At 36.9% G+C, this 72089-nt stretch overlaps 5 protein-coding genes across 8 annotated transcripts; 4 read left to right on the forward strand and 1 right to left on the reverse strand.

Annotated features, from left to right (window-relative positions):
- Positions 1–10597: 10597 nt before the first annotated feature.
- Positions 10598–26456, forward strand: LOC124530223. The gene is made up of 19 exons (XM_047104271.1): positions 10598–10775; positions 10850–11013; positions 11277–11452; positions 16292–16460; positions 16863–17048; positions 17275–17483; positions 17554–17682; positions 17815–17908; positions 17973–18056; positions 18137–18735; positions 18836–19212; positions 19315–19469; positions 19545–19745; positions 19816–20094; positions 20197–20379; positions 23487–23671; positions 25069–25131; positions 25679–25739; positions 26306–26456. Exons 1-19 carry the CDS (start codon positions 10718–10720, stop codon positions 26405–26407), a joined length of 3474 nt encoding a protein of 1157 aa, XP_046960227.1. The 5' UTR covers positions 10598–10717; the 3' UTR covers positions 26408–26456.
- A 6159-nt stretch (positions 26457–32615) lies between these two features.
- LOC124530290 (piggyBac transposable element-derived protein 4-like) lies at positions 32616–37332 on the forward strand. Of its 4 annotated transcripts, none has more exons than XM_047104391.1 (8): positions 32616–32892; positions 33205–33263; positions 33718–33801; positions 33906–33998; positions 34099–34480; positions 34556–34624; positions 34708–34776; positions 34997–37332. In XM_047104391.1, exon 8 carries the CDS (start codon positions 35448–35450, stop codon positions 37320–37322), a length of 1875 nt encoding a protein of 624 aa, XP_046960347.1. In that variant the 5' UTR covers positions 32616–32892; positions 33205–33263; positions 33718–33801; positions 33906–33998; positions 34099–34480; positions 34556–34624; positions 34708–34776; positions 34997–35447; the 3' UTR covers positions 37323–37332. The 4 variants fall into 4 exon arrangements, with proteins under 4 accessions (XP_046960347.1, XP_046960348.1, XP_046960346.1 ...); XM_047104390.1 differs by lacking the exon at positions 32616–32892 and having other exon boundaries at positions 33105–33801; positions 34997–35032; positions 35270–35341; positions 35419–37332; XM_047104392.1 differs by lacking the exon at positions 33205–33263.
- Positions 37333–42747: 5415 nt separating this feature from the next.
- LOC124530527 lies at positions 42748–44802 on the reverse strand. The gene is made up of 2 exons (XM_047104716.1): positions 44613–44802; positions 42748–44321 (listed from the first exon to the last, which is right to left on the reverse strand). The coding sequence occupies exons 1-2, from the start codon at positions 44743–44745 to the stop codon at positions 43273–43275; spliced, it is 1182 nt and encodes a 393-aa protein (XP_046960672.1). The 5' UTR covers positions 44746–44802; the 3' UTR covers positions 42748–43272.
- Positions 44803–45667: 865 nt separating this feature from the next.
- LOC124530416 lies at positions 45668–46129 on the forward strand. Its single transcript, XM_047104583.1, has one exon. It carries the CDS (start codon positions 45668–45670, stop codon positions 46127–46129), a length of 462 nt encoding a protein of 153 aa, XP_046960539.1.
- A 17773-nt stretch (positions 46130–63902) lies between these two features.
- LOC124530408 lies at positions 63903–64708 on the forward strand. Its single transcript, XM_047104573.1, has one exon. It carries the CDS (start codon positions 63903–63905, stop codon positions 64686–64688), a length of 786 nt encoding a protein of 261 aa, XP_046960529.1. The 3' UTR covers positions 64689–64708.
- Positions 64709–72089: the final 7381 nt, after the last annotated feature.

Below are 72089 nucleotides of genomic sequence, written 5' to 3' on the forward strand. Positions count from 1 at the left end.
GACATATATAATAAAAGGTAATAATCATAAATTAAATATTTACCTAAAACTTGTAATATCACACGTGATAAGTATCTGAAACGAATGTAAATTTAAACATAAGTTCGAATAAAGTACTTAAACGTAACTTTGAATCTAATTAACTTATAAATAACCAGTTTAGATAATAGCGAGTATTTTTATTTAAACATTGAATTTGCTCATTCAAACATTATTTATAAGTGACTTTTTCTTTCGCACAACTTAAATTGATACTTGCAAATAACATGAGATTACAATCTACCTATTTATCTTTGCATAGTGACTTGAAATTACTTAAAATTAAATTGTAAAATTATCTGAAGTTAATATCTATTTTAAGCAGAGATAGAATGATAAAATTCATTTCATCAAAGTTGGTATTATTTTTATATTCTACAATCCATGAATGTCTCTCAGCATTAATTATATTAAATTATTCATCCTTATAAAGTGACCACTTAAAAACACTACAGCAACATATGAAGAAGCGAGGCTGCCCTCTGGGTTTTAATTACTGTATAAAATAAATTACAGAAAACACTATTTACGTAAACAAATTAACGGTATATTTTTATGGTTAAGGCTTTCATTCGCGATAAACGGAAACAGATTTCAAATGCCAAATAGGAAGTCGAATACATGTCAGATTTTATTCGGTGCGTTCGAGATTAGAGCGGCAGTTAAAATTTGAAAACAATTCGAGTTGGAACGATGTTTTTGTCAGCCTTTGATGAGGGCGATGCTAGTACATTGAATGAAAATGAAAAAACAATACAATAACCGACACAGGGTCACTACGCCTTTAAAGCTGTATTATTACATATTTAAAACATAGTCGCTTCCCGCTGTCTGTCTGCCCCTCTGTAAGTTTGTACATACCTATATCTATCTATATGTAAGTAGCTCTTTAAAATTACGCAACGAATTTTGATGCGTTTTTTATTAGATAGAGTGATTCAAGAGGATGGCTTAATAATATAGTAAAGAAACACGGATAATTTTAGAGGTTTCTAATGTTATGTAGTAAATTAGCACATTCTTGCGCTTTCGTTGCAAACACTGATACGGTGACTGAACATCGTAATGTGCAGTTAGCGTATCGATAGATCGAAATAATGTACCATACTATTGTACATCTTAAAAAAGTCTATTAAAATGTCCCCATTGACATAAGTCTATCTCTTAAGTATAATCCACAATAATATTTTTTATCCCCTACTTTTTAAGAGAAATAACCGCTTATATAGGTATACGAATTGATTTTACGAATAGATTCAATGACAAGAGCTGTGAACGTTGTGTAAAGAAATTCTGTAGTATATTTAGTATCAGGGGTGGTTCTCTACTTTTTGCATAAATGAAGCCCAAGTCCTAAGACTACCTTCGGGATCAAGTACCTCCACACTCAAAAAAAAATAATAATTTAACCGTTCACCTCGCTTATGATCCAAGTCTTGGATTTCAATGGCAAGGCGATGTCGGCGGGATTTTCGCATTCTAGATATTTGGTATAATCACGATCCGATAAATCTTCCGTCAGATATTTACATTAATAAAACAGTGTTTGGACTCGAGGAGTTTTTAGATAGTAAAAAATATAATCTTGTAAATCAGAACTCAAGGAATTAGATGCAACATATTATTTATATGGAAGACATAGTGACTGAATATCTACCTATAGATACATTCATTTCCTTTAAAAAAGTGCCATAATTTTCATTTTTTTGTTCGCAGTAAATCTTCAAGCAATCGGAAATATTTAAACGGAACATTTTTACAATCTTAACGAGCTTGTAAAGCAGTGGACTACATACCGCCACCCGATATTCGTAAATACCGCTCTAATCAGGGCGCAACATAAATATGACAGGAGGTCCTCGTGAAACAGATTGTAAATCACTCAATTAGCGCGTTAAATCACGTTATCTGTGATAAGGAAGAGATAGAGCGCCGGCTGTCGCCTTTACGAGCGGTTATGTGATGTTTAATGCGGGCAGGCGACGCCGCTATGATTGATGGCGACTCGGCGCGTTCGCGACGTCAACGCACTCGGACTGGGTTAGGCCTAGTGCGGCTAATATGAGGATAAGGTCGTTTTGTACATTGTGATATTTCGATTTCAAGCTTCATATTTAAGTATAGTCTAAAGGGTACTGTTATCATTTAAAGGCAAAGCTTGTAAAGAAGCTGTATCAAGGTATATACCTAGAATGAATATCCGCTACAATATAAATAATAAACAAAATGTCACGTTTATTTTTAAGTTAAACTGTATTAGATACCTACCTGCACACTTATAGCCATTGTTCGATTAAAAAAGATATTTGTCAATGGTACCCCTAGTAGGGATTCGGTATCAGCCAGGCTGTAAATGTTTCGCTGTTGGGTTAAGAGAGAATAGGGCTTATTCAAATCATATTCTGACGATACACGTGTGGCGGAATATTTTCCACGTTTACTGACGATGGGAGTACACATTATACCTATGTAATTATTTCCTTTGTGACGACTATTTATTTATCTGTATTGAATTTACCCATAATATTTTAACAAATAGAGCTCTTTTATCAAAATTGCCATTAAATGAACAACTCAACTCAACGGGCTCAACGGGAAATAAGGTAAAATTGAATTTAAAACGATTATTATCTCGGCATTGTGTGCGCGCGCTCACTGCGGTGACAACAGCGATGACGAGATGAACTAATAGTCACTCAATGAAATCTATATATAACTTCGGGCGGGACCTAGATTTAGATGTACTACTTCTAAGTGATCATAAAAGTGAGAAGCGCTTTAAAACAATTAGATACTCATATATTGTACGACAAGGCTAGTGGTTAGAACAAAGAAAACTTAACTGAAGACAGCGGGTTACAATGTGGACAACCACTACTGCGTTTCTTCTTCATTCATTCGCTTGACATCGAAGTTATTTGTAGAAATACAACAATTTCTACATATTCGCAAAGGCTAGCTCGGGCCCCTATGTAGCCCCTGCCCGGTAGGTAGATGTTACGATAATTGATTGCCGGGCGTTGAGCGAGAAGTCAGATAGTCGGTATTAGATTTCTTAGAGAAGACTTTTATTATAAATAAGTTAAATTTAATTTGAAAATACAATTACTTTTTAATGTCATGTTAGCTATATCGGTAGTAAGCTCAATCTCAAACTCAAATTCCTTTATTGAATGTAAAAGCAGTACATTTTCTTATTGATGGTCAAATTAAACACTACCACCGGTTCGGAGAAGGAAACACCCTGACCTGAGAAGAACCGGCGAAAGAAACTAAGCGGGGCAAAGTAATTATACAAAATGCGAAATTAACTATGTTTGTCCGTTGAACCGCATCTGACGAAATTTGGCATTAACCTTGAACCACAGGGGAGGATATTCGTTACTTTTTTACGCCTTAACTAAACTAAACTAAACTTCAACCCCTTAGGCTCGCGCGAATCCACGTGCAGCGAGAAGTATTTTATATAAGTATAACACTATGGCAGTAGAGAAAACAACCATTTATCAGTTTCAAGAACACAAAAGCGATCATATTTCTCCTCGTAAAAATATTAATACTTATAGGCAATTTATTTATCTACTAATAAGTTAATAAATTACGGATGGTTTTTGAGCAGATTTTTATAATTATTTATGAGAGTCCTTTTCGAAAAAAATTTAAATGTTTGGCTCCCCAGGTCACTCTTGACTCAAGGGCCTCGTGCGACAGTTGGGTTTCATTTATTTGAGCACTGTACTATCAAAATAAAATGCATATAGGTCACTTTCTGTTTATTTTCTTGTTGTACCTAAACTATTGACACTACCATGCGTAGGTAAGTCTCGCAATCCGGACCGATAGTTTTGTTTTTAAATGTGTGTTTTAAACATTTAACAACCTAAACCAACTATTACCTGAGTGTATATTCAATATTACCTACCTCACTAATGGTGTAAATGCACATTTAAATATTACTACTTTTATTTAGTACGTAACTAGAAAAAAAAACAACTCGTACCCCATTAACGCTGAACGGGACGGTCTGTTCGTGAAATACCTAATAAAGACATAAAAATGTTTATATTACAATAATTTATTTACAGAATGCGGTAGGTGTTCGAATATATCGATCAGTCTCTTAATGTTATCGCAATAATGTCGTAATATATAAATAACATTTTATCTATTCGTACCTATTGCAAGGTCTTTTATTATTTAAAAGGTGGTGTGGCCGCAAAACACAAACATGCAGGCACATAAAACATAACGTACATGTAAATAAATAAAAAAAATGACAAAGGCACGTGTCATCTGCGGTTATTTAATCAAGAAAGAGAAAATGCCTTTAACAGACGGAATCCTGTTTTTTTTACCAAATTCAATTCAAATTATTGGCATGTCTATCGGTGAGTATTTACTTGCCATTAGAATAATAGTTTCATCCAGGTAAATAAGACTTTTACTTGGTGGTAGGACTTTGTGCAAACCCGCCTGGGTAGGTACCACCCACTCATCACATATTCTACCGATAAACAACAGTACGCAGTATTGTTGTGTTCCGGTTTGAAGGGTGAGTGAGCCAGTGTTACTACAGGTACAAGGGACATAGCATCTTAGTTCCCAAGGTTGGTGGCGTATTGACGATGTAAGGAATAGTTAATATTTTTTACAGCATCATTGTCTATGGGTGACGGTGACCACTCTTCCATAAAAAAAGAAACATTTTATCTTTGAGTTATTTTGGTCGTTGAGGAGAAATAAATAACTATTCATTAAAATTATTTACTTTATGAGAATGCTTCGACACGTCCGCTCTACAACGATGAAACCGTTGTATTCCCGAAACATGTCGAGCATTCCTCGATAGAGAACGTTAGTGAAACGGGAATAACTAATGATAATATTATGAATACTTAAGGATCGTTTAGTCGTCTAATTACAAATATTATAAGTAATCAGGAGGCCCTATCTACTCCAGCGGGATACGGCTGTTACTATTTTTATATATTTATAAATAATTTTAATTTGACTTTTGATACATCTAATGCGTGAAATTTTTGATAGTTAAACTTAACGTACGTAACTATAAATTGCTATTAAGTTATATTATGTTCAGTTAATTAAGGAAATAAATTAGTAATATGATAAAATAAGCCGTTTATACTTTCGACTTTTAAGAGTTTGCAGAAGGACTCTTATTGAATATGCCACAAAACCCCCTATCCTCTTTCCTCTCCTACATTAAAAGGAACGTAAATTTTACTAAAATGTTCCTATGAAACAGTTGTCATCAATGTCAATCAAAATTTATGATTGTTATTGACTAAACATTTTAAAATTAAGCAATGAATAATATCACCAAATTTTATAACATATTACATATTTTTTACAGTAGTAGTTATCTAATATAAACTAGGTGCCCTTGCCTCGTCCTCTGACAACAAGTAACAAAACAAAAAATGCAATCAATTTGAAACTCTCAACATTTCAACATGACATCATCGAGACATCGAAGTTTAATTTACAACTCCCCTCTACGTAGATAAATACAAGATAGCATCGCTAATTCAAAGTTTGGGGCCTTTATTGCAGGCGTCAGGTAAAGGCGGACCTTCGTCAAATGCTATGTTCTATAGTTTTTATATCTATCAAACGTTTAATCACATTGATATAAAAATAAATACCAACGTGGGCATAAAACTGAATCGATACACAAAAAACGAACGAAACGACATGTTAAAACAATTTAGATATATTTACTCGAAAAGCTGATCGACTGATGATTGAGATGGCGATTTAAATTATCAAGCGTAAAATCAATCAAAATCAAAATAGATATACATACCTACTTTATTCAAGTAGGCTTTTACAAGGATTTTTGAATAGTCATTATACAAAACTATATTAAGTGAAGCTACCACCAACGAAATGGTTCTACGATACAGTACTCAACGCAGCTGCTGCAGAAGCCCGATACTAATTAGACATATCATCTGCCCGCCGTACGCGTCACCGGCCCACCCACGAGGACGCACTAGATTCCTCGTCGGACGTTTTTTTACGCCCTAATTAAGCTAATTTATCGAGACAATAAGAGAAATTATCGTCGGCGACCGGCGGTTAGTGGCCGCTTTTATGAGAGGTATTAAATCGTCGGGTTTAAGAGCGCTACCGCGCTACACCGGCGAGTTCGACCCGCTCTTTGATGCTCCAATAAATATGAGAGATAACATCTGATAAGGTCCCGGCGGACTCGGGTCGAGAGCGGCGGCAGAGGACGCACACCCTTCTAGAATGTGTTCCGATAACAGAGGTGCCGCTCCCGCGGTAGTGACGATTAAATGTGAGTTTATGGCGCAGGCTGGTCAGTACGCGCTTTCTGAATGGCTGTTCGCGTGGGACGTTACTGTCTGGGCGACATGTAACACGCATTCTTCGACGTTTATCTAAATGTAACTCGACGAATAGATTATCTATTTGTGCGGTATGCGGTTATTTGTCACCATCAAATCTCGTTCGAGATATATTTAACGTAAATAGCTGTAAAGGCGCGATAATTGTCGAGTTGACCGCCTGTCCACCCACATAAATACAAATGTTTGTGATTCCAATAATTAAACGTCTCGAAGATTGAAAGTATTAGTGGCGATGAACTCAAACTTACTTTAGAAAACAGAAATATTGCCTTAAAATAACACCAAAGTTACTACACTTTGGTGGTATTATAACCGTAATTACTTTGATGTTGTAACAGTTGTGAGAATTTTAAAATTTAAAAATAAAATTGATCTTGTTAAGAAAAGTCTAGATACTAGAGTGTAGTTGCAAAAGTAGTTTCAAGTTGGCAAAGAACTCGTTAACTTTAAAGTACCTAAAGAAAAATTAAGAAATTGTGAAAATTGAAAAGTAAGTAGGTACCTACATAAATGTTACTTAATTTGAAAAAGCATCAACTGTAGTTTTTAAAATCACTTCCGAGGAAAATAATCGATTTAAGTAGGTAGATAGATCCTTTAAAAGTCAATGAAAATATTTCAGAAAGAGCTATTTTTACCCAGAGCTTTTCATAAAAAAATATATATTTCATAAATAAATACAATGTATCGATACTATAAACTGTAAATCATACAAGATTTTACATCTCACCATCGGAAATGAGATATTTCAATTATTAATAAATATGAAATATTTTTTTTAAAGAAGTTCCATACTATATAATTGCAAGATATACCTACTTGTCAAATAAGATAAAAATATCCTCAAACACTCTCAAGAGATCAAATTTGTACAAACTGTAAATGCTCTCTTATACTCATGCAAAAGAGACCTAAAACCCGATTACTATATTAATAACATTGGACAGCCTTTGTCTCCAATTTCACCTTAAAGAACCCTTAACATCAATCCCTTAATTTCAATATTTCTACTCTCAAAAACGCAAACTTCGATACTAACGTCACATATTTCACCCTCTTAGTGACATATTTTCAAAAACGGTCAAGGGCCATTTCTTACTGAAAAGGCTAGGCTGTTCATTTATAGGCAAATGAAGCTAATCTTCGGCGACATATATTAAGTCTGTGAGTAAGTAGTTATATACCTAATTTAACGAATATTTTTTTTTATGAGATAGGTGGCAAACGAGCAGGAGGCTCACCTGATGGAAAGTGACTACCACCGCCCATGGACATCTGCAACACCAGGGGGCTTGCAGGTGCGTTGTCGGCCTTTAAGAACGGAGTACGTCCTTTTCTTGAAGGTTCGCATGTAGTATCGGTTCGGAAGAACCGCCGGCGGAAGTTATTCTGTAAAGAATTAACTTATTCTGTAAAGTTATAAATTAGGATTATGAAAGGTATTAAACCTTTCATGTCACATGATTGAAGTCACATTTCCAGTTTAGCTAGAACTTTTAATAATTGAAACACACTGGTTTACACTTTTACAATTTTATTTCTCTCTCTACAATTTCGACGCGTCCGTATCACTTTTCGAGAACCTTCTGCATGCTTCTACCCACATTGTCAGTCATACTGCTTTTTAATTCGTTTATTTGTCTAGTGTTGCTATTTTAAATATATTTATTAGTAATTATTTTGAATTAATAATAAGTGTTATTTTACACAATAAAACTCTATAATTAGATAATTATGACTTATTATTTAGCTTATATTATACACAATTTACCTAATGATCCTTTAAAAATATATATCTATTTTATCTACTTATATAAATAGGTAGGCTTACATGATATATTATATTGGACATTTGTCAATATACTATAGTGTGTCACACAAAGACTTAAAATAAGTTTTTTGAAAACCGTTATCTTAATAGATAAATAATAACTCACCCAATTAGTGTAATTTCAGTACCTAAATAGTTTGGGATGGCCGAATAAAATTACGTTTTACAACAATTTAAAATAATTTTATCTCTCTATCTTTTGTTAAAATGCCACGCAATCGTCCAATTGTTTTCTAATGACAGCTCAATCATTTTTAAAATAACAAATAGTGTTACATGCCAGTATTAAATGCTATGCCATATAAAATAATATTAATTACAGTTTTACAAATTATTGATCAATTAATTACAATAACAAATGACAGCACCGTATCGGAGGCTAGGGTTACTCAATTTTTTTTTCTATAAGTAGTGTTAGAGACTAAACTCTAACACTACTTACCTATAGAAAAAAAAATTCAAAGCTTATAATTATATTATTTACGAAAACTAAATAATTATGATTTTTATCAATTCTGTCTTAATTTTTTTCTTCTTTGTTACAAGTATTAGTTAAGTATTCAATTAAATAGATATATCTATTAAAATTACAGGATATATATAGCCTATCCCAATGGAAGTAGGAAAAAAAATAAGCAATCTAAGATCTACGTATTTCATGGGATTTTCATTTCATTCAATTAAGACTATGTTTGTCCATAATATTTTATTCATAATACAACACTATTACACTACACGGGCAAAGCAACTGCAAGAACCCCGGTGTTGCAGATATCCATTGGCGGTGGTAGTCACTCTCCATCAGATGAGCCTCCTGCTTGTTTGTCACCTATATCTACCATAAAAAAGTTAATGAATTTGATACACTTGGCGAAATCAATTAACGACTTACGACACGTTTGTTTTTTTTTTAATAAGTATTTAGCATTCGTATTTGCGAACAGAAACTGTTGCATAGGTATTCGATTTATATTGTCATAAGAATTAGGTTTCGGTATCAAACAACAAACAAACAACAACAGCCTGTAAATTCCCACTGTTGGGCTAAAGGCCTCCTCTCCCTTTAAGGAGAAGGTTTGGAACATATTCCGCCACGCTGTTCCAATTCGGGTTGGTGGAATACACATGTGGCAGAATTTCTATGAAATTTGTCACATGCAGGTTTCCTCACGATATTTTCCTTCACCGCTGAGCACGAGATGAATTATAAATACAAATTAAGCACATGAATCAGCGATGCTTGCCTGGTTTTGAACCCGCAATCATGGGTTAAGATGCACGCGTTCTAACCACTGGGCCATCTCGACTCTTTCGGTATCTATTCTGTCCATTTGGTTACCTACCTATTTACTTTTTGAAATATTATAACGTGCTCTACCAAAAGTTATTAATATTACCTATATGTTATATTCCGTCATTTTCAAACTTATACATATTCTGTATTACACATGTCATTAATAATATTTATAAGTATACTTGTACACTATATTTACATACAATATGCCTTTATATTTCTTGTATATTTGTATATCCCTATTTGTATGTCGTATAATAAAGGTAGGTAGATACATATTCCTCCTAAATAATTAATGCGACAAACAAGAGGTATGTACTTTACATTTAAATATCTACATTATTATTTGCAATAAAACGTTGCAAAATCGAATTAAACTTAACTAAAATAAGATAACAAAGCGTTAATTGATGTACATACCTACAATACATTTACATTGTTTTGTATAAACAAACAACAAAAATGTATTCAACGTGGTATTGTTTATTGAAGATTCAATGTTAATAATAGATAAATAATTGATACTCATGTACCTATAGGTATAATCGAATTAATTATCAAAATACTACGTTTTAGCATTCTGTAGTTCGAGATTTTTTTTTTTTTTTATAACATGATAAGAAATCAAACAATTTTTTTCAATATTTTGAAAAGTTGTTAATTCATTTCGTTATACATCATTGTAAGAAAAAATAACTTAATGTTCTACGACTACCCCTGTTATAACAACGTTAAAATAATATTACCCTTGTTTATACAACCTTAAATTGAGTATTATGCGTGGCACGTAGCGACATCTAGTTAGAAGTAGAGTAATGTTGTGATATTGTTTGAACTATGCTAACTATATTGTGAGCATTGGACTTCGTAATTGAATTATTATATCAAACCAATATCATTATTAAAAAGAAATGTAAAGAGATAAAATTATAACTTAAAATAGTGAAATACAGAATTAAAACTACAAACAAAAATATTCTTAAGATATTTTGTCTGTATCAAATTAGAGTTTTGACATTCCGATTTGACATTTCGTTTGCAGTAAAGACTTGACAATAAACATTGGTCGGCTGGCTGATAAATATTTTGCAGATTTAATAAATAAAAAAATGTTTATTCAAAGTAACTCTTTATACGCATGTTTGAGATAACGCAATGGGAACTTTAAATATAGCCGAATGGTCTCCGGACCAAGTCGCAGAATGGATGTCAGGTTTGTATTGGGGTGTTGCGACTTGCGAGAGCTATGCTTTAGGAGGGTGAGTCACAGGCAGTGTTTTGTTGCAGGATTGGGGCCCAAAGTGGCGCAGTATGTGCCAGAGCTACATAAGAAAGGATTAAATGGCGAGAAATTGCTGACTCTTCGATGTGATGACTTAGAATATCTGGGTATTCACATAATAGGCCACCAAGAATTGTTATTAGAGGCAGTAGAACATTTACGAAACTTCGTATGTATTGTATAGCATTGTATAATAACATATATAGATATTTGTGGATTCCATAACTCATATTGTTCACAAGAGCCAATTAACACTTATCTGTTTTTCTGTTGTTGTTATGTAAAGTATATTACTTACAGCTCTGATATAACATAATTGTTTTCTTTTCTTCCGATTCATGTTCTTGTATGAAGCAGCAATATAAATTAGTTAAGCTATTTAAAATAAATTTGCAAAATATTTGTTTTCAATAACAGTTAATTTACTTTCAGCACTATGAGATTTCAAGAGAATGTGTGCAGCAGTTAGCTCTGCGAGTGTCATCTGCAGCAGGGTCTCTAGCTCGAGCATTGCGTCATCATGTTGACGCACGCCTAGAGACTCATTCGTTAGCTGATGTTGCAAGGACGGTGCATGCTGTTAAGCCTCTCGTTTGTTGGTTAGATAGGTAAATATAACTTTAAATATCATAATTTTGAAGAAATCATTCAGTGTGAATTATTTCGTATAATATCATCATTTAATATCAATGCCAAGTGCTGTTGCCTATGCTTAGTATGTTATAATTAAACCTAAATAATATTACTCGTAATTATTTGTCATAACAGTAATATAGATTCAGGCTGACTGTATTATGATTAATAAATGCCATTTATAAAATACTAGGATTGATTTAAGTAAGTGTGATAGCAAACACAAGAGGATTAAATTATATTATTCAACTAACTAAAAGTAACAAACGTCATTTCAAGTAAAATAAAACATCATGACTTAAGAATTTGTATTGCAAAGGTTTTTTTTAAAAGGCATATTACAAAAATGGGATGACACATATTTTATTTTATGAATTCATTTATTGCTTTGATTTAATTTTATTTTAATTATGGTTTATGGTGTTTGATGTGTAAAAGATACAACATATTTGAGAATCAAAGCTAAACTATTTATTTTGTCAAATCAGTTCACAACTACCCACAATCATATAATATTAATTAATCATTCATTACAAACATAACATACCTTCCCCTCACACATTTAAGTTATTTGTTACATGTAAAATTTGCCCAATTACAACAATAAAATAATTTGGAAATTAATTAATTATCATTCTGTAGTATTTGGTATGCCAATTATATCCGGCCACAATTCTGGTGGCGGTATTTCAATAGGTTCATCTGTTTGTAGTGAGTCAGAGTTTGATCTAGGTGATAAAGATACAGGAGGCATGGTTCTATCTTGAGGCTCGTTATTTTGTCTAGTCGCCTCAACACTGCGAGCCAGAATTTGATCAACATGCCGACGTTGTAATACTCCGTCTTCTGTCCTCACCAGATACGAGCTGGGACCCTCTACCATCTCTACTACAGCCCTCTTCCATTTCTCACCTGGTCCATACATACGAATCAGTATCGGTTGGTCCACTGTGAAAGCTCTTCTTGGTGAGGTTTGGGCTGCATTATCCAACTGTAACTCAGTACGACTTGGTACAGCATCTGGGTGTAAATTAGACACTGCTGTTCTGTATTTACGCCCATTTAACATCTCAGCTGGACTTTTGTTAGTAGTAGTGCAAGGTACTGTACGCAAATAGTATAAAACTCTAGGGAGTTTTTCACTCCATGGTATCTCCAACTCAGACAATTTCTTCAATTTATTTATGAAACTTTGTATACTCCTTTCAATTTGGCCATTGGTAGCTGGATGATATGGTGGAGAATACAAATGTTGTATCCCATTTTTGCTTAGGAAATTATTAAACTCTTCAGAAACAAAAGTCCTACCATTATCAGAAACTAATACATCAGGAAGTCCCTGAGATGCAAATATTTTCCTGAGAATTGTTGTTACACTGGTACTATTCATAGACGTAACAATCTCTGCTTCCAACCATTTACTGTAGCTGTCAATTAATAATAGAAAAGTTTTACCTTGGAATGGGCCTGCAAAATCTATATGCACTCTTTTCCATGGCTTTTCAGATACAACCCACGTCTGCGGGTCCCTTGGTGGGTTGTTTCTTACCGCTTGACACTGATGACATCCAGAAACTAATCTCTCTATCTCCTTATCCATTCCATACCACCAAACATATCCTCTGGCATAAGCCTTAGTTTGCACAATTCCTGCATGTGGAGCATGTAATAACTTTAACACATCCTCCTGGAGGGTTTTAGGGATAACAACTCTATTGCACCACAGTAAACAATCTTTACTATGTGATAGAGCTTCTTTGCGCTGCCAAAATGGTTGTAAGGTAGGATCGGAGTTTGAACGTGGCCATCCATGTAGCATGTTAAACATAACCTTCCGTAAAACCGGATCTTTTTTCGTCTCCGATGCTACCTTATTAGCATCTAAGTTCCAGCCATCTGGAGTCTCATCCAGTAATAAAACATCCTTGAGAGGAGCTTCCTCCACAGAAGCCGTAGGAACAGTCCATCTACTAAGAGCATCAGCATTACCAATCAACTTTCCTGCTCTGTACTTAATAATATACTGATAACAGCTTAATTTTAATGACCAACGCAACATTCTAGGTGATATCTGTTCTGGTATTGGTTTATCTGGATTAAACAAACCAACCAAAGGCTTATGGTCTGTTATAATAGAAAATTTACGACCCGCTAAATATTCATGAAACTTTGACAATCCAAATATTATTGCTAAAGCCTCCTTGTCAATTTGTCCATAACGTCTTTCATGTTTCTGCAGAGTTCTCGATGCCATCATAATTGGCCTTTCAGAACCATCATCCATTACATGTGCAATGATTGCTCCTAAACCATAATCAGATGAATCACAAATAAGGAGCAATTCTCTATCAAGCTCATATCCTACCAAAGTCAATTCCGAAGACAGAAGATTCTTAGCCGTATCAAAAGCTATTTGTTCAGGTTCACCCCAATTCCAAGGTCTCTTAGAATCTAGCAAGCGGTACAGTGGTTCCAAAAGTGTAGCCTTATCGGGTAAAAACTTTTCATAAAAGTTATACAGGCCTAAAAATGCTCGTAAAGTTTCTTTATTTGTTGGTGCTGGTTTCTCACGAATCTCCTTAACCTTAGCTGGTGCCGGGTGTAAGCCATTAGCATCAATCATATGACCAAGGAAAGTGATACTTTCAGCTGCAAATATACATTTTGATACATTTAATCGAAAACCCATATCATGCAATTTATCTAAAACTTCATACAAGCGCTTTTCATGCTCTTCTTCATTCCGGCCCATAATTGCTATATCATCTAATAAACAAGCAACTCCCTCCTTGTCAGCAAAGGCTGTAGACATCACCCGTTGGAATATAGCCGGTGCTGCATTTACACCAAATGCTAGGCGATTCATTTTCATTAATCCAATAGGTGTGTTCAGAGTTAAAAGCATTGCTCATCATCCACTTTTAATTGTGTATAAGCTTGTTTAAGGTCTAGTTTACTGAATACACGACCACTACTCAGCTTTACAAAAACCTCCACCGCTTTAGGAAGTGGAAAAGAATCTACATCAATTGCCGCATTAACTGTAGCTCGGTAATCACCACAAATCCGTAGTGACCCATCATCCTTTTTCACAATGCGTAATGGAGTAGCCCAATTGGAGTAATTTACAGGAGTTAGAATTCCTTGATCCACCATTTTATTTAATTCTTCATTAACTTGCTGTTTTAAAGGAAACGGAATTGCTCGGGCTTTTAAAAATTTTGGTCTAGCATCAGCACGTACATGTAAAGACACCAGAGGTCCCTTATATTCTCCTAATTCACTAGCAAATAATCCAGGAAACTGATTCACTAAATTTGTTATCTTATCTTCAGACCAACAAAGTCCAACAATTTCAATATTTAATCCATGAAACCAATTCCGACCTAAGAGACTAGATCCTTTCACCAACCACTATCAAGTCACATCGAGCTTCCTTAGCACCCAACTTCACATGTACATTTACTTCACCGAGTACTTTTAATGGTTCACGAGTCCATGTTACAAGTTTTATATTAGTAGCATTAAGTGAAGGAGGAATTGACCACAATTTATTGTATGTATCTTCAGAAATAATAGTTCTTGATGCTCCAGAGTCAATTTCCATAGTCACTTTCACACCTTCAATCATAACATCTGCTGTTATCGGCTGACGATAATTTTCGGAGCAGACATATATACCCATCATAGATCTATCACTGAATGTTGCCTCCTCCCCACTGTTTTCAATATTAGAGATATCCTGCGTCTTTCCAGATCGTTTAAATACATCAACGTAAAAACATCTTGCTTTTATAAATGGACATTTCTCTCCTGGCTTATGTGCACGCGAACAGTGTCGGCAATCATTGGATCTGATTTTACTAATATCCATGGGTTCTGTAACATGGAACGGAGTTTGCTTTGTCTCATTAGCATCGGGGTACAAGTCAAGTAACGCCGCTTGGTGATTAAGACACGTCTGTACAGCTGTCTCATATGTTAAATCTTTAATCTTCAATAATTCACGCCTTAAGCGGTCATCACGCACACCCAACACTAACCGGTCTCTTAACTGACGTTTTAAATCCACAAAATTACATTTAGCGCTTAGTAAACTTATCGCCGAAACAAAATCTTGCACGCTTTCACTTTGTAATTGTTGACGTTTATGAAATTTTCCCGCTTGTAAAACTTCGTTAACTTCCGGCTCATAAAACTGATCCAAAACACGAAGAATGTCGCTAAAGTTCACATTCGTTGGTCGATTTGGAACCAATAGTGATGCAATTAATGAATAAGTCTCCTTCCCGCATTGGGATAAAAACAAAGAACGCGCTTTGTCAAGGTTGGTTTCTTCATAACCCGCGGCATCCAGAGCACACAATAATTGTTCTTTATAATCACACCACTTGTCCGTTTTAGGGTTAAATCGTCCGGGAAACACTATATTAGCAATATTCGATGCCATTTTCCACAAAAATTTATTAATTTTCCACAGTCGCCATTAAAAGATACAACATATTTGAGAATCAAAGCTAAACTATTTATTTTGTCAAATCAGTTCACAACTACCCACAATCATATAATATTAATTAATCATTCATTACAAACATAACAATGTGTAAATACATTCAATCTTTTATTGTGCTGTGTATGTGTATTTATGTTGACCAATTGCTATTAGCAGAATTAAAGTAACTTGTAAACTGATGATCCAAAACAGCTTCTAAGAGCTTACTTTAATAAAGGTCATGTCAGTATTTTATTTTGAAGAATGAGCACTGTTATGACTTTTCATTAAATGTTTTTGAATAACATGTATTAAATTTCAGGTGGCCGCTGGGCTCCGGGTCTCCTCTCGCAGAACGTAAGGCGGCCCTATTGAAGCTATCCCTAGAAGCAGCCACATGTGCCCAGAGAGACAGGTTTGCTGAGCAACCGGCCCGGGCGGTGGCCGCGGCTGCAGCGGCAGTCGCGGCCGTCGCAGATTATATCATTCAGGTGAGCTGAGATGGCCCAGTGGTTAGAACGCGTGCATCTTAACCGATGATTGCGGGTTCAAACCCAGGCAAGCACCACTATATATATGTGCTTAATTGTGTTTATAATTCATCTCGTGCTCGGCTGTGAAGGAAAACATCGTGAGGAAACCTGCATGTGTCTAATTTCATCGAAATTCTGTCACATGTGCATTCCATCAACCCGCATTGGAACAGCGTGGTGGAATATGTTCCAAACCCTCTCCTTAATGGAAGAGGAGGCCTTATCTCAGCAGTGGGAAATTTACAGGCTGTTACTTTACTTTACTTTTTTTTACTTTAGGTGAATTCAGATGTGGTAGCATTTTCTTGTACATATTATGTAATATCCCCGTGAGTAATGAGAGCCGGCGCCCGTGCGCAGGACGTGTCGGACCCCACCATCCTGCAGCCGGCGTGGCTGGGCGCCGTGTCGCTGCGCCAGGGCGAGCGCGCGCTGGGCTTCGAGGTGGTGCCGTCGTTCTGCGGACACCACCAGCTCGCGCACATCCGCTTCGCCTCGCCCGCGCACGCCTCGGGGCTCGTGCACGAGGCCGACGAGATCGTGCAGGTACCGCCGCTATGATTCGGTCCCCGGCTGCGCTATTTATTTTGATATGATGATATGATCACAGCGATACTGAAACATGTAGATAAAGTGATTTGATAGTCTAATTCTAAGCGGAAACTAATTTCAGGAAGCAGTCGCTAGTGTTGGTGTCGAGTAGAAAAATAAATAGGAGTTAAATGAATTAATTTAGGTTAAATATAAAATCGGTTAAATATAAACCGTGCAGGTGGGCGGCAAGTGCGTGATCGGCTGGAGCGGCGAGGCGGTGGAGCGGCTGTGCGCGCAGACGGCGCGCGGCGGCCTCGAGCTGCAGCTGCGCCTGCGCCGGCGCGGCGCGCGCGCGCTGCCCGCGCTGCCCACGCCGCCGCTGCGCGCGCCGCGGCCCCGCGCGCGCCCGCGCCTGCCGCCGCTGCACGCGCACCTCAGGCTGCACAGGTTTCCAGAAGCTTCCCTTGTGTGTGTTTGCCTGTATCGCTCGCGTCACCAGCGCCCGTCGCGTCGGCAGGTACGAGCTGGAGTTCCCCCGCGCCGAGCGCGCGCCGCCGCCCCCGCCCGCGCCCGCGCCGCGCTCGCCCTCGTCGTCCGACAGCGAGCTGTCGCCGCCCGCCTCGCCCACGCACCCCGACGCCAACAGGTGACCGGACGTGAAAATGTTGACTCTCAGTCAGGCTTTACGTAAAATATATTCTCCAATATTTGTAAATGAAACGTGTAATACCTAAATAGTTTGATCATGACGTGTGACGTGTGTGTGGTGTGTCCGCAGGCTGTACCCGCCCAAGCCGGCGGCGCGGCGCGCGCGCAGGCACTCCGTGTGCGGCGCCGAGCAGCCGCCGCGCCCGCCGCCCGCGCTGGAGCGGGTGAGTGCCGCGCCCGCCACGCGCACGCGCCCGCGCCTCGCCCCTAACGCGCGCTCTCTTGCAGTTCTGGCGGGAGCTGCAGCAGCAGCGCTGGGCGCACGGCGGCAGCCCCGAGCCCGACGACTCCACTCTCTACCGCCGCGACAAGGTAATTCTGCGTTCCGCCTTTCGAACATTCGAACATTTCGAAGCCGTCGATCCGTTTACTCATTTTTGTAAATATTTCAGGCGGTGTCGTGCAGCACGGGCCTCCAGCTGTCGCCTCGGCCGCGCACCTGCCTGGGCGTCCCGCGCCCGCTGCCCGCTCCGCTCCCCGCGCCGCTGGCCGCCCCGCTGCCCGCCCCGTCGCCCACTCCTCCCGCCGCGGCCGGCCGGGGGAAGCTCGACAAGAGCCACTCGACGCCGGCATACGACTTCGAGCCGTCGTCGGAGCTCGGGCCGCTGGCGGCGCAGACCATCCCGGAGTCCCCGACCACGCCCACCGCGGAGGGACCGACGCTACCTCGGCTGGAGAAGGCGGGGCAGATTCTCGACTTCAAGAAGTCGAGCTCGCAGATCGAGGAGGCGATTCAGCAGAGAAATCGACGAGCCAACGCCGACGACGAAAGAGCGGACGCGTTCGCAGACGAGGATATCAGACCGATCGACGACGACTCCAGGCTGGAAATCGTCGAGACCGTGAACGCGGTGCTCAGCGACCGGGTCGAGGCGAGCGAGAGGACGGGGGCCAGGGAGCGAGGGAGGACCGAGAGCAGGGAAACGAGGGCATCGACGAAGGTTTCGGCGGACGACACGAGTAGCGACGACCAAATACCAATTCCTGTCAAGTAAATTTTTCAATATGGATTACCTATTTGGATTCGAATTTTTAGTGTAATTCAAGACTCAAAAATATTCATGTCGTCACACCACACCATGTCGTTTCAGATACCCGAAGCCTCGAATAACCGAGCGATACAAACCGGCCGAGTTTCCCCCCGAGCCGCCCCCGCGGCCCGCGCACACGCAACGAGCGCCGCGCGAGCCCCCGCCGCCGCCCCGGGAGCGCCCGCTCGCGCACGCGTCGCAGTCGCTGCAGTCGCTGCGGCCCATCAACAAGCGCGACATCCAGCTGGTGGTGTCGGAGCGGCGCGCCATGCCGGCGCTCAACGGCGCGCCCGACGCGCAGCCCGCCGACGGCGCCGCGCCGCCCGCGCCGCTCTCCTCGCCGAGCGCCGCGCCGTCGCCCGCGCCGCCCGCCGCGCGCGGCATCTTCCCGACCTCCAAGTCGCGCAGCCTCAAGAAGAAGAACTCCATCCTGGCGAGTGAGTGGGACAGAGCACAAGTACCGCTGCACGGCGGTAGTCCACGATGAGTGGAGTGCCCGGGCAGTAGGTCAGGCGAGTAATGCGTGGGCGTGCCCGCAGAGCGGCGCAGCGTGTCGGCGCGCTCGCTGTCGGCGCGCGGCGCGGCGGGGCGCGTGTGGCAGCGCGTGCGCGCGCGCGGCGGGCCGCAGCCGCGCTGGGCGGCGCGCCACCTGCTGCTGGCGCACAACCTGCTGTACGCCTTCCGCTCGCCCGAGGTAGGGCCGCTCCGCCCGCGCGCCGCGCCCCGCCCCGCCCCGCCCCGCAGCCCGCTGACGCCGCTCGTGTTGCAGTGCTCGCGCGCCGACTGCATGATCTACCTGGAGGGCTTCACGGTGTGCGCGGCGGGCGAGGTGAAGTCGCGCGCGCACGCCTTCAAGGTGTACCACACGGGCGTCGCCTTCTACTTCGCGTGCGACTCGCGCGACGCCATGCTGGCGTGGATCCAGCTCATCCACCGCGCCACGCTGCTGCCGTCGCTGCTGTCGTCCGCGGTGCGTGGGGCTCGGGGGCGCCGCCGCGCTTCGGCCGCTCGCTGCCGATTTCATCGTGGAATGTTTCCAGATGGAGCTGTCGAAGCAGTTCTCGGAGACCGATTACTCGGAGACGGAGTCGGACAACGAGACCTCCGAGAGGAGAAGCGAACGCGAGAGGGAGAGGGAGAAGGAGAGGGAGAGGGAGAAGGAGAAGTCGAAATTCGGGTCCCTGAAGAAGCTGACGCATCGCGCCGGGCGGAGCGAGTCGCAGGAGAACGTGAACCAGGCGGCGGCCACCAGCCTCGACAGGAAGTACCTGAGATTCTTCTCGAGAGCCAGGCCCAAGGACGACTCGAAAACTGCGAAGGTAACGTACCTACTCATTTCCTCGGTGTGATTTTTTTGTAGTATTAGTCACGCGTACAGCGCAGGACAAAATTTGAAATATTAATATGGCCGCCTCGCGCAGGGCAAGCAGGCGGGCGTGCCCGTGCCCACGGAGCACTACCGCAGCTACCGGCGCGCGCCGGCCGACGCGCCGCCCGCCGCGCCCGCGCCGCGCCTGCCCACGCCCATCAACTACATACACGCCTCCAACCCCAACTTGCTCGACTTCGAGAAGAGCGACTTCGTGACCAAGCCGACCATACAGGTGAGCAGCGACTCCCCCTCTCGAGTCATTTTGTTCTCCACACTTTACCGGTATCACACTTTTTCTCAAACTCAAACTCAAATAACTTTAGTCAATATAGAAGCATTACACTTTCTTATTGATGGTCAATTGAAACACTACCACCGGTTCGGAAAAGAAAATACCCTGACCTGAAAAGAACCGGCGAAGGAAACTCAGCGGGTTTTTTTTTATTTGTCTCATATATTATTTAAACAATTTAATATGATATGAAATAGCCAGGAGGCGATCGTGTCATTCCCAAGGTGTGCTATCGATCATAACTCATTAATTGTATAGTAACCTTTTGCACACAAGCGCTCCTTAATATTTTTTTTTTAATTTGGCAACAGAGGCATTTTAAACGCTTTCTGGGATCCTGTTGTAAAACCGTATACATTGCCTCACAAAGGAGTTATTAGCTCGTGTCCCTCTTCTGTAGCACAAATATAGTATGGACAGCGGCTGCGTTGCCCCACAGCATAATACCGTATGACATTATACTGCGAAAGTAACTGAAATATATACTAAGTGAGCCGTATCAACATCGGTACATAATCTAATTTTTTTGACCGCTAATGCCGCAGAACTCATTCTACTCGCCAATCCGCTAATATGGGGGCCCCATTGCAACTTGGCATCAACAGTAAGGCCAAGAAACTCTGCAGAATCAATTGGATCCATTGATTCCCCGTTAATGAGTACATCGGCTTTTATTATTTTTATTATTTTATTGTTTACGTCGTCGTAATGTACCTGTTTTCTATTAATTTTAAAAACTAAGGAGGTATCATCAGCAAACAATACTATATCATGTTTGTTCCCAACAAGAAAGGGCAAGTCATTTATATATGTGAGAAACAGAAAATGTCCAAGAATTGATCCCTGAGGGACCCCCATACCAACTGAGACTCCAGGAGACCTTTTTACCTTTTTCCTTTAACGTCAACCCTCTGAATTCTATTGTTAAGATAAGAAATCAGAAGGTCAAGCGCACATTCTCTAATTCCATAGTGATAAAGTTTCCTGACAAGAGTCTCATGTTGAACACAATTAAAGGCTTTAGATAAGTCACAGATAACCCCTAAGGCATTCCGTGACTCTTCCCAGGCTTCAAAGATATTCTTAATAAGCTCGATACCAGCGTCTGTTGTCGAGCGACCCCTCTTGAATCCAAATTGTTTACTATGAAGCAGATTATGTTTGTTAAAATGTTTAATAATTGATTTAGAATTATTTACTCAAATATTTTGCTCAGGGTAGGTAGAATTGAAATTGGCCTATAGTTATTGGGGTCTGAAGAACTACCAGATTTAAATATTGGAATAACTTTACTATGTTTCATCAGGTCAGGAGATATACCACGTTGGACACAACTATTAAATATTAAAACAAGATAAGGTGCAATCACATCAATAATCGAATTTATCACCTTTAGAGAAATACCCCATAAATCAGCCGTTTTCTTGATGTCTAGTGACTTAAAGGCGCGTATTATGTCATTGGGGTTTACAAGGGTAAAATTAAAGTTACATTTACAAACTCTTACATTTTCTTTCATCAATGACTCGGCAACATCTGGGGGGTTACTTACATAATTGGCAAAAGAGGCACTATGATTGTACGTCCTTTCATTGTAAAGCTCATACATTCGTTGCCTACTTTTATGAATTCCAATAGTCGCCCAATCACTGAATTTTAAAAAGTTTTTGTATTAACTGTTTTAGAAGTGAATATAGATTTAAAACTGTTTTTAATTAATTTAAATAGATTGTTATATAAGACATGGGATTATCACTGAAATGTATTTGATTAGCCATAATATTACTTCTAAACTTCTCAATACGACTTGCGGTCAAAGGAACAAACATTATCTTTTCAGAAGTACTTATTTTTTTAACATGAAAATTAAATAACGCTTGTTGTCCACAATGATCTGAACTTAGGTTATTTATAATAATTTTGTTTTGTGGAATATAGGTAGCAAATATGTTATCAATGCAAGTTGCTGTGGAATCTGTTATTCTAGTTGGTTCTAAGAACAGATTTACCAGATTATATGAACTTAACAAAGATCTGAATCTAATACTTGTGGTTGAATTATGCAGTAAATTTATATTAAAATCTCCACAAGCAATAATTTCTTTATTAGATCCAGATAATTTAGATAGAACATTGTCCAATATATTTTCAAACAATTCATATAATCCACTAGGGGGCCTGTATACGCATACAACAATGACACGCTCAAGCTCTGCACAGGCTATTTCTATAGTTTGCTCAATAGAAAGGCTCACAATATCTTTACGTTCTTTAAAATTTATATTTTTACACAGGAGTATTAAAGAGCCACCACGTATAGCTTTATTTCCACTGAACAGACTAGCAATCTGGTGCCCACTAAAGTTAAACATAACCTGATAATTTAGAAGCCAATGTTCAGTTAAACACAAAATATCAATGCCATTACAGGTCAAAAATAAGTCTTTCCCGAACATTCCTTGAATATTTTGGTGCACCAGATTTACAATTTTTTTTGTTATTTACTTTCTTATTATTTTTATTGTCTTCTATAGTAACTATTTTTTCACAATTATAGTTAGAATTATTATCGTTGCCAGAGACTACCTCTATTGTCTTAGAACTTAATTTAAAATTACTTGGAACATGTTCCAAAATATATGGTCTTAAATTTTTATTATTATACTGCTCAATAGAAGCAGTTGTCTGGTCAACCAAACCATTGGTTGATTTTTTAATAATAAAATATGATAGCAAACTAGCCTGTCTCTTATAAAAATTAGATAGGTGACACCTATCACATGTCAATAAACAAGAATTATAATTAATTATGTTATTAATGTCGATTAGTTTTATTTTATTACAAATATCATTTTTTGTTACATAATAAGTATTTGACATGATATGTAACATATTATTTAATTTAAATCTAATAGAATTTTCCTGTGGCACATCTTTAATATAAGGAAATCTCTCCTATGAAATCCTATATGATATATTTTCTCCTATGGAATCCTATATGGTATGTACAACCTACATCAGTGAGTATAGCGAGGGTCGCCCCGCAGGTGCCGAAGCCGAAGGTCCACAAGCCGGACAACTTCGTCGGCTTCGTGACGCTGGAGGAGTTCATGCTCAAAAAGCAGGACGAGGAGCGCAGGCAGCACTGCGGGCCGCCCGGCGAGCTGCAGCGCCGCCTCGCCCGCGTCGTGCCCGACGTCGTCTACGGCGAGCTGGCGCAGCGCCGCGACGGGTGAGCGGTGACGTCACTACGCTAAATAGCCCCCGTTAAAGTAAAGTAAAGTAAACCGGCGAGCTGGCGCTGAGTAGTGTGTAATCGTTTCTGAGACGCAGCAGAGGCTCGGCTGCCAAGTAAACGATGAATTTGCGGGACGTCCTTATGTGATGATACCCAGTAAAAAAAAAGTAAAGTAAAGTAACAGCCTGTAAATTTCCCACTGCTGAGATAAGGCCTCCTCTTCCATTAAGGAGAGAGATTGGAACATATTACCACGCTGTTCCAATGCGGGTTGGTGGAATGCACATGTGACAGAATTTCGATGAAATTAAGACACATGCAGGTTTCCTCACGATGTTTTCCTTCACCGCCGAGCACGAGATGAATTATAAACACAATTAAGCACATATGTATAGTGGTGCTTGCCTGGGTTTGAACCCGCAATCATCGGTTAAGATGCACGCGTTCTAACAACTGGGCCATCTCAGCTCGTAGGCCTCGTAGTTTCTAGAAATTTGTTTATTGCAATTAACAGCCTATCTGAGTCATTTGACGACCTCCATGGTCGAGTGGTGTGTACACCGGTTTTCATGGGTACGCCACTCTGAGGTCCCGGGTTCGATTCCCGGCCGAGTCGATGTAGATTACCATTAGTTTTCTATGTTGTCTCGGGTCTGGGTGTTTGTGGTATCGTTACTTCTGATTGTCCATAACACAAGTGCTTCAGCTACTTACATTGGGATCAGAGTAATGTATGTGATGTTGTCTCATATTTATATTTATTTATAATATTTACCATAAGACTTATTTATACTGATTTAAATAAAACTAATTATAACGGATGAATCGCGTATATTAATTATTTTTAAACATCCCGACGTTTCGAGCACTTTGCAGTGTTCGTGGTCACGGGTAGACTAAGATGACATTTGTCTATTTGAAGAACAAAAGAAATATTATTAACAACTACCGCCAACGATTTTTCAATTGCTATCTTGAGTAACGTTCCGGTTGCACGCAGAAGGCACTAACTGTATCTTTAGGTCTTGCAGTCTGTTGGGCTTAGGATTTTTAATTTTTAATAAGTGGATCCCAGGTGTTAGAAAGTCTCCAACCATCTTCTCTATTGAAGTTCGGATGTTTTTGAGTTTCAATAGCCTCGCGTATCATTCTAGGAATGAATCTGTGTTCTCTAGCGAGGATCTGTGGTTTATCAAATCGGTTAAAATGGTTAGGTTTATCCAGAGCATGTTCACAGACTGACGTCGGGATGTTTAAAAATAATTAATATACGCGATTCATCCGTTATAATTAGTTTTATTTAAATGTTTAATAATCGCGAAAATTTAAGACAACATTATTATTTATACTGGTTTATGTGTGAGCCTACGAGTGTCCCGTGTGTCTCGCAGGTACGAGATGGTGGGCGCGCCCGCCGGCCCGCAGTCGCCGCCCGCGCCGCCCGCCGCCGACAGGTTCCCTATTAGCTTTACACTACCCCGTAGTAAAAGATACCGCCGACGGCAACCCCATCGGTAGTGTCTGATCTATGATTGAATTCGGCCACATTGAGCTCTAATTGTTGATGCAAAAGTAATTCAGTGCGGTATTTCTTCGCGCTTAAACCGTAGAATTGATCATTATGAAATTACAAATGAATTTCCATTGGTGATTTCGTAATGATCAATTCAGTAACCGAGCAAGACAGTAGGTTAGTTTGTATCACGGTAATTATTCCTTAAGGGAGTGAAAAGGGACTAGAAGTCTTTAGGAAAAATTAATCATTTCCTAATAATATAGCTCATTGGTTAATTAGAAGAGTTCAATTAGTTAAAAATAAATTATTGATAATAATCTATTTTATTTGTGCTATTTTAGAATATGTGTTAACATATGTAATGAGTATGTAATGAGTATATATTGTAATGTAAAGAGAGTCTAATATTATGCAATGAGCTCGTAACACGTCACGGCCCGAGCCCGCAGATGTCCGCCGCCCTGACGTCACGGTGTGTCCCGCAGCTCGGGCGGCGTGTCGCGCCTGCGCCTCATGTTCGGCGCGCGGCGGGACCTGCAGCGACAGGTGACCGCACTTACGCTACTCATGAAATCGTACTGGACGAAAGATATAATAACCGCTTCTTAGATCATCAGTGCAAAGCAATAAACATTGAAACTAAAGTAGTATGTAATCGTTTTTGAGACGCAGCAGAGGCTCGGATGCCAAGTGATGAGTTTGCGGGACGTCCTTATGTGATGATACCCAGTAAAAAAAAAAGTAAAGTAAAGTAACAGCCTGTAAATTTCCCACTGCTGAGATAAGGCCTCCTCTTCCATTAAGGAGAGGGTTTGGAACATATTCCACCACGCTGTTCCAATGCGGGTTGGTGGAATGCGCATGTGGCAGAATTTCGATGAAATTAGACAAATGCAGGTTTCCTCACGATATTTTCCTTCACCGCCGAGCACGAGATGAATTATAAACACAATTAAGCACATATATATAGTGGTGCTTGCCTGGGTTTGAATCCGCAATCATCGGTTAAGATGCACGCGTTCTAACCACTGGGCCATCTCATCTCAGATGATACCCAGCGCCCTGCCGAAAGCGGCACGCAAGGTTAAAGCAAATGATCTCCCATGTTCCAGGAGAGCAACCGCTCCGAGCAGTACCCGCACCTGCAGTGCCCGCCCACGTTCCAGCCGGAGACGTACTCGCTGTCGCGCCCGCCGCCCGCCGCGCGCGACTGACGCGCCGCACCCCCCGCACCGCCCCCCGCACCGCCCCACGCGCCGCCCCCCGCGCCCCCGCGCCCCGCACCCCCCGCGCCCGTCGCCGCCGCCGGCCACCTCCCGGCCGCGCGTGGCGCCCTGGTACCGAGCATTTTGGAGTCCACTTGTATATAATATGTTTTAATTATTTTCAATTCGTTCAATAGATTATATCGAGTAGTAAATAATACAAGTCTCCCTGTGTGCCTGAGACCCCGCCGTGTCCTCCGGTTACCTATTTAGTATTTAAGTATTGGATTCATTGGAAATATTGAGAAGGATGCTCCCATACTAGTATAAATACTTACTACAGTCCCAGTTAGTACTGCTGTATGTCAGCTATTAGGGGGACGAGTGTTGTATTGTATGGAGAGTCCTCTATGTTTCGCGAATGTATTGCATGCTTCAGTTCGGGAGCGGGAGGCGCTTTTCACTCGCGCGTGTGTCGCGGGAGCGAAAAGCGCGTATTATTTGTTATTCTTGTCTATAATTTCGTTTTAAATTTTCTTTATTCCTACTATTTTTATAGGTAATTATAATTCATATTTTACTAGTTATCGAATTCCAACTTATTGACAAAATTATTTACCTACATGGAGGTACTTTTACACTTTTGCAAACGACCTTGGGATTTTGACATTTGATTTACTCCCCTGATGAATTATGAAACATTCGTATTTGTAGATATTCTGATATTCGGTTCGGAAGAGAAATTTTGTTTGGGCTTTTATTACTTCGAATAAAGACTAATGAAAAAAAATTGAAAACGCACACGTACCTCTTCTGGGTACTTTTATTCTAAGGTTTAGATTTAGTGACTAGGCGGTCGTCAATAACAAAATTTAAATATTCAAGTTGTAGAATTTTCACAGAGATGTATGGTTTTTTATATAATAATACTAAAAGTCTGATTTGAAGGTTGTAATATATCTGACGACGTTTTGAACAATGCAACCTTTTAGTGCGCGTTCACACGGACGGCCAGTATTTGCGGGACCGCTGTGTGAACGGAGCCTTAGTCGTTGATAAATAACTTAAAAAAAACTTTAAAAAAATAATTTGGAAATTTCTAATCTGCCGTTACAAAAGCGAATGTGCCAAAGTAATATTTGAAATTATACAAATGTAAGTATACTATAAGGTAATTAAGGTATATCTGTTTTTTAAATAGTTTGTATATTTGTATCCAAACTCATACGACATATATAAAGATGTAATATCTAAAAATTAGTAATAAAATTTACATGTAGTATACAATAAACTTATCAACTTTACTACTACGTGAAGTCAGAGGATAGATTATGGTGCGAAATAAATTAAATAATATTCGAGGAGGCAGGGAGGTTTTATACAAAGTACATTTTACGCAATAATTTAATCTATCTCGACAATTCGCCGACGATCTCGTCTGTGCAATCGCAGACATAAATTCTCCAGTAAAAACGTTATATTTTGTGCCTAAATAATTAATCTATTAAAAATATTTAATCAACGAAAGCAATTCGAACATCATTATCAATGCTCAAGTACTCGACTAATTAAATTATTCGAACGATTGTTTTAATGAATTATTGATAGATCGATTTAAAATAGCTTTGAAATAATCGAAGAAGCAAACGCGACAGAGACTAGCGTGTGAGAGGGAGACGGCGCTCGTTAGAAGCGCAATGGCGCGCGCGCCAGACAGGGACAGCGCTAGTGGGCGAGTCGCGTGTGCGCGCTCGGCATTTAAAGCCGTGAAGTTCGTTCGTCGCGCCTCTCTATACTTACAGACAAGTTATGTCTATCAAAGAGGAAGTATTTAAAATAGGCTATTTGACAATGCGAAAAATAAATTGTGAATTATTGTAATCAGTGTAGATTATGAGTTTAAAATGGTTATTTACTAACAAAACTTGAAAATAATACTTAATTTATTCAAAAATCTATAAATAAAAATGCTTTTTTTCAAACGTTTGTTACGTGACACAAAACGCTCCTGATTGGCCGAGCTTATGATGAAGTCACTTTCTTGTAAACCTTGCTTTTCTACTATATGTACCACAGATTAAATTACAGCAAAGTGACGTCAGCGACCCCATTGCAGCGCCATTTTGTCCAAGTAGCGTTTTCGCGCGCTATTTAAATATGGAATTTTTAATATGATATTTTTCGGCAAATATGTACTAGAATTAAAAAAATTAACTTTTACTGGCTTCCTTAACCTCTACTAAATAATATAAAGTGGATTTTAAAAGCCAGTCAAATAGCCTATTTAAACTAAAATTAATCACCCTTAATATTTGAAAGTAATTTCATGCTCTGCCGGAGATAGAGTAATAAAATGTGATTGATTATTTTAAAGAGCCGTATGAATTTTCTAGCTGTAGGTCGTTGGGAGTTAAACTATATTTGTTTATTTTCGTAATCGTATAGTACATATTAACGGCTGGATCCGCCAGCGAAGCAAACGTCCCGTATCGTACAAGGAGATAGAGTAGGAGTTTATTTACAAGTAGTGCGTCGTGTCGGGAGGTGAAACCAGATTAAATTAAAGATTGTGCTCGTTATATTTTGATGGTGCAAATCTGTCTAAAATTGTTGAAACTAATGCACTTATTATTTAGTGTTTATTCACTCGTAGCGAATACAAATTATAAATATGAAAGTGTTATTGAAATGTTCGTCCTTGGAGCCGAATGTCATATCTGGCGCCGCGGTGCGTTTGATATCATTTATGAATTTACGATTTATCCAAATTATACATCTTATAATTGTGCTCAATTTTATGACTATACATTATGTTGCTGTATATATATACAATATGTAAATAATACACGCGTCGTAATATACAAAACAAAATCATACATTACTTTCTTAATTAAACCGACCGTGAGACTAACTCACTGTGTAATTTGTTTTGTGAAAAAAGTATACGAAGATATTCGACTAAAATAAATGTAATTAGCGTGTGAGCAAGTATTCGACTACTTTGGTGCTTACTAATGGTAGCTAAGTTTTAAAATATACACGAATTTTGTATCTGTATAAAATTATATTATCGACTGACAAGTATCTGACGTGTATATCGATGGAAATAAATGGTTCTATTGAAAGTATTGTATGTGCTAGTAGCCGCTTGCTCGCTATTGGTAAGGAAGACGCATCACTTTGCTCGCGAAAATAAGTTTACGAATGAATTAGCAAAAATACATTACTTTTTTAAACGAAATATTTATTAATAGATTCCTATTATAATAAATCAAAAGACGGGAAACTATTAATTTAGAAAATATTAGAGAATTTTCAGTTTATTACATACAGTGTAAACTCCATGTAACGTCACTCGATTTAACGGCAAACTCTCTAAAGTGTCGAAATCAATTGGTTTTAGTTGGTTTAGCTTGTATTCAATACAATGATACACTCTACAAAGCATCACACCCACTCTCAATAACGACAACAATTAAGAAATAAAAAGTATCTTTTAAGTTGCTAAAATTAGAAAAAACTGCGCATCTGTGTACGTTTTTTTGTCGCTTTATTATTCTAGCACTCAATAAACTCTATTGTCGGCACCACGCAGTAGGAACTTTCTTCATTTGTTTACAAATTGGGATTGCTTGCACGTGTAGACTGTGACCATGCCTAATAAGTAGGAGTCACGGATTGCAACGTTATCATATGTATTCTACGATTGATGAGGTGGAAACAGAACTTGAGTTTGATAGCGACGACGACCTTCCATTAAATGAGTAGATTCAGCAGGTCATCATGGCAGGAAATACGGTAAATTTTCAAACCTACATCGAAGTAAACAACTGCCTGCTTACATCGGCTTCACTCATAGACATAGAAATTTTGGATTCAGTGAGAAAAACTGAAGTTTAAGAACAAAGAGATGAAGAAGATGAGACGGATGAGCTTGAGCCTCCACCGAAAGAAGTTCCGAAAGCTGGAAAATTACTTTCTTTATATCAGATATAAATAAAATAATTAAAAATGGACAACAAAATTAGGTGCAGCAAAAGGCGTCACACAAAACTAACAGAGTATACGCAATAGCGTTCAAATAACATATATATTTTTTGTACATAACTACTAACAATAGACTAAAATAAACTTTTTTTTTTAATTCTGATTTTTCTTCTCTTCATTTAACGACAACTCTCTATAACGCCATAAAATGCACAGTCCGTTCAGTGTCGTTATATAGAGTTTACACTGTATATGTTCTTTATATAAGAAACCTTTTTTTCGATATTATATTTTTAATATTTTTAAGTAGCATAAGTGCAAAGAAATGCATAATACCTGGATTAGTAATATATTCGTAACTGCATTCACAAAATTAGAGAGGATGTCATAATAATATTTTATTTAGTAAACTTTGTATAGAAATGTTAAATCAAATGAATGAAATCAAATCACAACTGACGGACCCTCGTGCCCAGTCTGCGTTTTCGATTTTACAACCAAAGCGAGCGAGCGGATATAAAACACTATTGTGATGCTTCGTGTTCTGTTGTATTATTTGAAATTTATTATAAAGATTTACTATGTAGCAGAGAATTGTATTTGATTGCTATAAATTACTCGCTTTGTTTTACCGAAGCTTCAATAATATCGATTGTACTATTAATACTACACATAAGCCTAATTTCACTATATTTTAAGCGATATTTAACAATGCTTTTATTTTTATGGTCCATGTACTTGAGTGCAAAAGTGTTTCGACTATAATCATATATTTTATATTTCGAAAGCAATGTTTTTCAAACACTTTTGCACTGAGTACAGTTGAAACAGTGATTCCTTTAGATTGTACGCAGGTGTGCCGTTAGGAAATAATATATATGAATGTAACTTATCCATCAAAATATTGCTTTAAGTACAGTCAACAAAACAAGAGTTATTGACTGTCTGTGTCGGCCTATCCCCGGTGTTGTGTATAGCGGTAGTCGTAAGCGAGCCAGCAGAGGCATACTACACGATGTAGATAGGTGAAGTGTTGGTCGGTGATACTCAGCTTTATTGTAGCTAGAAAATGAATTATATAGTCTATATATTATTGTAATTTTATATATTTCTGAATGATGTTATTTTAGAAACTGCTCATATTTACTGTCACTAACGGTATTCGTAGACGATCTGTGTATTCATAACAACAGCGAACGTGACTACTTATTGCGTTTGTCTGAACACGCCCAGTCTTAGCGACATCTAACTGATTTGCAGATGTCTCAAATAAAGATTCTTCTCATCTTTTATTAATACAGTGTGTACTATAAACATCGTTCAAGATGGATAAATATATTATTGTTATAAAATTCGAAATATTATATGAGGGTATATTATTGACGTCATTTGTAAAAATTTAAGCCGAATTATTGTTCTGGTGTATATGCAGTATGTTTTATTGTTATAATAGGACGTATTAGAATGGTGACCAAAAAGAAAACCTGCACAGGCGGTGGATCTAAATAGAAAATTTGACATTGACTACAAATAAGACAAAAATTGTAAAATGGTAAATGAAGGTTGAAAACGAATTTTAAATTATATTGTTGTATTCGATCGAAAGTAAGTAAATGAATATTATTTTTGCACCGGAAATTAAGAATCATAATCGTTTTGATTGTTTCACACTATTATTCGAGTTTTTGGTAGCAAAAGGGGGTTTGACTCATTAAAACATGTGTGTACAGAACTAACGACGAGGCTTAAATTTTTATAAAGACAGGTTTGAGGTTTATATTTTTATAAACGGAGTATAAAGTAAACGAATGTTCCAAGTGCTTTTGTATGACGTAAAGATACAGCGACTAATTTAGCACGTTAATATCAAACTGTTCAATTATTTACTTAATAAATTGATTTGATACAAGCCTTTGTTTCATTATAATTTGTGTACCATGTGTGGAGTTTTTCAACCATCCTATTAAATGTTATGTTTTATGTATTAAATATATTATGGATTTAGCATCAGAACTCTTGCGACGTAGACATTCATTAAGAAAGGATTTTTGTAAGTCTTAAATTTTCGCGATTATTACACATTTAAATAAAACTAATTATAACGGATGAATCGCGTATATTAATTATTTTTAAACATCCCGACGTTTCGAGCACTTTGCAGTGTTCGTGGTCACGGGTAGACTAAGATGACATTTGTCTATTTGAAGAACAAAGGAAATATTATTAACCACTCAAACGTCCGGGCGACTATAGTCGCCCAAAAATTTTTCCGGTTGAACGTTAGGGCGACTATGGCAGCCCAACAGACTTGTTAATTTTTAAGTCGTTTTTCTTTATGTTATCGTTGAAATAGCTTATTTTTTTCGACACTATACGTATCTATGATAAAAAACGTGTACTGTTTCATTCATCAGAAGTCTGTGGCTACTCAGAAATTAAAAAAAAAAAATGTCAAATATCACTCTTGTGTTTTGGTGAAGTGCTTTGGTTGTGCTAGTGTTTATAATGTAAGTATTTCTGTTTTTACTATTTTAATGTATGATTATCGTATATCGAATTTATTGTTGAGATTCATACTCAACGAATATTGTCAAATATCCTATGAATAAAGTCTGTTGCGACGATAAATTGACATGGAAACAAAATATGTTTTGTTGTTCGCTAGATTTAAGCCATATTTTTCTGTTGATTCTAAAAAATATTGATTAATAACTACTTGTAGACAGTAAACAATTCATAATTACTGCTTAAACACCCTCTCAAGGTTAAAATGTAACAAAAGAAGTGAGTATTTTAAGTTTTATTGTCCTGTTCCGCAGATTTTAATGGCGGGCGACTACGGCCGCCCGTAACGTTTACGTATTTTGTCAAAATAAGGGTTTGTACAAACGGCAAACGGTACTGTGCGGGATATGGGTTTTCCACGTTGGCTTTTGCTTTTATTTGGTTTTGCGTTTTTAAAATTTGGTGTGGACCTTTTAATTAGCTTTTTTTATTAAAAACTTTTATTTGACTTTATTGTTTGTTCGGGTTATATCTTGCAACTAAATTTTAAAGCACTTATCCTCATCCTATTGAGTTTAAATTTTGCATACACGCTTATTATGAATGACAATCCATGATTAGTTCTGTGACGAGAAGAATATATAAATAAAAAAATATGCAGTATCATTTTTGTTGCTTTGTGTATGTGTGTGTGTTGGAGTTGGAGTTTTGGAAAATATGTCTAACAAAAAATCTTAAAATTTATTTGCTGCTTTGTATTCTGTTTTAACGTGAATGTGAATATTTTTATTTTTAAGAAATCTAACATTGAATTATACAAATTTTAGGTCTGAGAATATAAATGTTTGTGGTGGCCAAGGCAGTGGCAGCCAAGGCCGTGGGGGACGTGGTGATGTGCTGATTGATCAACTGTAAGTGAACGTTTTTTTAGTAAAAGGGTCCCATATGTGACAACTTTTTATTTTGCAACTATTAAAGCGTAAAGTAGTAGTAACAGTTTATAATTATTTTTTAGATCTATTAGTAACAATGCGGCAAGAGGGGCGCGTCGACGTGGACGTGGGCATGCGCGAGGACAAGGCCGTGGGAGAGGACGAGGTGGACAGGCGTGCGTATCTTTTTCTATGATAGCAATCGAAAAAGTCTGCAGGAAGACATATGTATACAGACATATATTTTACAGCTTTTTTAAAAATTACTTTTTTCAGTGCTATTCAAGAAGACCCGTTACACCAAATCCGGGCGGAGAGGCAACTCACCCAACGCTGCATTAACGCGCTCCCGGCAGAGGCGAAGCGAAAATTTTTAACCCGCAAACGGGAAGCTGAACTGGAGCGCATGCTCCTACCGGATGCACCACCACGCAAACGAGCAACAAAGAATGAATATATATATACACACACACACACACACACATATATATATATATATATATATATATATATATATATATGTGTGTGTTTGTGTGTAATATCGCTATATATTAAAACTATCAGTTTGTCTTTTCAGTAACATATTACAATACATAATTATTTTACAGAAAGGCATCTCCAGAACGAATACCCTGCGTCTTCAAAGACCTACCAGGACGTAAGATCATTACCTCATTGTCATTAGTAATTTGCCTTGTTTAAAGTTCGCTACATGTAAATTTGTTTGTTTCAGAACACTCGTACACTCGTCCAGGTGAACCCGCAGCAGTTCCATCCACATCACGTGGCCCTCAATTTGTAGGTAAGGTCATGACTTGATCGTGTTGTGGTTATTAGTGATTTGCCATGTATAAAGTGCGCTATATCTAAATTTGTTTGTTTCAGAACACTCGTACACTCGTCCAGGTGAACCCGCAGCAGTTCCATCCACATCACGTGGCCCTCAATTTGTAGGTAAGATCATGACTTGATCGTGTTGTGGTTATTAGAGATTTGCCATGAATAAAGTGGTGGTGGTGGTCAAGTAAAGCTATTAATTTAAGAAAACTGAACAGAACCAGCAGTGGTTGCATTTAAGTCAGGCGTATCTCATTCTGTCGTTAAGAAGGTTCTTTCTTATGCCGCACTACTTTGCCTAGTTTAAAATACGTTACATCTAAAGTTATTTTTACAGAACGGTGTCCCTCTGATGCAGCTCTTATTATACCCGGTATGTTTTTTCTGTCTATTTGAATCATGGTAAGAAAAATTTTGCGTGAAAAATCTGTTTGTTTCAGTCAACAAAGCTGGAAGAAAGAGACTGGACCTAACAGCAAATGTCAAAAAGCAAATATTTTTCAGAATCTGATTCTGACTGCTAATTAACTAACTTTTACCAATCAAAAGTCAGAATCAGATTCTGATCAATTCTTATTGTTTTTAGTTCAATTAAATTTCTTTTGTACAGAAATCGGTGCAGAAGTTGTCGTTGCCGCGGCATCCACTTCCAGCCCTTGTAGTTCTGGTCCCCCGGCAATTTGTTAGTATTAATAGCCGGTGTTTATTCATACTAGTATCAGTAAGGGTGATGGGTTTTATATACAAAGTTTATTTCAGGTGTCAATGATCACAGTTATGCAACTGACATGAATGAGTGGTTGCGACTGCTTGACTTCTATGACAGTGACAATGATGACAACCTAAATATTGATGACTTGGACAGTGATATCCTCCCGATTAGATTGGAGCGTAACACTGCGGCTGAACCCGCATGCGTTAATGACTTAACTGCTTTTCAGACCAAAGTTTTACAGGCGGAAGATGACGCTAATGATCGAGCTGTACGTGACATTATCCCTGATGACAGTTACACTTTTAACTGGAGTAAAGACAGACAGACTTTCCACGGTCAGCGTGAGATATTTACTGGAACGTCAGGACCAACTTTTGACGTTAATGTCCAGACTCGACCGACTGACATTTTCGACAAGATGTTCGACGTCGACTTTATCGATGTTATTTGCACAGAGACCAATCGGTACGCAGAGCAGAAGATAGCTTTGCTGCGAGAGCAGAATCAGCTATCCACTCACTCTCGGTTCAACCGGTGGTCTCCTACCGACAGAAACGAAATGATCACATTTTTAACAATACAAATCCTACAGGGCCTCTTTCCTTTACCGGAAGAAGAGGCATATTTTAGATTTAACGGGTTTGGAACATTCCAATATTTTTCAAAAATAATGTCTTATAACAGATTTCTATTGTTAAAAACAATGATTCACTTTGCCGACACGCAGACATTACAGGACAAGACTAAACTATGTAAGATACGACCCATACTAGATTATTTTAACAAAAAGTTTTCGACTCTGTACATGCCTTCGCAAGTGATAGCCATTGACGAATCACTCCTCAAATGGCACGGCAGGCTGAGTTTCGCCCAAAAGATAAAGTCCAAGGCCGCAAAAGTGGGTGTGAAAACATATGAGCTGTGTGATTCGGCTAGTGGCTATCTCTGGGCGTTTTTTGTGTACACAGGCAAAGACACAGAAGTGACTGCTGACAATACAGACGGACAGGTGGACCAACCAGACGACGAACAGCCGATTGACAGACCTGATAATGACGAGACGAATAACAGTCTATCGACGAGTTTTTACAATGACCGACCTACAACGGCTACTGCCAAGATTGTATACGACTTGATCGAGCCCCTGCTTCACCGTGGACATACATTAGTAATGGACAATTTTTATAATAGTCCTTTACTATTGAGATGTCTTAAAAATCAAAAGACAGACTGTTTTGGAACACTGAGACTCAATCGTGAATTCCTTCCTGACGCAGTGAGACACCTAAAAAAGACAGAATTGCGACAAGGTGAAGTAGTGGCCACGTACTGTTCTGATTTGTCCGTTTTGGTATGGCGAGATGCTAACATTGTGAGCTTGATCTCAACATATCATAACCTTCAAATTGAGACTACAGACAAATACAACAGACTGACTTATAAACCAAGCATAGTACTCGACTACAACAAGACCATGGGAGGAATAGACAGGAAAGATCAATTTCTGTCTGCTCAGCCCGTGGAACGTGTGAGGAACAGAGTTTGGTACAAAAAACTCTTCCGTAGACTGTACAATGTTGCAATTTTCAATTGCTTTGTGATATTTTCCAGTGTTCACCGGAAAATATCACATCGTAAGTTTCGGACTGTACTTGCGGAAGACTTACTGAAAAGACATCGACAAATAGATTTGACAAGTGAATCACGACATTTGAATGTCAGATCAAATACGACTGGACAAGTAGTGACGACTGTGAACCGACCTACCGTACGACATAAAACACAGGCCAGACCCATAGTTGACAGCAACCACTTTCCGGTTAGAACAGGATCAAAAAATACATGTTGCTGGATGTGTCCAAAAAAAACCAGGACTATTTGGAAGTGCGAAGAATGCGACGTCAATCTTTGCATCGAGGGTTGTTTTAAGGCCTATCATAAACCGTAGGAAGAACAGGGTGAGTGCTTGAAGAAGAGAGAATTTCAATGAAATTAGACACATGCAGGTTTCCTCACGATGTATATGTATATAACAACTTTTATATATTAAGTATAATTAAATAATAAAACCTAATTAAAATTTACCTTTTATTTTACATAATATGATTTACATTTTTTATATATTAATATTAAATAAAATAATAGCATCTAATATTTGTCTTTTATTTCAAATATGACCATTTGCGTTAAAACTAGTGTGTACGAAACCTTAAAAGGTCGGCCATCTTGACGACATTTCGCTGTCGAGTGTTATCGCGATGCGAGTCGTGATAATTGTGGAGAGAGTGTTTTTGTTTTGGTTTATTTTAAGATTTACGGTATGTTAAGTATTGACTTTTAGGTACCAAATGAAAGCTTATATAATCTATTTTCACGATAAATAGATAAAATTAATATAAACTATAAAGTAAAGTACTAAAACTTGGTATAAAATAAAAGTTAACTAAAATTTTACCTATTTTTCTACATTTTTATTTTATTTTTTGTACTTTAAGTTAATATTTGTCTTTTAATATTAACAAATATCAATTCTCCATAGATTCAGCTATGTGTAGGTATTTTTTACTTTGCTATAGCTTTAGTAATTAGTCAGATATCATGCTTTAAAGTTGATAAGGGAACATACGCTCAGCGCTGCGAAATTACGATCGCGCGGGCGGACGTTTGACCGGAAAACAGCTGTCAAACTCGGACGTTCAAGTGGTTAACAACTACCGCCAACGATTTCTCAATTGATATCTTGAGTAACGTTCCGGTTGCACGCAGAAGGCACTAACTGTATCTTTAGGTCTTGCAGTCTGTTGGATTTGGGATTTTAAATTTTTAATAAGTGGATCCCAGGTGTTAGAAAGTCTCCAACCATCTTCTCTATTGAAGTTCGGATGTTTTTGAATTTCAATAGCCTCGCGTATCATTCTAGGAATGAATCTGTGTTCTCTAGCGAGGATCTGTGGTTTATCAAATCGGATAAAATGGTTAGGTTTATCCAGAGCATGTTCACAGACTGCAGACTTAGAAGAACGCCTATTTTTGACATCTCCTATATGTTCCTTGACCCTGGTACCGATGCTTCTCTTTGTTTGGCCTATGTAAGATAAACCACACTCACATTCGAGTTTATATACTCCTGCAGTTTGTAAAGGGATATTACTCTTGATAGGTCTCAAGAACTGGCTCACTTTCTTATGAGGCTTGTAAACGGTTTTAATCGAAGCTCGCTTCAAGATGTTACCAATCCTGTCTGTAACTCCTTTCACATATGGTAGAAATGCAGGTTGTCGCTCAACTGTGGGTGGCTTGATACGGCTTCTGCGATGCTGGCGAGGCACGGGCAGCTTGTTCTGGTGGAGTGCAAGCTTGACCTGACGTAGCTCGTCCTCTAGGTGTTCAGCATCGCAGAGATGGTGGGCTCTCTGAAACAAAGATTTGCCAACGGTAGCTAACTGACTAGGGTGGTGGTGCGAGTCACCATTGAGGTATTTGTTTGTGTGTGTGGGTTTCCTATAAACTGTGTGACTTAATGTATTATCAGGATTCTTGATAATAAGGATGTCAAGGAAAGCTAAAGAATTATTTGCCTCTAATTCCATAGTAAATTGAATGTTCTTATTTATAGAATTAAGATGTACTAAAAATGCAGATGTCAGATCACTAGGTAATATTGTGAAAGTGTCATCTACGTACCGTTTATAAAACCTAGGTGTTATTGGTCCGGAGCGAAGAGCCCTCTCCTCCAGGTCTTCCATGAATAAATCGGCGACCACAGGGGATACTGGAGAACCCATGGCTACCCCGTCGACTTGTACATAGAATTCATCATTCCACAATAAATAACCTGATGTGAGGCAGTGATGTAACAGCTCTGCATATTCAATAGGCATGTTGTGTGTCTGTAGCTTCCTCTTAACAATTTCGATGCAGTCTTGTATAGGTAAGCATGTAAACAATGACTGGACATCAAAACTAACCATTGTCTCGTTGTTGGTTAATTTAAGGTCTTTGATTTCACCAACAAACTGGTAAGAATCCTTGACATACGCCGCAGTGTGTCCTCGGAGGGGTGATAATATCCTTGCTATGTGTTGAGCCAATCTATATGTTGGTGTATCGATTTGGCTTACAATAGGACGCAGCGGAGCACCAGTTTTATGGATCTTAGGTAACCCATACAGTTAAATGACGATGGAATACTGTTCACAGAATGTGTAAAATCGTGCATAATTGTGCAGTTTACTAATTTTGGAGCAGTTGGTTGTCAGGATGGCTGCGACATCGTCAGGTAAATGAGCAATAACAATTATATAGTATTGTTTTCCATGCCGAGTTTAACTGCTCGGTGGCAGTTTCGTGTTTGCGACTGGCGATAGTGCTGACGACGCATCACGTCACTCCGCCGCCAGTTCAACGCCCCAGATTGAAGCGTTGTCACAGCGAAGTAGCCCGATTCCCAAAAGTGCTTACGCTGCTGTAGCTGCTAAACCTGCTGCATCGCAGAGTAAGACACAGAAAGAGGGAAAACAGATCCAAATAGTCCAAACCCACGAGGATCTGAGACAACCGGGTTTGAAAACAAACCGGGTAGATGCAGATGGCTTCGTCAAAGTTGAGAAGAAGAAGAAGCCGTCGAGCCGCAACCAGTGCGGGAGCGCACAGCCGTCGGATGCAGGAACTTCGTTGCGGACAGCTGTTCCAACAACACAGCTGTACCTGTCCCGTCTACGTTACTCCACAAAGGCAGAGGAGATTGTGGAGTATATTCGCATGAAAACGACGTGGATATTGAGGGTCGTGAAGTTGGAATCGCGTTACAACGTGAATTTTAATTCATTTGTGGTGCGCGTTCCGACTCAACATCTAGCGACCTTCATGCAGCAGAGTTTTTGGCCAACGGGTGTGGTGTTTCGTAGATTTCGTGGCAGGATACCCTGCACCACGCGCAACAGCACATGATAGTGTAGTGTAGTGTAGTGTAGTTATAAGTTTAGGAAAATATGTATTAGTATATTTTTAAGATAATGTATATTATGTAGTTATATTTCTATGGGCCACTGTTGCCTGATTTAAATAAACAAATAAATTAAACTAAATACAATTTATGTAACGATAAAACAATGTAATATTCATAATAATCTCGTGTTGGACGTTTGTTTATTAATGTGATAGTGTCGTATTGTTCGCGTTAACGTGATTGTGTCAAAATCGCTAAACAAAAACAAAACGCTCTTGTACTATGATCATATTAAAAAAATCCTACATTATGCTATAATTATACGGAGTTTAATTAAAATGCTCGTGGTTTCATGCGATGCGGTGTGGACAGCCGTTGCCCGTTGCCATTATAAAATTATCGCGCCTTAGAAAATTAATTAATGCTCGTCAGTTAATCTTGCATAGTGTTTTTACTCTGTATGTGTATTATTATAATTATTAAGTTTTTAGTTTTATTTAAGTATCAAATCATCCTAATTACAATATACCTTATCCTTATCCATGGGTGGCTGATTTTTTTACTACTTACTCAAAAAAAATCAAAATCAAAGTATACTTTATTCAAGTGGGCTTTTACAAGCACTTTCGAATCGTCATTTAACAATTAAGTGAAGCTACCACCGGTTCGGAAAGTAGATTCTACCGAGAAGAACCAGCAAGAAACTCAGTAGTTACTCTTTTTCAACATTTAAAAAAAATACAGTCATGTTAGTTAATACAATTATTTAAATTAATATATCCTGCCTGGAAGTCAACAGGTATTAATTCCACGCTTTTTTATCATCTACAAAATCTTTTATCGAATAATACGCCTTTTTCACCAATGTATTTTTTATAAACGATTTGAATTTACGAGACGGCAAAGTTAAAAATGTCTGTGGAATTTTATTATAGAAATGGATACCATGCCCCAAGAAACATTTATTGACTTTGCGGAGTCGGAAACTTGGCGTTATAAGCTTATCCTTACTTCTAGTGCATATACAATGATTATCACTGATTTTATCAAAGTGATCAATGTTACTGTGAATATACATGATATTGTTGTAAATATATTGCGACGCAACAGTGAGTATTCCTACTCTGTTAAAAACATCCCGAAGAGAGTCTCTACCTCCAAGATTATAAATAAACCGAATTGCTCTCTTTTGTAAAATAAAGACAGATTCAATGTCTGCAGCGTTACCCCAAAGTAATATGCCATATGACATAATACTGTGAAAAGAACCAAAATAAACTAAACGAGCGGTATCAATATCAGTTAGTTGTCTAACTTTTCTAACTGCGTATGCTGCGGAGCTGAGTCTCCCTGTTAGGGACGACAAATGGGGACTCCACTGAAGTCTGGAATCCAATTCTATTCCCAAGAACACGGTAGTATCGGCTACATCAAGCGGGCCACCGCTTAAAGATATATTATAATTTTGTTTTCTAACATTGGGTAGGGTAAAAACTACACATTTTGTTTTTTGAGTATTCAAACCAAATTATTTACATTAAACCAATCTTGTATCTGTGATAAGGCACCGTTCACATCGTCATAGTCAGTTTTTTTTCCTGTCAACCTTAAAAATCAGTGAAGTATCGTCAGCAAATAATACTATATCACAAATACCTTTAACAAACAAACTTTTTTACTTCTACTACTACCGCTAATTATAAAATCAAACACTACGATTTACTCATACACAACTTTTCACTTATTTAACATAATTTTAACAATAAGGTAAGTTCGGAACATCGCACATGTTTTGCTCTTAAAAAAGTTGCTATAGGAAACTGGTAAGAGAAACCTGCTAGGTGTAAGCGTCATCTAGGTCCAGAGGTATTGTGTAATGGTTTAGTTGTACTGCATTATATTTAATTACGATTAGCTGCTTCAGCGGGGAACACAACGGCAGGTGAGAGAGTGTAGTATTGAACCTTTCTTTGGGGTCTATTTCACTCGTTAATACAATGTTTACTTAACACATAACATTGATATTTGTTGTAAATATAACGTGATGCCATCGTAAACATTCTAACTTTGGTAAAACAACTGGAATAAAGTTTCCAGCTCTGAGATTTCAAATAACTTTCAATTGTGTTGTTGTCAATGTTGTAATGTTGTGTGTACAGAATATATATTAATTGTTTTGTGGGAAAAAATCATACAAATTTATACGTTTATGAATGTTTTGGTATCGATACGTTTATTACTGTGTTAAATTTTACGAACACATTAAAAATTACTATTATAATATTGCATCTTATGTCACGACCAATCAGATTCGAATAGTCCTCGAGCGGAGTCGAAGCGTCATCTTAACATTTTGGCGGGAAATATGTAGTGTTAATATAGTCTATGTCTATGACGTGAATTAAGACTTATAGAGTGCGTTTCAACGAATAGTTCCTATGGCGTCATGTTGACAGCAATGTTTTCCAGAGTTGCCAAATTAATTACAATAATTTACCTCAAAGCAAGGGCAAATCAAGTATCCTTTATTCAGTATTTTATTATCGATGTTTAAAAAATATCAAAATTCAACAAAAACATACTTATTTCGTTAACCAATACGACGTAGGTTAGTGTCGCAAAAAAATATTTCTTGTTGGTTATTCACTATACTTTATAAAAAATATTTTATTTAAAAAATAAAAAAATATTTAAAATTTAAAAAATATTTTATTTAAATCTTTTTCTGGTAATTATGATCACACAAAAGTCGTACATTTGATATGTGGTAATTGTGTTCATTCAGCGGACTAATACCCGGAAGATCGTTATCTTCATCGTCTATATCATCGTCCTCATTGTCAGAAGTATCGCTTTCGCCTCCCACTTCAATTATAAATCTGTCTGTCTCATTATCAATTACAGGACCATCGGCGAAATATTTTTCTTCAATTTTATTCACATGCTCACATTATTTTCTCCAATCTGCTTCAGTGATCGTTGCAAAGGCTTCCTCGGTGATTTGGACGATCTTATTGGCCTCTTGTCCCACGTTTTTTTCAGCTATTCGTCTTTTTAAGACACTCCATATGAGTTCTATGGGATTTAAATCGCAATGGTAAGGTGGAAGCCTTACTACTTTATGCCCATGCTCTTCCAACATCCTATCAGCCTCATAAACAGGCGGCTGTCGGTGTTCTTTTATAATTTCAAATAACTGGGCTTTTATCATCGTTGGCAAGTATGAGAGATCATTACTCGTAATCCAGTTTTGCATTTCAGTCTTTGTGCTTGACATGGTTGGAGCTTTATTGACCTGTACTGTATGATAAGAGGCATTATCCATCACCACAATTGACTGTGGAGGCAGATTTGGTATCAATTTTTCACTAAGCCACTTATTAAAGTTTGTTTGGTTCATGTCATCATGATAATCGGCCGCTTGTGATTGGGATCTGAAAATGAGTTGAGCATTAGGTATGAAACCCATAGCACCACCCGCGTGGACGATAATCCATCGTGGCCCTTTGGAGTCTGACGACAAAGCACCTTGTTCTTTTTCGCTTTGCCAACATTTTCCAGCGCAGTATGTTGCGTGTATATATGTCTCGTCCAAATAAACTACTGGGCATTGGTTCCCGATACGATTCTGGCGCATTACTTCCAAGAATCGATAACGCCAGGCAACAATATCAGGTCTCTCCATTAAGACATTTCGTTTCGATCTACATTTTTTGAAATAAAACCCCATCTCTTTCATTATTCTCCACAAAGTGGTACGACTTCCTTTGAAATCTATCTCACTTTTCATTTCATGTAATAATTTTGTTAAAGTAGGCAATTCCTTTTTTACAGAATAAAATTCATGAATTTTGTGTCTTATAGCGCACCGCTCGAAGTCATCCAGGTCGATTCTTTTAGGCCGGGGACCACTTTTACGTGGTGTTGAAACCTTAGTCGAGGTTCTGGCTGCTACCTCTCCTTCTTTAGTGATTTTGGTAACAGTTTTTTCGCATACACCTAAAACAATTTTTTTGTTGATTTATCCATTGTCTCGCTCATAAGTAAAAGTAGCCGCAGTAAGTCCATTTGCTTAAATAGTATCCGATGATAGTGTACTATATCGAATTTTTCATATTTTTACCTATAATTTTCATTAAAATTCTCTTTGCACATAAATTGCACTATCTAATCGAATGGACTTTACTCATGCTTGGTTCAGTTGAATCTTATCAAAAGGAACTAAGTTATAAAAAAGGCAAAATAAGTGGGGTAATTATCACCTGCTACTGGTAGCCCTATTTAACTGACCTGTAATGGCGGCGACACGAGCCTGAACACATCTTAAAGGAATTAATGGGGCTTCATTACGTTTTTCTCGTTCACAAAATTCCTTCGCCTTCAACACGATTCTTCTTTCACCACTCTTCAAAGTTTTGGGCATGATTTCAGTCAAAAATCAAATAAAATTAAATAAAATCTGCGAAAGCACTTTCTCGTGTCAGTGATGTTGACAGACAAGGGTGCCAATATAATGCCATAGGAACTATTCGTTGAAACGCACTATAGTCTGTTCGCGTTAAAGATGCAGTGAGTTGCCATTGTTTACCGGCCCCTTTGACCAATTACAAAGTCAAGTTCACATTGAACAGGTAGAGACATAAGTTCGAACGTGATGGTTGTGGATTTAATTAATTATTATTAACTGATATTTTTAAAATTTAAATTAAACTTTTATTATTATTAACTGATATTAAAAAAAAAATGAATACCACACCACTTTGTAAAAATAAAAGTGCGAGAAATGGTGCAACCACGTCTTACAAGAAGAAATTGCCATGTGGGATTTAGATAATGTTATGGAACTCGCTGCAGAAAATTATTTTATTATAAACACTAACGACAACAGTAATAGTGTAAGTAATAGTGATTAAAATATTAATCACTTAATTTCGATTTTTTACGTTAATGTGTACTTTTTAAATTCATTACACTTAGTCTTTAAAACAAATATAATTTGTTGGAATTTTAACACAAATATACATAGACCTTTACCTTTCTTTTAAAAATATTTGATTGGTCAAACAATGACAACTCACTGAATTCTTAACGCGAACAGACTATATAGTCGTATTTTTTATTAGATGAAGCCAGCTGACAGTAACTAATGTCACTTTCTAATATAATGTTGTCATATTTAAAGTAATAGTGGTGCGTTGAGTTGTCGTTCAATCAGATGAATGTAGAATGAGTGTAAATAGTTAATCATTTCAATTGTTCTGCGCTCATGCTGCTTAGTTATTGTTTTTGTTAAGTTTTTCGTTACGTTGTGTTTGTGTACATACAAACTAGAATCGCTGCCTACAATGTCTTGGACTAAAGCTAGAATACAAGAATGGCTAACAAGCAAAAGTGTTTCATTTGAAGCAACAATGGTTAAAGCAAATCTTATAGACATTGTACGGCAGCACAAACGAGAACATTCCGACAAGTATGTTATGGACGAGATGGCAATGCAGCATGGGATAATTGTTTTACGTCTGTCCCCATACCACTGTGAGCTCAATCCCATTGAATTGGTATGGGCGCAGGCTAAAGGATACGTTGCAAAAAATAATAAAACTTTCAAAATGGCAGAAGTAAAGAAACTTTTTGAAGAAGGACTTCAACATACCACGGCTGAAAAATGGAGTAGCTGCATTGCTCATATAATTAAAGAAGAGGATAAAATGTATGGTCTCGACAACATGATCGACAATGTTTCAGATAGATTTATCATTAATGTCACCGAAAGTGATAGTGATGATTTCTCATCTGATGATGAATAAATACAAATTATGTATTCAGCGTTGTTTATTACTTTCATTTCCTACCATGCATTTTTATATTTTATACATTTATAGTTTCAATTATATTATGTATTGAAAACAATATCGGCAGATTTGAACACAAACTAACTACTAAACAATCCAAGCAATTTTATTTATTTAAGAGTTTTTCAATCATTCACTTTGTCACAACACTATTTATTTTTCAATAAAAAGTGACAACACAGTAAACGTCAGTTGACTTCGTCTAATTAAAAATACGACTATAGGTATAGTACGACACAACTTAGATGTCGCATCGGCAAAATTCGTAAAACCGATCAAATCCGAATTGAGTACGCTATCCCAAATTATCAATATTTATTTCTCATGCGAATATGATCTTTGCACAAACGTAATGACTTGTTATATCATATGACCTAATATATTCGTCAATTTGACACGTCGCTTTACATGCACTTGCTTTCTATGACGCGAGAACCTAGCGACGAATAGCGTCGAGTGGCGCGCTAGGAAGCTATTTCTATTGGTTGTGTAAATCGGCAGTGATCGGTTATATATTCATTCCATTGCATTTTCCGTTGCTACATTTGTGTCGTACTATAAGTAATTGTAATACGAAATAAAAATGGCGGGTAGCTGGATTGAGGTTGATGATTGGGAAAGTGATTAGGTAATAAATAATAATGGCGTTGAGTGCAGTTAGGTCGATTGTTACTGTTTGATTGATGTTTTATATCAGTAACTATAAAATAATAATTGTGAAGTGATTCAATATAGTGAAACTTTCTTCATAAAACTATTCAATTATTAGGTACGAATCAGTTTATAGGTACATACCTACTTTTTTTTCTGCTCGCAATCCATCTTGATGACGTCTGGAAGACTTGTAACCACTTATAGTGATGCTGAGAAGGATTGTGGTGGTTTTCTTCGATATATATACAAAAGTAATGAAAAACTAATTATTTAAATAAAAATGAATTAAGAAGTGTATACATTTGCGACAGTCAGATAGATGCGAAGCTGAAGGTTTTGAGTTTAATTAGGGATCCTTGAAACGACATTAAGATCATGTAATAAAATTTAATTTTCAAAGAAAAGGAAACGACGATAAAAATGATTCTCATTGGACTTGTAGCGTACACAAAAGAGTGCATTACAGCCTCGGACCCGCGGTAATTAGTTTAATTAATAAACGGAAGGCGGAGAACAAGATCTAATTAGGCCGGCACCGGTGAGTGCTTCTAATACGATATTAACTTTTTACTAAAGCCTGTCCTGTATTTCGTTTTAATTAACTTTTTTATTTAACTCTATTTTGTATGGTAACGCGTGTCTGAACATTAATCCGATGCGGCCGGAATGCAGGAACATCTTACACGAACACAATGCTTACGACGGGGCCGGATTGAGAAGACCAGTCCTCCAGTCTGGTGCTAAAAAGGTGTACTTAGGTTAATACTTTTTAATATATGAAACAATTTTTTTGGAATTAGATAAATTATTATTTGGAACTATTGAATCATTTTAAACTCTACCAATCTGATACATTGGTCGCCTTATAGTAAATGACACCATCAGTAATATTCCGTATATCGCCCAAGTGAATCTTATCTTGGGAACTACTGTGTCTTGAACCGATATCCTACTCTATCTATAAATCTGATCATATTAAAATTAACTTAAACTAAATATTAGTTTTTGGCGGTAGTACATCTATATTTTTTTGTTTTGGTTAGCTGTCTTACACACTGATTATATTTGGGGCAAATTAGGGGTCTGCTTTATTGAGTACTTAACCTATACCGTTCAATTTATAGCTATGAAAATTTATATACATTTGGGCACAAAGACTATTTTTGCCAAGTCACAAAAAATACCTTGCCGTGAATTGAGTTCTTATCAATGATACTAAATATAGCAACAAAAAAAAAAACAAATAAACATGCTAGAGGTAAAAAAAATTAATTAATTATAATAAACTATACAGCAAGAAGGAATTCTGAACGGTTGTAGTAAATCATAATCCCGCAAATGAGCTTGCAATAGCAGTGGAGGTAGCGTACACGAGTACCTACATGTGTCGGAGGTAGGTATAGATTAGATCTAGTTAGCGTTATGCGAGACTTCACGCCGCAGCTTAGCTACAACTACCTCGGTTTGCTCAGAGGATATCTTGTTTGTTTAGTTCGATCCCTTGAGGTCTCGCTATGCATACATATGCGATGTTTACGGAGCGCATTGTGCATATACTAGAACTGACGTTACAGTTTAGTATTCGTGCGAAGTTTAATGTAACTTCCACAGACTCAAGTATATAATAACTGTTAATAGATTAGACTATACATTGATGTACATTGATTTCTCTTTGTAACTATAGGTAGAAATAGAAATTGTTATATTTTTAGTTATTAATCCAGTATCTATTACTTAGATACTGGAATCGGAATTCAAATAAACCAAATAAACTCAAATAAACTCAATTAAACAAAAAATTGCTTTAAAAACTATTTAGTTTATTCTTGATATTCTTGTAATATAATTATACATTGTTACGTTGTCATTTATCAAAAACAAAAGAAGATCACAGAACATTCGATTTTACACATTACTTTTTCTTTTCAAATATTGTAAAAGAAGGATTTATATATGATGAAATAATGTTAATTAAAATTAAATTAATTTAGATGTACATACATCTACACTAATATTATAAAGAGGAAAACTTTGTTTGTTTGGTTGTAATGAATAGGCTCAAAAACTACTGGACCGATTTTAAAAATTCTTTCACCATTCGAAAGCTAAATTAATCCCGCATAACATAGGCTAAATTTTATTTTGAAAAAAATTGGGTTCCGTAAGATATTTTGGGTTTTTCGGAAAAAAAAGGAAAAAATCTACCAAAAAAGTTGATTTTTTGCGTATGATGCCTAAACTATAAAAGATAGAACTATAAAATGTTCTAACTCCGGTCCTTAGAGGGCATAATGGCCTCCGACCCTAAGAACCTCATCAGATTCGTGGCTGATGTTGGTTTGGCTAAGGTGTTGTGATCACGAATTTGAGGTTTATCACAATAGATCCAAGCGCCGGTTGCAGTAATTCTTCAAATGTGACCGTGCCTCAGCAGTAGGGATATTAGAAGACTGATTATGAACCGTTATCTACGCGGGCGAAGCCGCGGGCGACCGCTAGTAATATATATTATTCAAATAAAAATCAAAAATAAAGTTTAAAATTTTTGTCGTTCAAATTCTTCTTATTCAGTTGCAGAAATATTTATTTCACTTCCAAGAATGATATGAGTTGACTTTTCATATAACATTTGAATGTGAGTGTATTTTTGTATCGTTGTTTAAAAAAACAACAATAATATCGTACGTGCTCTTTTAATGTAAAATAGTTAAAGATGAGGCCCGACATACGAATATATAGAGAAAAGTAAACTTTGATCAGGATTGATTTTTGATCTTTAAACGCCTTAGAAGGTGAGGTGAGGGTTCTCAATTCGACCTTATAAATTGTTTTTGAATGCTCCTAGATAGCATTGTAGATTGTGACCGGATTTCGATACTTTATTTTTATCTGTTCCTGTTTTTTCTTAAATTCGAAAAAGTAACAATACTGCGGGGAAAAACAAATGGATTTTACACTGTGCTATTTATAATACTCCACACCCTTCGTCGCTTTTTGTGAACGGAGTTCATTTGCGAATATTTTTTTTTATTTTATACAACTCCAAAGAATAATACTTCTAATTTTGTATACTAGCCGAATAAAGTAGTCTATTAAAGAATTTGTAATACTTTGAGGCTAGTGACATGTAAATTCACGACTATTCCTTAGTATGATTCCATAAACATTATTGTCTCGTTTGAGCAGCGAGTTTAAAAGTATATACTTATATTGTACAGGCTGTTCGTATCATGGTAGCGTGAAAATGCCTCCTCCTTTCTTCAGAAGAAGATTGGGAGTCTATGTGGTAGATGTGAATCCACCACAATATGCATACTTCCTTACGATGTATATCTTCACCGCTAAACATGATGTAAATGATCTACTACAAAATTAAGTACATAAATATGAAGTACCTTCTTATTCGAGTTAAAACAAGGCAGCCGTGTATACGTAAAGGTGACTTTTATTTTTTGTTTTCTCTAACACTGACTAGTTATTACTAATTAGGTATAGTAAAGTAACTATATCATATAATAGTTGTATATTATTAAAATTTATAATATTAGACCTATCCGTGCTATCGTATATCGAGGTATGTATTTTATTAAGCCGTCGATGTATTGACTCAAGCCGTACACGGCACTATCAGACCACAGATTATCTAAATCAGTACACACAAGGTGTTAATTGGGTCCTCTGTTGCATCAAACACTACAGCTGATAGTAATCGGAGCAAGTGCTGAATAAACACGCCACGCACTGCAACACGAACGCTTCTATAAATAATCTTTAACTATTGACAAGCATCGTGGTTGAATTATAGCAAGGGTTCAATGCAGTTCAATGTATGTCTGTGAATTATATTAATAGAATTAGATTAAGAAAATAAAACAGCAAGATATACTTCTATTGTATTTTGTAGACAATTTTGTAATAACTGTAAAAGACTTTGGTGATGAAATAAATAACAGTTTGAATGATATTAATTTAGTACAAGGAATAGACACATTTTAGATCCCGTAGTAGGCGACGTACTGTCAGTATTAGAAGTGGTTTCTATTTCTTAACGTTGACGTCCATCGTCCATCCATTTAAGATACCGATTTGTTAATTTATATTGTTAATATAGTTTTAATTGTATACCTACTGATAAAAAGTATGTTAGACTTATTTAATCATATCAGGGCCGCCGGCCGTTGTTATTCTCCCTACGTTGGTCAAAAGCATAAGCCCTAAAATGTGGCCATTTGTAAAATTTCAATTAATAAATCATATCTCGCAGAAATAATATACCAAGCTCATGCCACTTCTAAATATTTTTTAAGTAATAGCCTGTAAGTGCCCACGGCTGGACAAGGATACCCTTTACAGAGAAAGTATGGTGCTTTTTCCACTACCATGCTGTAACGTGTTCTTATAACATTTTCCGATCTACTCAATCATGTCTGTTCACATGAATGCTGAAATTGAAACTAGAATTGTAAACGCTAATATAATTAAAAAAAAAGTGACCAGTCTTTATTGCAAAAATCATACAAAAAAGTTATTTATCTATTAAATATTTACATTAGCCGTACATTTGTAGCTAGTGTATAAAAAACGCCAATTTATTGTTCCACCGTCGCCCGTATCTTACACATATTAAGCAGTCGGTTCGCCCGAGCACTTCGCTAGATTGCCCTCATATCTGATTTCTAAGACATGATAAAAAACATATCATCCGCGGGATTACACCGGAGTGATGGGAACGGGATGACTTTCAGCTGTATTTTCATTTTATGTTATATTAGAGAGACTGTCTGTCTCCGAAATTGTGATCTTAATCTACTTCAAAAAAGATAACGTTAATAAACTGTCTGGTATATGAAACTTACAAGAATTAAATACACTATTGTCTGCGACTACTGGACAATGGGTATGAAATATTCATAATTATTGCAAATGTTTACCTATTCCAGTGTAGCTTCTAAACTGTTTATACTATGAATGATACTTTCTGTGAAAAGTATTATCAGATTCCGTAAATGCACTTAATTTAATAAGATTACTTTAAAATAAGATATTACGTTCAGATATACGAGTAGTAATATTTGGATTACATTTTATACCAGCAGGGATTTGCCTTTATACTGGTCCACCTTATATAATAATCCAATAATGTGTGTGAGTGTGACAGTGTCATTACTGTCATGGGGTCATCATATAACACTATTAATCTCATTGGTCTCATCTTAGCTTCGGTTCGGTTTAAGTCACTATTCTCCAACTTAGTGCAGTTTGCATGTAATAGTAAAAAAAAAGATGTAAGTACTCTGTATTCCCCTGTTCTCATAATCTGATGGGTCAGCATGTGCTGCGGCTGACACGCCGGACTGGGAATTACTCGACAGAAAAACTCAATAACTTTTTAAACTGAACCCAGAGTTTGGACCTGGCACCTCGGGCTTTGCCTGGGTATATAGATTTTTTATACCGCATTTATTATTATTATGTTAAAATAAAAAAAGTAATTACAACCTGGGCGATGAAATTCGTATCATATTCGTATAATAATATCTGCAAAATCTTAATATTGTATATTATATAACTTTACCAATTAATAAACTCAAATTTTGTTTTAGAAGAACATGTAAAGATAAGATCTATTACACAATACAGACAAATGATAACTAAATAGGAGTTCGTATCTGTTCATTATCTTCACGTACGTATAAGTTGAGATGAATACGTCATTTAAGAAAAAGAAACTAGTTCGCTTATTGCTGGGTCGTCTATAGTCACTATACAATTCATTTTTACCGGTTACATGATGATTTAAATGCTCGTAAGCTTATATGAGCCTACTTACACTATGAATATTATTAATTTTGAAATATGTCTTAAGTAAATTAATCGTCACTTGTTATTTACGGTTGTACGTCTGAACTCGTCGATATTTCACAAGTGCAAAGCCAAGGCCTGTCGCTGGGCAAATAAATTCGAAATCAGTTAAAGCGCATGAAACTATTCTCGCGTCCAGGTTGTCAGTTGCACTAACAGGGTGGCTAGGCGTTCTGTTTTCTCAGAACAAGTGCTGGTTTTAAGGAATAGTATGTAGGATAGTTTATACGGGACCTGCGTGTTCGTGGAAAAATCATTTATCCAGTAAATCCCATAATTTCACTCTGATGCCACAATTTAACTAGCCACGTCAATCAGTCAGATCTATCAGAACGTACAGTCTACTGGTTTAGTCGTGCTGAGGAAGAAACAGACGAAAAGATTTGCGTTGCCTCGTCATTATCTTATCTTTAACAAATACTACGTAACAACCTTCTTTCTTTTATCTTTATCTCACTTAACGGTGGCTATTTTGAACAAACTAATCAACTAGAGTATGTAAACACAAACGTTCTTAAATTAAAATCAGCAATGTGATACAGGAAGTTATTGTCAGAGTAATCTAAAAACTATATTGGAACCATTGATACTTACGACAGTTTTTTTGTATCTTTGTGTACAATGGATAAGATCAGTTAGGTCGAAGTAGGTGCATAAAATATTGATGGCGTCCGCATTTCAGTTCCGGTTTCCGTACAGTGGCGTTGGTGATCCTACAGTGGAGGCATAGGCGGCACTTTATTTGCGTCGGAGCCATCGCAATACATCTTCCGTGTCGCGTCGGTCAGCGCGCGGCGCCTCCCGTGTCGAACCGCAAGCGAGCGGTGACGGCCCACGATTTATTTATAAAGCTTCCTGCTGTATGCTTGTAATTAAATTATTTTATATATCATACAAGAAATTTTTAATGACATAATTATGTACATATATGCTACTAATTGTCGCTCGCCTTATAGTAGGTTGGTTATCATGAGCATTGTAAAAAAGGAGCCTATATCCTTCCTTGGAGTTCAAGCTTGCTTCACAACAAATCTCAACAAACTTGTATCATTGGTTTGATCGTGAAAGACCGATAGATAGACAGACAGACACAGTTACATTCACATTTATTTATTTATTTATATATTCACTAAGTAATGTAAAGTACATTTGATTACTTATTCAGCCTGTGCACATTTTTTATATGTATAAAATGCGTTTTGTATCAAGTTTAGCGGTGATTATAGACTAATACGTGATAGTACACTGTTATTTGTTAAATCATCTTAAAAGTTTAGTCACCTCATTTATTTTACCTCCAAACAGTTTAATTGGTGTCTTCCAGTGCACAATGAGTCCAACTGTTTGATCCAAAGTATTATATGTTGAATCCAACACGGTGTGTAAAGTGTATTCATCTTCTGTAGCGAAAGTAAATAGGGGATCCACTTCTTCGCTTGTCTATGTAAAATAAATACTTGAAGTTCTAACTGAACAGACAATGTGGGGCAAGACAGAATTCTGACAAAAAAACGTAAATAAACTGTTACTGAAATGTTTAAGTACAGGCCAGCTACCCGTTCGGCTTGATAGGGGGATGAAGAGGACATATAAATATTTATATCGTAATATATATAACTCTATTTACATCCTGACGCCAGTGAAACAGTTTTCCGACATCTTCAATAATTATCATCATATTTCATAAATCCTTAATGCCTTCAAATGCAATTCATCCACCTTTCTCAAAAAACTATTCGTAAAAATCACATGACAATCGGTTGGTTAGTTTTTGATTTTGATACGTTTAGACTGACAGATAGACGAGGCAGGACTACTGGAATGCAAACATTTTATCACAATGATATCAATGAATAAAATAAAGTTGTTTGTTTTAACAAGTAACAGATAATTATTAAATAAAGCCAAGTAGTTAAAGCCATCGCACCATTTTCACAACTAACCCCCGGCTTTATGAAGTCATAATTTTAAATAATGTGCAGTAACCGTTGTACTTAGTCGTGATAATTTACGTTGATATTTATGTATATTTTCTGTACACTAAGAATGTTGAGTAATAACACTATCCGCATAATCCCGCTAAAGATACAATCGGCGCTCCTGCGTTGCTATTACGAGTTAAACAAAGAAATCAGTCAATAGTTTATTGTTTCGTCTCCATTGTTCTTTGAGTATTAACTGATGCCCAGTGGCGCGTCCGGTCGTGGGGAGCCGGGAGGGGCGGGCGCGCCGGGAGAGGCGGGCGCTGGGATCAGTTGCAGTAAAACCGGCAACTATTTGATCTGCAGCCGCAGCCGGCTCTGTATCCACGGAGCCGTCCATATCTCAGCAGATACAGCTCCTGGCAGCTACGGATCGATGGACGCATTAAAGATACTGAAAATTGGGTTACGACTTTCTGGCTCTTCAGTAAATAAAGTGTTATTCGTTTAACGTCTTTGTCTGGACCATTAAGAATATTGAATCATTTTAACTTCAATTGACGCTGGTTTTATGTATGTTAACCGATATATCGGAAACAGCGTAACCGATTTTTATAATATTAATTTTCTTGAGTTATATCTCAGTTCGATTTACCTTTATATCTTTTAGTACGGACTCGCCCTGGCTTCACGCTGGTGCAATGCTGATACTAAATATTCTACATAAAATATATCTTAAAACGTTCACAGTTTTTCAGTCATTAGACAGTATAAACCGCTACATCTTATGACATCACTTTTGAAACTCAAATTATCTGCGTTTCTCTACTAAAGGTCCCGCTGAGTTTCTTTCACCATTTCTTCTCAGGTCTGAGGTATTATATTCCGAACCAGTGGTAGATTTTCGACAGTCAATAACAAAGTGTAAACACTTTTGAATAAAGGTTTTTGACTTGATTTGACTTTGACTACAATGTGTATGTATTATACATATAAACCTTCCACTTGAATCAATCTGTCTATTAAAAAAAACGCATCAAAATTTGTTGTGAATTTTTAAAGGTTTAAGCATACAGATTAGAGACAGACAGCGGTAAGCGACTTTGTTTTATACTATGTAAGGATAATAATGACGATGATGACATTAATTCTCAACATATATTATTCTAACATATTAAAAAACCTCGTAAAAATTACAATTTAGTATATATGTTACATACAACTAAATTATTTTACATAAAATTTCTATTACTTCTTTAACATTATATAATTTATGTCTCTAAAAAGATTTAACTACTGAAACTAGTCATAAAGTTTAAAAAACAATATATCAGTCCGTTTTCTGAGTAAACGAGTCGAAAATGTTAGTAGGGCTATTACAAATTATAACGTCTAGATGCATAAACAACATTCATATAATTCGATTAATTATTACAAGCGCTATAAATGGCGCCAAATAAGGCATAATCTCCATTACAATTCGGAGACGGATGTTAGTTCAGCGGTAACGCGGGACGGCTCGCTGTAATCTGTTCGGATTACCGATTACCATAACAATGCGGGTAGTTTGATTTTGTGCTTTCGTGACCTTAAGTTCTATAAATTATTATTATATATCCACGTATAGCTGAGATGGCCCAGTGGTTAGAACACCTGCATCTTAACCGATGATTGCGGGTTCAAGCCCAGGCAAGCACCAGTATATATATGTGCTTAATTGTGTTTATTCATTTCGTGCTCGGTGGTGAAGGAAAACATCGTGAGGAAACCTGTATGTGTCTAATTTCATCGAAATTCTGCCACATGTGCATGGTGGACTATGTTCCTAACCCTCTCCTTAATGGAAGAGTAGGCCTTATCCCAACAGTGGGAAAAATTTAAAGGCTGTTACTTTACTTTTACTTTACCTTATCCACCTATATCGAGTAGGTATACGGATGCGTTTTAATATTGGTATACAGTCGAATAGGTTTGGAAATTGAATGGAAAATCAAAATAGTTTCTAAAGAATATCTTTGAGAATTATTTTTTTGAATTTTATGTTCTTAGTTTATATGTCACTCAAATTTGCTCTTGAAGAGTCGATACAATAAGACCCAATAGAACAGGAAAGAACTTGCGACTCTCACATCGCTTGGCAACTACTGAACCGTTTAGCTATTGAAGTTTAACTCCGCTCAGAAGTTAGTTACAGTCCAACGTATTAATTTATTGAACTGAATCTTGGAACGAAGGTAAAAGTCGGGGTTTCGTGCGACATTTTTTTACGTAACGTTTTTAAAGTTTCCGACTGTAAAATATGTTTTCATAACAATAGACCTATCACTTCCATGGTACCACTGCTATATTCTTTGGTATTTATGTGCCTTCCAAAACATTTACATTTATTCACTGTCAAAGAGTTAATAAGTTTGTTTAAATGCAAGGTGCGTATCGTCGCGAAGTACGGAGGGCGAGTCGAGGGCGGAGGGCGGAGGTGTCTCCTCAGAACTAAGGAAATAGAAAAACTTCGCTCGTTTGCAATGAGCACCGGAGGATTATTTTTACGGTCTCCAACTACTTGTTCCACGTCGTATTGTTTGTTTCAAATGTGTCCGTTACGACGAGAAATATGCGGAAACTTTACTTATTATAAACATCGCGTCTGCTACATGTTTTTGACTTATTGTGAATTTACTTTAACCCGAGTTGCCTTACTATTTTATGCAATACGTTTTGAATTACTTCATTCATAACTTTAACATTTCATATACCACGATACAAAAGGAATACCATTATTGGAATTTAAAAATTGAATGTTACTTTTGTCTGAACTATTAACTAAAAAGAAATTGTAGTTATGACATAAGGGTTGTGTAATACTCTTACACGTCCAAGTACAAGAACCGATACGATTTTATAATTAGTTTTGATAATGTTATCAGTAAATAATTCAACGCTCGCGGCGCCATCTCGCGAGGAAAGAGAACTCGAAATTTCTAACAAAAAGTTGTCGGCCCGAGGCGATTTATCGTTACCCTTTTCTCATAATTTGTTTACCTTCCTCCCCCAACAACCCCCATATGTTTCAAACCTCAGCAGACATGTTCGCTCCGTACAGTTTCATATCGATACCTGAAATGTAAACTTAGAAACAAGCTTCGAGGTTTCGCTTTCCTTTTTCCCGACTCAGCTTTTCAGGGATATTTGCCGAGGATTCCAAAAAGCGAATTCCTTTAAAACGCTACGTCGCATTCACTATTCATAATTTAATTTTTATCCGCGTTTGTACAGCTCAACTATCGTTGGTTTTTAAATTAAATATTTTGTGCATCTAAAAACGAGTTTAATAATTTTATAACTAGTTATATTATTGTGTGATTTATTTTATTTTAGAGTTTGGGTGAGCAGCTAACAAATGTCCTCTGAGTGTTCTACGGCTTCGTCGCTTCGTGAACACATTTGTAGCGAATTAATTGACATTGCTGCAATGATGAATACCTCCTAATTTTTTGGACGCCATTTGGATTATAAACAACTAGCGACCCGCCCCGGCTACGCACGGGTGCAATACAGATACTAAATATACAACAGAATTTGTTTATTTACGACATCACATCAGAAACCTCTAAAATTATCATTGTTTTTTAATATACATTGTCTATTTATTCAAAAACTTTCCACTGGACTCACTCTATATATTAATTAAATCCGCATCAAAATCAGTTGCATACATTTAAAGATCTAAGCATACATAGGGACAGACAGCGGTAAGCGACTTTGTTTTATACTATGTAATGATAATGATAGATAAAGAGCAACAAATGGCAGCCGTGCTTTCCCGAACTGGTGGTAGTTTTCAGTTTCACTATGTAGAAGCCTTACAGATTGTATATTGAATCAAAATATTCTTTTGTTGTAATTTGATATAAAAAGTAAAGTAAGGCCTCCTCTCCCATTAAGGAGAAGGTTTGACACATAAAGGTTTCCTCACGATGTTTTCCTTCAACGCCGAGCACGAGATGAATTATAAACACAAAGTAAGCACATATTTATAATGGTGCTTGCCCGAAATCATCGGTTAAGGTGCACGCGTTCTAACCACTGGGCCATCTCGGCTCAAGTTGATATATAAGTATAAAATAAATAAACATATTATGTGATAGCATAATAATAGTATCTAACTATACTAACTAACTAACAATATTCCTAGTTGACGTCCTCGATACGAGGGTCCAAGGATGTGAATGACCCTAACCGCACTGTCAACATTCGATATAATCAATTCCCCTACAAAATATCTTGCAAGCGTTCGTGCTACATATCAAATTGTGGAGTTATGTGACTGAGCTGAACTGTATTAATATAGTAAGTCAGTCATAAACTAAACTGACTATCGCTCAAGTGTTATTGAATATAATTAGTCTCGGTATTTGTACATCGAGTTGTATAAGTTCCTCCATATACGACTAAACACACATACTTCATCCTGCTTAAATATTGAGTGAGCCAGTGTAATTAGAGATACATCTTAGATCCCAGTTTGGCGGTACGTTGGCGGCTTGAAATCCGGTTTACTTCTTACCATAAAATAGTCAATTTGATCGCCTACCTTACTTAAATAAACTAATAAGGTTTCAATTTATGTGCAGGATATGAATAATAAAAATAATAATGTTGTCTTAAATTATCGCGATTATTACACATTTAAATAAAACTAATTATAACGGATTTTGAATCGCGTATATTAATTATTTTTTAAACATCCCGACGTTTCGAGCACTTTACAGTGTTCGTGGTCACGGGTAGACTGATTAGTTTTATTTAAATAAAAATAATGTTCATGTATTTGTGTCCCTCAGGGGTGAGGCCGATTTGTACACTGTGACGGTAAATAGATACCATGATGCTCTCTTATGCCCTATTATCATGAATGAACGAAATGATGTTGAATGAATAATATATTCAGTTTCTTATTAATACTTTTCTGATTTAATCTACTTTACTCCATTTATTAGCCACATTATACATTGACAATTCGTTGAAATTATTCATATTATATTCTGGTATTAGATTTAGGAGGACGGTTAAGTGTGTACACGGCTTTAGTTGCCGCAACTAATTTGTTTACCGTCCTCGGGTTGTTGAGTCGACGTGCAACAATGTGAGTGCGCTAACATTGGCTTTGTTGTATGAATACTCGTCTTTATATCTCTTGCGAGTTTAATGAAAGATGTCACTAAGCTTTTGTTTCGAAAGGACTTTAACGTAATGGTGCTTCAACGCTTTGAAGCTGCGAGCCGTTGTGTTCATTATTGTGCTGAGAACTTTAATGAAACTTATTAAAAAATCTGCATTCTTATTCTAAATAACTATTTACATTTTTCGCATGTTAAACACAGGTTACAAATAAGTTAATTGTTTATTTTGTATTTTGGAAAATGTCAGCTGTTGTCTTGGATGGGTATTCATAGTAATTCTATATAAGATTTTAAATTAATATGGCTATTTTATTATTAAAGTTGTTGATTTCGGGATATTTACCATGTTTTCTATTTTTTTTCGGTGGAGCTATATATTCGAATGTCTTGTTGACAGACTCGTGAGTCTCGTGAACAAGACATTCGTAGATAATGTCGAAATATCGAGCTCCATCGAACAAAAATAAAAAACATGGTAAATATCCTGAAATCAATAACTTCATACTAATTGTACTTACATGAGATATTGTAAGAATATTGTAATACTTATAGCAATCCAAGCTATCTTGACACGAATTTTTTTGTAAACAAATAAGTACTGAGTTAACAATTTTCTTGCAACCGAAAAAAGCAGCATTTATAAGCAAGACGAGACACGATGTTAGCATAAAGAATATCGAATTTCAAATTTCTGAAACAAGAACGTCTCGACGCACTATCCCGCTATCGCCGAGTAAACAGTTTATGCAAAACGGAATTGAATAAGGGACGGGTCGTGGGTCGCCGCGTGCACGACCCGCGCGCCCGTGCCTTCCTGGTACTTATTATATCCTGGTACTTATGTAGTATGTTTTAGATAGAGAACTATACTATATCGTTTTGTCTGTCGATGCTATTTATATTGTAATAAGGTAAGTGAGGTGTTTTGTAATTAAACATATGTCTCTATTTCATAATTTACATACTAAGTAATGGAACTTTTTGCTTTTTTTTATTGGCTTTAAAATATCTATATTACAAGTACCCTAAAGTATTAAACCATACCAAACCATGAAAATACGAATTATACATAATCGCTGCAAACACTTAAAGCTATGGACGCCTTCATCGAAAATTTCGCTCAGCCAACGTACTTCTACGCAATGTTTGTGTATAGTAATTTGCAGCGTACTTTCATACAGTCAATATTAATTTATGATTACTTTAAAAGCATCATTTATTTATTATTATTTGTTTGTATGTATATTATTTACCGTTATCGAATTGTCTAACAAAGACGTCACGAGTATTACACGTCTAGATCATATTATTAAACACAAAAAGCGTACACAAGTATAATATATTTATTATAAACACTTTGGTATTCCAAAGTATCCAAATAATGTCGTGCAAATTTCGCTCAACAAATATGAACGTAACAAGCTCGTAATAAATTACTATAACCCGTAATGGAGTCCCCCAACTTCCACTGAACCACGATGGAAATTAGCCTCGCAAACTGTTTCGACTTTTTAATTGCCGTCTCTGTAGCTGAAACATTCAACTTTCTACGTTAATAACAAACTACCTGTGATAATATTTTGAGTGGTACACTTGTAAATTATTGAGAGAACACACGAGGGAAGGTTACCTTTGATGTAATTTTACCTTAAGGATCATTGAGGGTAGTTTTTCTTACAATTATGTTTTACTTTATTTTTTTTTATGACTATTTAATTGCGGGTCTTGAATCCCCGGTAGGTTAAAAGGTATAAAATAATTTAAAAGGCTTTGTTCCATCGCCGAATGGTGTCATATACGGTTATAACATCGTGGTTGACATTGGTCTTCATAAGTAGTCATAATAAACCAATGGCAGTCAGAGGTAATAATCAATGTAAATTATTAATTTTTTAGTTATAAATGACGTATAATATTCAAAGGTTAAAAGCCAGCTACTCTTTTTAAAATACAAAGTCCTACTATGGGCACTACCTACCTACTTAGGACATAATGTCTACCAAAAAGTAATACATATAATTAAGAAATTAATAGCTTAGTGAATTTCTTCAAAGATAAGCATAATACGTATATGCGCTGAGTGATCATTAATAATTAGTTTTTTAACCTTTTGACTTTGAGAGTTAAGACTGAGGTCATGTACTGTAAAATATTTAAAACATTAATTAGTAAAGTTGATATAATTAATAACTTCGTATAATAAAACAAACTTCATATGTCTTTATAGTTGATGAACTCTTAACGAGTATGTTAACAATATCTATGGATCTGTAAATCGTGGCGCTTATATGCTGTTCAGTCACCGGGGACTGAACACGTCCGACCCCAAGGGTAAAGAGTATTGAACATGCATGTCGTGATGGTAAAAGTTACAAAAGAGAACGTAGTAGCCTCAAATAACGCACTGCAGTGCTAAGGTCTCCTATCCTCGTGAGTTTTTGAAGTTAATTCCATCACGATGCTCCAATACGCTTCAGATACACGTGTGACATATATGTAACATAGAACTGCTAGCTTGTGATTCAGCTCAGCTCAGCTCATTACTGAGCACGACAGTAATTATAAATATTTAACGTGTATATTTATTGCACAGTAAGTGCAGACATTTTGGTTCGAGTCTATTATATTCGATTGAGATATATGTGTAGCAATCACAGGATCAGTGATCACATCCTATAGAAGACAGCGACGAAAAAAATTATTTTTAAATTTATAACATATATGTAAGTTATAAGTGTGTCCTAATACTTAATAATAAGCTATCAAAATATCAAGTAATATATTATTTAACATAACTATGAAAGCACTAATTTATTTTCAAAGTCGATTATAATCTCTCGATTAACTTGAACAAAGGCGATGTAATTAAATATTCTCACTAGAACTTTTGACTCGGGCACATCAATTACAAGGGTGTCAGAGCTGGAGGGTGGAAGGCTGAGTTCGGTAATCGCGTTAATTGAACAGCCGCGATTGAGTCGTTTCCGTGACTTAAACACCGCTTAGTCTGTTGTTACAACTTTTAGAGTGTTAAATGCTCGCAATCAGCCTCCCGTCCTACAAAAATATAAGCCAATGTTTCATTGTATCAAAGAACGCTTAAACAATATATTTAACAAAATAGATATTTATGTCTATGAAATTGTCAAGTTGTTGGATCAATGGAACACCTGATGTTTTACCGCTGTGACTCCTTAATGTAAGCATCAACCATAGACATTGGGGTTTTAAGAAATTATAATATAATATTATGCCCAGTGGTTAGCAGGCGTGCAACTTAACCGATGATTGCGGGTTCACCCAGGTAAACACTACTGATTTTATTCATGTGCTGAGTTTGTGTTTAAAATTAATCTCGTGCTCGGCTGTGAAGGAAAACATCGTGAGGAAACCTGCATGTATCTAATTTCATAGAAATCCTGCCACATGTATAATTCCCAACCCGCATTGGAACAGCATAGTGGAATATGTCCCAAACCTTCTCCTCAAAATGGGAGTGGAGGCCTAAGTCCAGCAGTGGGAAATTTACTGGCTATTGTTTTTGTTGTTGTTGTTTAGTCAAGGTATCAGTATCAGATTAACAGACTTCAGAACAGTTTGACTCATCACCATTAAAGTTTGTACATATGATACTTTTTCCCGATTCACTTTGTTTTAACCCGCCACTAAGTGGCATTGCAGAGCTCAGTCAACTTGTATATTGTTCAAGCGATCGCTATGGCTTGTTATGTACGCAGGCAGGACAATATCTGACCTATCTGCTAGCAAAATATAAAAGTTTGGTTCATTGTTATATCGTCACCGCGACACTGTATGCATGTAACGATATAGTTATGTTTTAAAAATATTTTGTGGAAGACTATAAATACTATGTGGTGTGGTGGGTAGGCGCGATACGTGGGTAGGCGCGATAGAGTACACACATTAAAAAATAGTCTCGTTTTTAAATAATAGTTAATATTTCATTTACTAGTTTAATAATAAATAAAATGTACCTGTGAGTTCAAATATCCACCGGCTTCAAGTTTAAATAATTGTTTTAACACAATTCTAAATAACTTATATGAAATATTTGCCACATCACTACCACTAATTTTTGGAACAAGTATAATGGATCAGCTCCAGAAATCGATCGAGCAGCTAGCTACAATGTTCACAGCTCAAATGAATGAGTTCCAGAGGGAAGTTCGGGCATCTATTCCTGCAGCTAGTCCGTCATCTAATATAAATGCGCAATTTAGTGCATTCAGAACTTTTGTGATGACGGCGCTGGAGAACTTGCAGGTGCAGCTTCAGATTCTCTCCAGGCAGCAAGAGGAAATGGAAGTTCGATCCAGAAGAAACATCTTGCTTTTTCACGGTGTGCCCCAGGTCAACAATGAAGATCCAGCTGAGATTGTGTGCAAGATATTGAATGAGCGGCTATCCTTGGCAGAAGTCACAGTCAGCAATATCAAGAGGTGCCATCGCTTGGGTCGTTCAAATAATAGTGACAAGCATCGTGCCATCTGCGTTAAATTCTTTGATCAGGGGCTCCGCAACAAGATATGGTACGGCAAATCCAAATTAAAGGGCAGCGGTATCACATTATCCGAATTTCTGACGAAGGGCCGGCACGAAGCATTTGTTGCGGCTCGTAAACGGTTCGGGGTATCACGCAGCTGGACGAAAGACGGCTGTGTTGTTGTGGTCGGTCCTGACGGTAAGCACCATCGTGTCGTCACAGTGGCTGAAGTCAACGCTATTCCGGAGGTGGTTGGCAGCGTCAACAGTGCAGGTGACGCCGTGTCAGCCGAACCGGCATCCTTCACGCAGGTGGGAGTACGGAAGCAGACCTCAGTGGCTTCGATTACCCCGAAACCAAGTGTTAGGCCCAGAAAGCCCTACAGAAAATAGTTACATTTAACCTTTCACTTGTGTAATCTCTGTTATAAGTCTCATACTGATTAACTTCCTAGCTATTAATGTTATAACAGTATATCAATCCTTCGTTTTACTTTACTTTTTAAAAAATCAACACTGCGACTATATCACTAAGGTTGATGTTTGATTATTTGCAATAGTAATCGCATTATCAACGAGCGACGCGGGTTCACTTTTACACGTCTTATTTGCAACTGTTTATCTAATATTTCTAATTACCGCCGCAGGCCTCGTAGATATATTGCTTTGTTTAATTATAATGTTATTTTTTACTTAGCTAAGGATTTAATATTATCATATGTTGAACTTTGTTTATTATACTTCAATTTTACTTTAGTTTTACCTCTTTTGTTTATCAATTATTTCTTAAGATATGTTCTAACTAAACTAATAAGGTACAAAAACACCATTTGATTCATTTTTAATTGTTATTCTTGTTTTTTTTTTTTTTTTCTTTTTACTTTTACAACTTTTATTTTTTAAACAATTATTTTTGAACTACGTTTTGTTATACTTTTGGTCTCTTTCATGCCGCCGGTGGATATCGGGCACAGTAACAGTAAATTAAGTAAACTAGTTTTACGTTTAAGTTAATTTTAAAATTATAATTATTAGTTTTTTATTTATTTATTTTTATATACATACATATATATTTTAATTATTCTAACTTTTACTTTTTTATTTTATTGTTATATATTTATAATTACAATGTCTTCAGATTGTAGTATTCTTAGTGATACTTTTCTTTCGGTATCTTCGGGTGATGAGTCATTGAGTGACTTAAGTCTTCAAAGTGCCATTTCTTCCCTTCCACTTAACGCCAATCTTAATTCTCTCTTTTCTGATTGTGTGAAAAATCTTAACGTAGTACACATAAATGCCCAAAGTATTCCAGCCCATTATCCTGACATGCTTGCCTCTTTTGAGTCCCGTGATATTCATGCGATTTTAGTATCGGAATCATGGCTTAAGCCCTGTTTACCGTCTACTTCGTATTCTTTGCCAGGGTTCCATCTCATTCGTAATGATCGAAGCAACAGGACTGGTGGTGGTGTGGCGATCTATCTTAGATCCTACATTCCTTTTAAAATTGTAAGTTCGTCATGTCAGCCACCTCCTGTTGATTCGGCTGAACACTTACTAGTAGAAGTTTCTCTAAGCCAGACAAAAATTTTACTTGGCGTTTTTTACAGTCCCTCTCTATTAACGAATTTCTTTTCCTCTTTCGAAGCCCTTGTAGAAACATTTGTCCCAAATTATGGTCACACCATATTAATGGGCGACTTCAACACATGTCTACTGAAGGATGACAGCAGAGCTCATAAGCTTGTATCTGTTTGCGAAGCGTGTAACATGCATATTCTTCCCCTTTCAGCGACCCACAGATATCCAAATTCCACTCCTTCTCTTCTTGACCTTATAATTGTGTCTTCTCCTGATTTCGTTTCCAAGCACGGTCAGTGTTCTGCCGATGCCTTTTCTTATCATGATTTAATTTTTCTTTCGTATAAACTGCGCCCTCCTAAAGTTAAGCCTAAGATACTTCTGCGGCGTAATTTTGCTGGAATGGATGTTGAACAACTACGTGCTGATGCGCGTAATATTGATTGGTCAGCAGTGGAGTCGGCGTCTTGTATTGAGCAAGGGGTTGATGTCTTTAGTTCGTTGCTCAATCAATTGTACGACATTCATGCGCCAATTCACCAAGTAAAGCTGAAACATCTTCCTGCACCCTGGCTAACTGAAGACATAAAAACTAGCATTCACAGAAAAAATGTTGCTAAAAGTAAATTTAAATTAAATAACTCTGACGAAAATCGTAGTCAGTATATTAAAGCTAGGAATCGCTGCAATACATTATGTAGGGATGCACAACGTCGCCACATTCATGCTTCAGTCGAGAATAGCGATTCTCACAGAGTTTGGAAATTTCTTGAGACTGTTGGAGTTGGTAAATCTTCTCATAATCCATCTGTTCTTAATATTGATACAGAACTCCTAAATCAATATTTTTCTAATCCTTCGAACTCATTTGATAGTTCAGCTAAATCACGTACTCTTAACTCACTTTCTATGACTTCAACTCCTTCTCATCCTCCTTTTGTGTTAAGTCAGTTCACTGTGTGTGATGTTAAGAAAAGCGTGCTGTCCGTCTCATCTAATGCCATTGGTACCGATAATATTAGCCGTACTATGATCATTCCTCTCCTTGATATTATTGCTCCCGTGATCACATATATTCTAAATGAATGTGTCTCATGCTGTGTATTTCCTGAAGCATGGAAGAGCGCTAATATTTTACCACTGCCGAAGAAAGCTAATCCTGTTACCTTTTCTGATTTTCGTCCTATCTCTATATTACCCTTCCTGTCAAAAGTTCTTGAAAAACTAATTCACTTTCAATTAAATCTCTTCCTAAACAAGAACAACTTGCTCAATCCTTTCCAATCTGGTTTTCGCCCAGGACATAGTACGGTTACTGCCCTTATAAAAGTTACCGATGACATTCGATTAGGCATGGACAGTAAACAGCTCACTGTTATGACTTTGTTGGATTTCAGCAATGCTTTCAATAGTGTTGACTTTGATGTCCTGCTGAGTCAGCTGCGCTCTCTTAACGTGTCTCCTGCAGTCATTGACTTGTTTCACAGTTATCTTCGTGGTCGTCGGCAACGTATTCGTACTGATGATACTTACACGTCGTGGTGCGATATTTATGCTGGCGTACCACAGGGCGGCGTTTTGTCACCGTTACTTTTCTCTATTTTCATTAATTCTATTACTCACAACCTTTCTTCTCTCTACCACATGTATGCAGACGATGTCCAAATTTACACCCAGTCGACTGTGGAGAATCTTCCGTTGGCAATCACAAGGATGAATAATGACCTCAATATCATTCTTGAATGGAGTAAAACTTTCGGTCTTAATGTCAACCCTAGTAAATCTCAAGCCATAATTATTGGCAGCCGGAAACAATTATCCAAAATCGACTGGTCTTCCTTGCCTCTGATAATGTTTGACAATACTGTCATTCCTTATTGCGATTCTGTCAAAAACCTTGGAGTTTTCGTTGATAATTCTCTTAGCTGGACTCGCCATGTGAATGAAATCAGCAGGAAGGTGTTCGTCGCGCTGAGTTCTTTGCGTCGTCTTCGAAATTTTCTTCCCATTCCTACCAAAATTATGCTTGCACAAACTCTACTCTTTCCTATTTTGGATTATGCTGATACAAGCTTTGTGGACTTAACTGAAGACCAGTTAAATAAACTTGAGAGACTTCAAAATACCTTTATTCGGTTTATATTTAGATTGCGAAAATTCGACCACGTATCACAATTTCGTTCCCGTCTCAATTGGCTACCCATCAGACTTCGCCGGAATATGCATGTCCTGTCTATACTTTACTGTGTGTTGTTTCACCCTGTTACTCCCCCTTACCTGAAGGAAAAATTTATATTTTTAGGAAAACCCGGAGAACACCCTCGTTCTACGAAGAGACTGATTTTAAGGGTGCCCGAACATAAGTCTATTTTTTATAAAAAATCGTTTACAATTCAGGCTATTACGCTCTGGAACAACCTTCCTTTAAATATTCGGGAGGCCAAAACCTTATTTATTTTTAAAAAACTTTTAAAAAATCACTTTCTGACTCAAGTTCCTTTACGATAATGATTTCTTTTTTCTGTTTTTTATTTTGTTAATTTATTTATTTTTTCGTTATGTTTGAAGACATCGTTTATATTCTTACTCATTGTATTTAGATATATATATATATATATATATATATATTTTATATGTATTGACAATATTATTTATTAATGGATATATAATTTGTGTATTCTATATTTATATTTATTTCAAAGTTTTATTAACAGATTCATATTATTTTATTTATTAGTAGAGCACCACCCACCTTATATTCTATGACCTATCCTACACCTGTTGGTTGCCTGGAAGAGATCGCTATGTAGCGATAAGGTCGCCAAAATTGTACGCCTGTCATATCTAGGCCATATCTTTGTCATTTGTATTTTTTTATTTCACTGTGTGGTGTACAAAGAATAAACTACTATATTTAGTTCCTTTTGATATAATAGATATTCTACCGCCAAACAACAGTAGGTATTTGGTATTGTTGTGTTCCGGTGTGAATGAATGAGCCAGTGTAACTACAGGCGCAAGGCACATAACATCTTAGTTTCCAAGTTTGGTGGCGCATTGGCGATTAAAGGAATGGTTTTCTCACAGTGCCATTGTCTATGCGCGGTGGTGACCACTTACCATCAGCTGGCCCATATGCTTGTCCGCCAAAAAAAACAAAATGATCAATTACTGTAATCACAATCTTTTGTTATCAAGTAATAATTCTATATATACCAGTTGTATAGTGAGGGCTCGTCTGAAAGGGGAAAATCGACTTACTTCTTATTCTACTCATAAATGCTTTAAGTAGCTGTTATTGAGCAAGAGCCTAAAGACGTAACTCAGACTTACATTATAAAAGAATAAATAAGACTTATGTTTCGATTAGGAAGCTTTATATTGCTTACAGAGCCAGTGTCTATCGACAAAAGTGATTACCTAAGCTCACACGAGTACTATATGCTCATCTGCCCTAATAAAATAAATAAAAGTACGAGGAATGGGAAGAGAATGGGAAGAGATATGGGTGTTTTGCTCAATGACATGTGTAGGGGACAATTAGTAACAAATTATTGTATGCCAGGTGCAAGTTACTCACATATAATGAATAGTATTTTGAATTGTACTCATTGTCCTTCTACTACACTAATCATACTAGTTGGGAGAAGGGGAAATGTGAACAAAAAAATTCTTGATTATTATTACACTAAATTATTAAATTTAAATGTAGAAAGAATATTAATGTTCACATTTCCTTATATTAAAGATATGCCACAGGAAAATGCAATTAGGTTTAAATTAAATAATAGGTTACATATAATGACAAATAGTTATTATGTATCAAAAAATGACATCAATAATAAAATTGAATTAATTGATATTAATAATATAATTAATAATAGTTCATGTTTATTGACATGTGATAGGTGTCACCTATCAAATTTTTATAAGAGACAGATAGCAAGCACGCTATCATATTTTATTGTTACAAAATCAACCAACTGTTTGGTTGACCAGACAACTGCTTCTATTGAGCAGTATAATAATACAAGACCATATATTTTGGAATATGTTCCAAGTAATTTAAATTAAACTCTAAGACAATAGAGGTAGTCTCTGGCACCAATAGTATAGTTACCATAGAAGCCAATAAAAAGAAAAGGAAAATAACTAATAATAAAATTGTAAACCTGGTGCACCAAAATATTCAAGGAATGTTAGGGAAGGACCTAGATATTGAATTATTTTTGACCTGTAATGATATTGATATTTTGTGTTTAACTGAACATTGGCTTCTGAATTATCAGGTCATGTTTATACTTTAGTGGGCACCAGTTGGCTAGTTTGTTCAGTAGGAATAAAGCTATTCGCGGTGGCTCTTTAATACTTATGAGTAAACACTTTAAATTTAAGGAACGTAAAGATATTGTGAGCCTTTCTATTGAGCAAACTATAGAAATAGCCTGTGCAGAGCTTGAGCGTGTCATTGTTGTATGCGTATACAGGCCCCCTAGTGGATTATATGAATTGTTTGAAAATGTATTGAAAAATGTTTTATCAAAATTATCTGAATGTAATAAAGAAATTATTGTTTGTGGAGATTTTAATATAAATTTACTGCATAATACAACCACAAGTATTAGATTCAGATCATTGTTAAATTCATATAATCTGGTAAATCTGTTCTTAGAACCAACTAGAATAACAGATTCCACAGCAACTTGCATAGACAATATATTTGCAACCCATATTCCACAAAATAAAATGATTATTAATAAACTAAATTCAGATCACTGTGGACAACAGGCTTTATTTAATTTTCATATTAATAAAATAAGCAATTGTGAAAAAATAATGTTTGTTCCTTTGACCAGAAGTCGTATTGAGAAGTTTAGAAGTAATATTATGGCCAATCTCCTTCACCTAACTCTTAGTGATAATCCCAACGTTTTGTATAATAACCTATTTAAATTAATTAGAAACAAGTTTAATGCAATATTCACTTCTAAAACAGTTAATACAAAAAACTTTTTGAAATTCAATGATTGGGCTACTATTGGAATTCATAAAAGTAGGCAACGAATGTACGAGCTTTATAATGAAAGGACGTACAATCATAGTGCCACTTTTGCCAACTATGTAAGTAACTATTCAAAATTATTTAGAAAAGTGTGCTTTCTGGCTAAGTCTTTAACTATAAAAAATAGAATTAAGAATGCACATAACAAAATAAAAATGACCTGGAAAGTTATAAATTGTGAAACTGGTAGAAGTGGTAATCGGAGCTCCGAATTAAACTTAAATTATAATAATAAAGTCATAAATAGTGAACGGGAAGTTGCTTCAGTTTTTGAACAATTTTTTGCTGACATACCAGTTTCTACAACTAGGTTACTTATTTCTTCTCCAGCTGTTGCCGAATCATTGATGAAAGAAAATGTACGAGAATGCAAATCAAAATTTAATTTTACCCCTGTAAACACCAATATCATAATTTGTGCATTTAAATCATTAGACATTAAGAAAACTGCTGATCTATGGGGTATTTCTGTAAAGGTGATAAACTCAATTATTGATGTGATTGCACCTTATCTTGCAATAATATTCAATGATTGTGTTCAGCGTGGTATATTTCCTGACCTGATGAAACATACTAAAGTCATTCCAATATTTAAATCTGGTTGCACTTCAGATCCTAATAACTATAGGCCTATCTCAATATTACCTACCCTCAGCAAAATATTTGAAAAAATTATTTTAAATCAATTATTAGCATATTTCAATAGACACAATCTGCTTCACAGAAAACAATTTGGATTCATGAGGGGTCGCTCGACTACCGACGCAGGTATCGAACTTATAAAAAATATCTATGAGGCCTGGGAGGGGTCGCAGGATGCCTTGGGGATTTTCTGCGACTTATCCAAAGCCTTTGATTGTGTTCAGCATGAAACTCTGGTCAGGAAACTATATCACTACGGAATTAGAGAATGTGCACTCGACCTTCTGACTTCCTATCTTAACAATAGAATTCAGAGGGTTGACGTTAAAGGGACAAGGTCTCCTGGGGTCTCAGTTGGTATGGGGGTCCCACAAGGATCAATTCTTGGACCTTTTCTATTCCTCATATACATAAATGACTTGCCCTTTCTTGTTGGGAACAAACATGATATAGTATTGTTTGCTGATGATACCTCTTTGGTTTTTAAAATTAATAGGAAACAGGTT

This window comes from Vanessa cardui, chromosome 6, assembly GCF_905220365.1.
Source record: "Vanessa cardui chromosome 6, ilVanCard2.1, whole genome shotgun sequence".
In the NCBI taxonomy this organism is placed as follows: domain Eukaryota; kingdom Metazoa; phylum Arthropoda; class Insecta; order Lepidoptera; family Nymphalidae; genus Vanessa; species Vanessa cardui.

Coding starts and splice junctions, on each gene's coding strand:
- LOC124530223 (XM_047104271.1), top strand. CDS start 10,718: ATGGGAACTTTAAATATAGCCGAATGGTCTCCGGACCAAGTCGCAGAA. Junction 17,049..17,274: donor AGGCCGACGAGATCGTGCAG/GTACCGCCGCTA, acceptor TAAACCGTGCAG/GTGGGCGGCAAGTGCGTGAT. Junction 19,213..19,314: donor GAAGAACTCCATCCTGGCGA/GTGAGTGGGACA, acceptor GCGTGCCCGCAG/AGCGGCGCAGCGTGTCGGCG.
- LOC124530290 (XM_047104391.1), top strand. CDS start 35,448: ATGAATGAGTGGTTGCGACTGCTTGACTTCTATGACAGTGACAATGAT.
- LOC124530527 (XM_047104716.1), bottom strand. CDS start 44,745: ATGCCCAAAACTTTGAAGAGTGGTGAAAGAAGAATCGTGTTGAAGGCG. Junction 44,322..44,612: donor TCGTGTCGCCGCCATTACAG/GTCAGTTAAATA, acceptor AAATTGTTTTAG/GTGTATGCGAAAAAACTGTT.
- LOC124530416 (XM_047104583.1), top strand. CDS start 45,668: ATGTCTTGGACTAAAGCTAGAATACAAGAATGGCTAACAAGCAAAAGT.
- LOC124530408 (XM_047104573.1), top strand. CDS start 63,903: ATGGATCAGCTCCAGAAATCGATCGAGCAGCTAGCTACAATGTTCACA.